This window comes from Serinus canaria, chromosome 5 (genome assembly GCF_022539315.1).
Source record: "Serinus canaria isolate serCan28SL12 chromosome 5, serCan2020, whole genome shotgun sequence".
Lineage (NCBI taxonomy): Eukaryota > Metazoa > Chordata > Aves > Passeriformes > Fringillidae > Serinus > Serinus canaria.
Window position 1 is genome coordinate 53,096,068 of NC_066319.1, and position 72,089 is coordinate 53,168,156.

Genomic DNA, 72,089 nt, shown 5'->3' on the forward strand with positions numbered 1-72,089 from the left:
AAATGAGTTTGTGGTGCTGTGTCTTGATCAGAGACAGCAAAGTGCCAAACCCTCAGGAGATGTTTAGTTCCCCTGAATTTGTCCTTGGTCACATGAGTCAGGGTGAGGATGGGTTAGCACTCTCTGCTGTCAGGACTAAGAAATAGGAAACATTTTCCCTCAGTCAGAGATTTTGATTTATTTTATTTTCTTTTTATTTTTTTATTTCCTGACATGTGTGCTCTGTAGATACGTGAAAAGCATGTAATTTATTGCATGCATGAGAGCTGATTATCCAACTCAAAATCCCTTGCAATTGCTGTTGGGCTGTGCTCAGCCTGTCTGTGCAAGGTGCATTTGTTATCTACATTTAAGAGAGAGAAAAGGGAGAAATTCATATCACCACTGCCCAGGGCTGCCAGAGCTCAGCCTTCTTCCCACTTCTCACAGTACTGGGGCTACCTAAATTAAGTGTATAGCCTATATACATTATATATACATATGCATATAAATGTATAAATATAGATACACACATAGATAAAATATTTAAGCATATACATAGTTACACACATGTATCAAAAAATTCTGAGACCTTGGTACCACAACTTTCCTAACAATGCTAGAGACACCTGTCACTGTCAGAGAAATCCTGAATTTATTTAAGCTGTGCTGTAACACTGAGCCTTGATTCAGGAGGGGTCTCACACCCCCAGGGTCAGAGACTGATGCCAATGTGTACAAGACCTCCAAAATCTCTTCTGAGTGTGCACTGAGCATCAGGCCTAAAGCTTTCCAAAGGTGAGCTGTGGATAAATAGGAAGCCTGGAGTTGTCATTTCAGTCTTTTCATCTCTAGAATAATCACCTCCTCCAGAAACAGGACTCTGGGTAGGGTTTGCAGTGGCTCCCTTGTAGCTGTTGATCTGTTCTGCTGTTTTACAGCCAGTAAATTTTCCTCTCAGTGGGTGAACTGCACGATGAACCATAGGCAAACTTCTGAAAAACTGCAAACACTTACACTTTACTGCAAATGTAACCATAACAATTCAAAGTACTAATTTTCTACCTCATATAAGATGTGTAAGTATGCTTTAGTAACACTCACGGGAAACATAATTTAACAGTGCCTCTGTCTTCCTTACCTCAAGATGGGAAATTTCTCTCACATACTTAACAGAAGGCCGGCTGTCTGAGCTTCCCATGTGTTTATCTGCTTGGGTTTTCCAGGAACATCTTGAGGGGAGTTTGTTTTTCTTTAACCCTTCCCTAGCGATGTGTCAGCTTCACTCAGCTTAAGGAAATATGATATTTTGGTTCTCAAACTCTCCTGGGTTAAAAAGAAAGAGAGGAATGAAAAAAATATAGGCTGGGCACTCACATGAGAAGATTTTTTTGAGGGAAAATGAGGTCTTTATCAATAGGAGAGAAGCTTATCCCACATCAGGGACTACTCAGCACAACACGTAAATTCAGCAGCTGACTGTTTCCATGTGGTAGATAAAATTTGTATTATTCATGCTTGTATTGAACATAATTCCAGGTTCACACATAGAGGAACACAAAGACTCTAAGAAGCTTTCATTTTTAAAATGAGAAACATGAAGCATGAGAAAAAGGAATTATTCCTATTGCAATTTATAGCTGAGTATGTAAAACAGACATTGACTAGTGGCATTTAGGATTGTCAGTGATTTTTGTCATTAAAATCACTAGCAGGTCGTGAACAAGTGATTTTATGAGCTAATTCAGATTTTAAAGAAAGAGTAAAACTCAATGGTCTAAGTCATGTTCTGCTCAGACAGTGAAGTCTGCATCACAGCACACACCAAATTTTTATGCTCCTGAGTCCAAGAGTTGATGTCCTTGTCAAACACAGCCAGCAGTGCTCAAGAAAGGTGAAGTCTGTGAGAAAAGATGCTGTCTTCTGTTTTAAATTCAAGGAAGTGGCATTTAAAGATAAGACCCAGAAGGGCAGGCAAGCTGGAAAATCAGCAAGTCAAAGCTCTTCCTTTGCCCTTTACCCTGTTTCCATCAGTGCTCTGTATCAGGTGCTTAGAGGAGTCTGTAAGAATGAGGCAGGTGTACACTGGTGTGCTCTGGGTGCAATCATGCAGTCCACAGCTTCCAGCAGATCAGTGGGGCCATCTCTTTGCTCAGTACTTCCTAAGTAATGAATTAATCTTAATGCACTTTAAATTTATATAAACTTTTGTCAGCAACAGCAGGCTCTGTCAGTGAGAGTCATGGTGCATTCCACGTGTGGCAGAGAACCTCCACGGTGGGATTCCCATTCTCTGGACAGAGAGAGACAATTCTCTCTCTCTGGTTTTCTCCTGGAGCAGCACAGAGGGAGAACAATTCTTATCTCATTTGCTGCTCCTGTTGTTTTGTGAGCATGTGGAATGTGTTGGAAGAATATTTAGCTGAAGGAATTTGGTAGCTGGATTCTGGTGTGAGTGTTTTGTTTTCTTGACCAATCTCTGCAAGCTGTGTCCTGGCAGTCAGTCAGGGTACAGTCACGAGATTGGGTTGAGTTGTGTGCTTGTGCAGGTTGAGATGTAGAGTAATATAGAATAATATAGTATAATATAAGAAAGTAATTAATTAGCCTTCTGATATGGAGTCAGATGCATCATTCTTCCCTGCTTTGAGGGGTTGCCTGCACTTACCATACTCCACCATATTTGCCCATGAGATAATTTCATCAGGTTAATGTATTTTTCCCTACTGACCTTCTCTTGCCTATCATGAAGTTCCATGAGTCCCTACTAGCCAGTGAAAAATGTCTGAAATCCAGTTTTTCTTCAGGATTTGGATGTCTACACCTAGGCATTAATTCAGTATCTATGTAAAGCTGGGATGTTTAACCCTGTCCCTTTAGGTGCCAAGTTGGCTTTTTAGGGTGAATAGCTTACAGCACTGTCACAGAAACAGGAAGGGATATTTAACATTTTATTTAATGCCTGCTACTCCAGAAGTTGCCAAAAAGTGAGACATGCATTTTCTGTCTTCTTTGGCTGCATGGGACCTTTGCCTTTTTCAGATTTTTTTTTAATATGGGATTTAACTGTGTTTTTCCTGTCCTGATGAGGCACCCCAAACACCACACCCTGGGCAGTTATGACAAAGTTCAAGCATTCTACAGTAGAGCTGTGAAGGAGAGAAGGTGGGGCAGCAGTTCCCTGCACTCTGCTGACACTCCCTTGCTGTAGCTGTACAGTATGAAGCCATGGAGTGAGTGGGGATGCCAGAGGGAGCAAAGTGAGATTAGAGAGTGTGCAGCTGGGAGGTTGGACCTTGTCTCTGCTCCAGTGTTGTGCATGTATTTCCCCAATAAAAGGTCTTTTGAGCAGGCACCAGGAAGTTAAGGAGGAAGGTCTAGGCAGGAATCCTGAGAACTCCCTTTTTGGCAGCTAAATCCTTCTTAAATTTTGCTAAGAGCACTGAAATGTCATTGAGGACCAGAGTCTGAATCCTGGGGTGTGTCACTTCCCCTGGAAACCAGTCAGTCCTGTTGGGGTGATTAGGAGGTGGCAGGACACAACCCTGGGCAGGAGCTTCCCTGGTCCTGAGTGCTCCAGCTGAACCAGCCAGGCACCAGCTGTCCACAGAGACTTTGTCCTGGTCATCAGAGCTGGCAGGTAGGACATAAAAATTCCAAACTCGAATCCCTTGGCATGTGAGCTCCTGGAGTGCTACTGCAAACTTTATCAGAGGAGAGGATTCACAACACAATGACTGTCTGAACTTCACCTTTGTTAATTGGAGTTGTAATGCCCCTAGCATTCATACCAGCATTCATTCCCTGGACAAGCTTTGCTAACAGAACTGCACTTTCTATGGACATGAAAATATTTCTAATATGAACTGTTTCTTGGACATGTATTTGGGCACAAATCCAGCTTCCTCTTCCAACAAAATCTAAAATAAAACAAAACAAAACCAACAACAAACATTTCCAGACTCAAGGCAAGACAAAACTGAAATCTTGCAAATGTGCTTGATCTGAAATCATGTCCCCAAAGACAAATGTGAATCATTGAAATATTTCACATGAATGGTTTTAAGATATTTCGCTCGAACATCTAACTTATCCTTTTGAAAGCTTTTTCTCCTAAAAATAAACCTGCATTTCAAAATTTAAAGTAATTTAAAGTGAGAATTCTAAAGACAAAAGAACCCTTTGTTTTTGAAATTCCTAATGGATGTTTCCTTTCTTCCCATCCTCATCCCTCATGATTCCCTCTGCTCTAGTAATTAGAAACAGAAATTTTTCCCCAAAGCCCCCATTTAAAAAGTTTATCTCTCTTAAGTAGTTGCTCTGGAGGACATTTTTACTGTGTCTAGCACTGCCCTCAGGGAAATGTACTTGCTCAGACATTTGGTTCAAGCCAAGAACATTTTTGACACCCGCAAGGAGTCTGCCAAGTGACTGTGAGCATCACGCATTGGAGTTGCTCTAGGGAAACCTAAACCACATGAGTGATTTGAACCACAATTTCCTTGTGTCTAAGGAGAAATAAATTCAAGTTCATACCATAGCACTTCTGTTCTGACTGAACTGCCTACGAGAGGGCAAAATCCAGGATATGGAAGAGAGGAGTTATTCACTGCTGAGCAACGTTAAGCAAATACTGAGCGCAGCATCGGCTGCGTGATAAAGTTTCAAACCTCCTGTGCTTTAGTGAACCTGAGGAGCCTCTCATTTAAATGAGACAGAACTCAGGCATTAGTCAGACAGGAGATGAGATGCAGTCCTATAAAATAACCACATTAGTATGAAAAATGAGACATAAAGCAAACTGTCCCCATATGTTGCTCTCCATATCTCAGAAAGAGTTTTCTTGAAGTTTTACTGCAATGATCATCGAGGGAGTTTCCATGCCCTGGCCTGGAATTGATATTAAGCTAGAGGGGAGGCAAGAGAGACAAAGCCAGACAAAGAGATATCCAGGAAGTAAGGACAGAGGAGAGATAGTTGCAGCAAAGGCTGCTGGCAGGGGAGACAGCCAACCCTTTGCACTGCCCTGCGTTTTGGTACTGAGGATGGTGTTCTCCTTATGAACCAAAGCAAGCTGCACCAGCTCCTCCACTGCCCACATGCAACACAGTTGTCTATCCTGCTGCATTTCTGATTGCCTGCAACAGCTTTTTAATGTAGTTTGGGAGATAGAGTATATGTATCATTTCTTTATTATAGCCCTTCAATCATCATCATGATGCAAAGAAAAACCATTGTTCAGAGCAGATGCACTCTTTTATTTGCTAATATGTTCTTGGTTGACACTAATTTGCCACAGCAAAATTTAGCATCCATCTTCAAAATGCTGCTCACTAATGCCATTCCAAAAACCAATGGGTATGCAGTAAACAGCATCAAACAACCCATAATAAAGCAGTTTTACTACAGATGTTCATTATGCACATGAGCCTCTGTAGCAGCCTGTGTATTTTGGAGAATGTTTGAAATTAGTTTGGGAGAGCAGTAATTAAAATTAGTTGTCTCTCGTAAAATTCAGCAAGCTCTGAACCACAGACCTGTCGCAGTGCTCAATTCCCTGAGGTGATTCCTCTCCCCCCATCCTTCAAAGCATGTCTGGTAATTTTTCTGTAGAGCTGAGCATTGTATCCAAAGCTACTCTGGATTTCAAAAGGCACCGTGCTGGTGAGGACTAAAGATTTGGCCTTCAGATGTTTGGTGCCCTTCTCATTAATATTTTTGAACACATTTCTGGTTGCCATTTTCCCTGAGAGCCCATTGGATACATGTCATAAATGTGCTGCTGGCTGGATTAATTTTCCTGTGGTCTCAGGGCCTGCCTAATTTCCTTGTGGTGCCATGGAAAGCATTGTGTTCTGTGGCCCTTCCAGGTAGCACGATGACATGAACTGACTTGCACCCTGAGCCTCACCACATGGACACAAATCCACCATGCAGTGAGGATGGCTTCATTTTACATCTTTAAATACAATTTTTAAATTAAAATTTTAATGCACATGTTCTGTGGCTAGATGAAAGTCTCCAGTGTGGAGTGCAATGGTACCAAGCTTTCTCCTGGATGTCTGCATGACCTGGGTAGAAGAGGATCATGGCCTAACTGTTCTCAGCATCTTTGTGCTCAAGTAACCACTTATAGCACTCATCAGCAGCAATGAATAAGGCTTTTAAGAAATGATAAAAGATTTTTTTCAGCAGATCTTTTCTCAACTGAAGTGACAGAAAATTTCATCATGTTAAAGGAAAGTTACAATTATTAGTCAGATGTATTTTTTTTTCACAAGCTGTTCCATTTAATTTTAATTTTTGACATAATTTCAGATTGCATGTTATTTTAGAAAAGCTGGGTTTACATTTTGCTTTTTTCCTCCCATCCTTCATCTGAATGGGGTGTTTTTTTGCAGTGAGCTCTTGTCTAGCAGCATGTCTGGTGGTTTCATGCGTGTGGTCCTTTGTTCTTGATTTGCCCACGTTGGATGAGCAAGCATTCACTCTCTAGACAAAGCGAGCAGAGCATTAATCACCTCCTGTGGTATGTGGACCCTGACAAGTTCTTGGGTACCCTCAGTGGAGCAGAAATGTGTCAAATCAAAATTGTCTCAGCAAATACTGCTGAATTTGGGCGAAATTGAGATCTTAAATGTCAGCTTTTGTTTTTCCCACTTGAACCCAGCTTCGCAGGAGTTTGCAAGAGCCAAACCCCCCTCTCCTAGTGAGGCTGGAGTTTCAGGAATAAGTTCCCTTGTTTCACAGAGCACTGGAGGCTGCAGGAGGAAGCAGAGAGGAGATGGTATCAATCAGAGCTGAAGGTAACCACGGAATAGCTGCAGAATGAGTTCCCAGCAGTGCCTGTGGGTTGTACATGCAGATGTGGCGTTCATCAATCCCCAGTGACATCGCTCTCTCTGTGTTGCAATATGAGGACACGAGGCATGATTGATTAATCTGTAGCTCTACTCCATTTCCTGACCTAATAATTCCCTGGTCTCCAATAGAGAATAAGAAGGCTGAAACAAAAGAAAAAAAGAAGAAAAGTGAGATCCCCTTCTTTTGAATAGGAAGATAAATGAGCTCCCTGTTGAATAAGGCAGAGCTTTGCTGAAAAGTGCTAACTGTATTTGGGAGTAGTGTAAATTTATATCCATGAAAAAAGACATCTCTCTGAGTCACTGATATGTGACAAGAGAAACATTAAATGCTGTTAAATATCACATTAAAATCTGGGTTTGGAGAGCGTCCATTCCCTTCCATGGCAGCCTGGCTTCTGGAATGACCTTGTGTCTGAAACCTGCTCCTCCACCCTCAACTCATAAAGGCAACTTAATAAACCTTCCAGACCTGAAATGAACATTTTGATGACACTACGAATACAGGATATGCTAAAGATCTTCCATTCCATTTTCTATAACCATAAATAGATACGCTTTAATGGTCTGATGCCTTTACCTTAAAAAATTCCAATTTAGTTCCCTAGAGCTATAATAATAAAAACTGCTGACATTCTGGTTTTATTTTTCAGAGTAGAACCTGTCTTAATAGGGCTTCTCAGTGTTTGTGGGCTGTTAAGATTAAGTTAGATCTTAGAATGGGGCAACTTTTTTAAGTAAAGCCCCTGATAGAGATGTGATGTGAACTTTTAAATTTGACACAGAGTGACTGTAAGTCTTTCAACACATGAAGCCTATTCATTTTTTGTCTTGAAAATAACTTTGTAAGTGTTGGAGCTTAAAATTCATTTGGTTCATCTTTGCTTTCTTTTTATTTTTGTATTTCTATCATTCCAGATTTCAGGAGAGGAGCCATCCATTCCTGCCAGAACAAATGCACTGGGCAGGCAGGGAATCCCTTTTTGCCAGGCATGCAGTGCCTGTTTCTGGAATTGCTGGGTTACAGGAGTTCAGGGTTTTTGAAAACATATCAGACAGGGAAAATAGGTCTTTAAAATTTCTGTTTTCTTTGTTTTTTAGACTTACATGCAAATAAATTGCAAAGGGAGGAGTAGGCTGCATTATGTCTAAGAGAGAAAATACTCTCTGCTGCAGAGCATGCTGTCTCCCTCTCCTGTGGGACACCACAAAATGTCTTAGATACTTGAACTCAAATCTGAAATGACAATACAGAGCTAGATGTGGATGCAGCATTTTGCTGCCTATTATAGTTGGCATTGAATTGAAAGCACATTTCTTATATTGATCTGACAGAATTCAATCTTCAGACATCTCAGACCAACCAGCATGAGATTATTCAACATCTGCACAAACCCTATTCTAATAGTTTCACTAGGAATGATCATGGCAATCTTTCATAGGCCTACATTTTTCTATTTTTGCTGATTCTTTTCTTTTTTTTTTTTCTTTTAGTATTTCCTCAAATCTTTGTGTTCTATTCCATTGATAAAACATTTTCAGGTTTCAATCTCTTTACAAAATCTATAATCCAGTTCATCTTTCCCCATTTTCTTTTTTTTCTCCTGCCAGGAAAACTTGTACCCTACTGATGTTGCAAGTTGGTTTTTCCTCCTTACACAGAAGTGGGGGAACAGGCACTGTGGACATCCCTGCTCTGTATCCTGTATAATAAATACAGTGTCCAAAAGTCAGCAGATTCCTAATGAGTTGTGTAAGACCAAAACAAGCACCTTGTGCCACTCTGCAGAATATCCTTCCAGTGGTCTGTGTCCCAGGGCCTCCCCAAGGCAGAGAGGATGGAACTAATAACAGAAAAAACAGTATATTTTTTCTTCCCAGGGATTTGTCTTGTCCCTTCTTGAACCCAGACTACCAGAAATGTGATTTTAAAATTCATTTTTAGAGAGGAATACATAGCACTGAACCTACAGAAAAATCACCTGTCAGTTTTTGGTTTGACTAAAATATCCTTTGAAGCTATTCTCTTCTCTTCTGTCTATTGGATAGCAGGAACATGAGGCTTGTCCTGAATGTTTGTGACAGCAGCAGTTGGGTCTGAGCACTGGAGACCTTTGCAATGTGCTTATGATCTCTGGGGTCAGAGGTTTATGTGGCTAAGGCAAAGAGAGCAGAAAGAGCTGGGAAAGCACTGAAATACAGAAACTGCAGTGGAGCTGGCCACGGGAGCACAGGTCCAACCTTTGAGACCATTAAATCTGTCTGCCTAATGCTGAATGCAGGCAGCACTTTCTGTCTCTGCACACTGTGGTGAGAATGTCAAATAGCCAGGGCAAGGGTTGCAAGCACAGGTATTAGCCTGCTGGAGAAAAACAAACAAACCAACAAAGGCTCTTGCAGGCACAGGAGCCTCATTTTCTGTCTGAGGAGACTGAGCAGAGGTTGGTAACAGCAGGTTCTTGCACTCTTATGGTTGCAACACTTCTACCATTGCCACTCTGCCAGTTAATAATTTTTCCCTGCTAAGAGCCCCTGAGGAGGATGGCAATTTAAATCACAAAGCACCAAGAGCAACTTCATGAAAAACGACCTTCCATGTATAAACCTGAATTTTGTGCAAATCTCTAGAAAAACTTTCTATCCAAACACTGCTGGTTTTGTATCCTGCTTCAGACCAAGCTTCAGCTGGAAGTTAGGTTTAGAAAGTCTGAAAGGTACCTCAGCACACCTGGGATAGGACCAAAGCCCCTTTGCAGCAGGTGGCTCCAGTGAGTCTCAGCCTCAGATATCTGAATCCTTAAACCAATTTAACCATGGTGCAACAATGGAATAACAGTTGGAGCTGGGTGCCTCTGAGGAGGGACCCTGAGCAAAGGAAATCCTGGGCTTTTTTCCCCTTACAGTCTCATTGCCCAAAAATTCCCCTTACAATCTCATTGCCCATCAGCTCTGCTGTGTCTCTGAGTGTCTGGGGAAAGCATCAGAGGTGAGGGTGAGGGAATGAGCAGCTCTTGAGTACAGGATCCTATTTTCATACTCATGTTCCATGTATTAAAGTATTAATGCTGGAGGAAAGCAATCCCTCATTCAGAATTTTTCCCATCACATGTCGGCACTTTATGAGCCATTTGGCATTATAAAGACAGTCACCATGATCTGTCCTTCATGACCCTCTTGGGGCAGCTCTACAAGACTTACAAGTAGGGAGTTTAAACCAAAAATCAAGCCTTTTCATACGAGATTTCAGCTGGATTTTGCAGCATACAATGACTCCCCTGTGCCCCACAGTTCGATTGTCATTGTTCAGGGTTGGGGAATACTTTGTTACAAATGTGCCATAATTTTGCCACTAAATAAATACTAAGGGCTCATGTATATCAATAGCTTTTTAAAAAATAACCAGCAAGTCATATATCCTCAGGAACATTTTCTGCTATCTTTTATGACTGTTATCCACCCAACACCTGCATCAGCAGCTCAGGAACAACCTGACACCAAAACACTTGTAAGGTGCAGCTAATCTGTTCCATTACTTAATGGTTAAATGGTTTATATGCAGAATGCATCCTTGGTGAATATATTGTAAAGACAAAAATCTTTTGTCCAGACCTAGTAAAAGGTTAGTCCAAATAAAAGGCAGATTTCAAGATGCATGAAATTTCAGACTTCATGTCCTGGTTTGATTTTCTCTCTACAGAGAGCAAAACTAGAACAACCTTACAAAGTGCTGTCCACAAGTGGTGGTGAACCTTTTGTTTGGTGTCTTCTATTTGTAGCACAATGGATAAAATAATCTGGAGATTAATACTCAGCTGCTTATGTGATTTATTCCATCTCCATTTTTGTAATGGGAATAGTGTGGTCCTTCTTATTGCAGGGAAGAACAATAGAAATGACCCCTCAGGTGATTGCATTTAACCAGTCCTTTTCCTCATATTTTATGCCTGGTCTGACAGCTCTTTCCCCACTTTTGTCTTTGGACTGAAATGCACTCATATGAGACCTAGGACCCAATATCAGAGAGTACTCACACATTCACAGCAAGAAGAAATTAGTTATTCATTTTCTTTCTGTCACCTGGGAGTTCCTCATAACTGAGTGATTCTTTGCTGCCATATGCTGCAGCTCCATAAAACAAATAATTTATTCACAAGGTGTAAAGATCACAAAGAAACAAGAGAATGTGAGCTATGTAAGAGCAGCTTTGTGCATGATCAGCACAAATGGGGAGACAGACCCTCCCTGGGAACCCCTTTATTGGAGGTCCCTGCAGGACTGACACACCTCTCTGCCAGGACAGGTAGTGTTACACTGGCAAAGGGGATTTCTGTGGGCTGTGGGAGTGCTCCAGGATGTGAGGCTGATGGGTTTCTGACTTGGGTCCAGTTGTGGCTCCAGTTCAGCAGAGCACTTAAGTCACATTGACTTTGCTTCAGTGAAACACATCTGTGTCTGCAGAGTCCCAGCGGCTGAACTGCACCTGGGATTGAACACAATGCTAGTTTTGATCTTTCTGGGGATGCTGTCAGTTTTAAGCATATATTAAAAACCAAAACAGCCCCTGAACACTGAGTTTAAATGACAACTCCAATGTGCTTTCCATTTCCACTTCTTTCCATTCACTCTGCCAGAGGACCACAGTTTGGTGTTTCTCTGCTTGAGAAATGAAAAAATTAGTTCTTGCTTCTGTTTACAGCCTGATCCTAATAAATTTCCCTCAGAAGTTTTTTTTTGTGTCAGCTCAACACTCAAAGTCTCAGCAGTTATAGCTGCTACAAAGAAACCTTAACAAAGATAATTTTGATTAGGAGTTAAAGAAATTGTTAGAGTGCTTGTTCTAATCCCAAATTGTTGCCCTAATTAAAAACACAAATAATTGCAGTCCTACCTAACTTTTAACTGATTCAAACCAAATCCTTTACTAACTCTAGAAAGATTTGTCACTCTGTGCTCTGAACCTGTTTGCTTTCACCCTGCCTGCAGTTCACTCACCACCAATAAAATCTGCAGCCATCTCACTTTGCTCAGTGCAGTGTGTCTGACACAGCACCAGCACCCTGCCCTGGGCTGGGGGGTGAAAGAATGACCAAATGCACCAGAGGGCCCCAGTCTGACCTGGCACCATCCCAGAGCAGAAATGGAATATTTCTGTGACTAATTCTGGTTCCTTTTCCCTTCTCTAAAGGAAATATACCTTTTCCATTACTCCATCAAGGGGAAGGAGCTGATTCCATTGCAGACCTGTGTTACCACATTTCAGTGTATCAATTCATTTCTCTACTACAGGCTGCATTTGTAACTATAGTCTAATAATCCCTTTTATCCACTACTCATGTCAGATTCTGTTTTGAGGGAGGCAACTGTTTTATTGTATCCTTAACATTAGCATTTCAATTGTCTCTCCACAAAATGCTTCCAATTTACCTGGGCAGAAGTTAGGTATTTCTTGATTTACCATCTATTAACGTTGCCAACATTGTTTTTCCTTTTTTTCTCCCTTTTTTTTTCTTTCTCTTTGGCTAGAACTCTGATGGAAATTAGTCTTATATTTCCATGTAATAATATGGAAAGTCTTCTATTAGCCATAAAAATTTTTGAAATGTTCTTGAGCAGCCAAAGCCCCAGATAATTTGGTTACTTGGAAATTATTACTGTCTTATACAATTAAATTTATCAGTTATTTGGTGATCCATTTGTGTCTCTGAGCTATGTTTCCTAATTAGAATATGCAATCCATAATGCATCACTTTTCTTCCCCAAGAGAAAAGACTTGGGTATATCACAAACCAAGAAGAACTGTGGAGGAAAATGTCCAGATCAAATAGCCACCTCAGGCTCAAGTTCCCATCCAAATGAAATCTGTTTCTGCCCAACTTTATTGCCTCCTTTCTCCCAAAGAGAGGGATTATATTGTGGCATATGAAATACAGGAAAAGTCATGCTGAAACAAGAAGGCAAGGGTGCCACATTTTTAGAGAGGAACAGTCTTCCCCAGAAATGTTCAGTGCTTGAACTAAAGTCTGAGCTTGTTGGACAAGTTATGGTGGAAAGATTTAGGAATTCCAGCCAAAACCTATTTTTCAACCAAGCTTAAAGCTGTGTTTACAAATCAAACCTTAATGCTAGTTATTGACATTCTTCTCCCACAGGACATTGATCCAGCAGATGCAGTGTTGGAAGCTTGCAGAAATTGTGACTTACAGCTAAATTGCTTGACTGAGTTAGTGGGGGTTGAGTCAATAAGGCAGGTCCACACATTTGGGGAAGATGCCCCAGAAACTCAAGCTTAAAGTTAGATTCTGCAGAGTGATGGACAGATAGCTTTTGTTTGTAAGTTCTGACAGGAAAAAAAAAATTAAAAAAATCCAAAAATCAACAAATGCCAGGAATAGAAACACAGAGCTGGGATAGAATTGCAAGATATAGCCAGAGTCAAGGCAGGGCAGTCAGAGCAGCTGCATTGTCTCAGAAATGGGGAAGGAATGTGGTCCAGGCACTCCAGTTACCATCTGACCCCTTGTGTCCCACTCATTCAAGGAGTCAGAGGCATGGTTTACTGTGTGCTCAAGTGGCCAAGCAATGAATGTAAAACTCCTGCTGATAAATCATCTCTCAGGAGGGTTTCCTGCAATGCTCCCAAGATAGAGCATTGCAGAAACACGACAGGTCCTGTTGGTAGCACATGAGAATTTTCTGCTGGCTTGCTTGCAATGCAGGTACAGACTGAAGTGAGCATAGGAAGAAATCCCCTTGCCTTGGGAAAGAGAACTCAATTCATTCACTCTTTTTAAAACAAAGATATCACTCTGCACCTCACTTCCTTGCTCTGTGCTGGAACTTTTTGCAGGTCTATCAGCAGAGAAACTTGGGTTTTTTTGTGCTTCCCTCCTCCCTGCACTGAGCCCTGTGGAGTCCCTGGGCACTGAGGTAAGAGAGCGCACAGGACTACCATGGCTCAGCCACATCCCTGGCAGTAACTGAGTCACAGTGGACTTCCAGAGACCTCTGCTTTCCCTGTCTGCTTGATCAGGAGCGTGTGTACAGTGAGTTCACTAAGAAACTGCACTGAAGCAAAGTTCAAATTCAACACTTGAACTGGACTGAGGCATTTTAATTCACCTCCTTCCATACTCCTGCAGCAGCTCCCACTGATATAAAGCTCCATCCTGGCCTTGACCAGCAGATGAAGGGGAATCGAGACCACTGCTCTGCCTCTGTTTTCCTCATGGTTTAACCCCAGCCAGCAGCCAAGCCCCACGCAGCCACTCTCTCACTCCCCCACCGGTGGGATCAGGGAGAGAACCAGAAGGGTCAGAGGTAGAAAACTCTTGGGTTGAGATAAAGAAAGTTTAAAAGGGAACAGAAAAGCTGCACATGCAAGCAAAGCAAAACAATGAATTTATTCATTGCTTCCCATGGGCAGGCAGGTGCTCAGCCAGCTGCAAGAGAGCAGGATCCTATCTTGTGTAACAGTTACTTGGGATGGCAAACACCATCACTCCAAATGTCCCTTCCTTCCTCCTTCTTCTATATATTATATACTGAGCATGTGATATGTTCTGGAATATCCCCGTGGTCACTTTGGGTCACCTGTCCTGGCTGTGTACCTTCCCAGCCTCCCAGGCAGCCCCAATCTCCTTGCCAGTGTGGCAGTTCAGAGAGCAGAAAAGGCCTTGGCTCTGTGTAAGCCCTGCTCAGCAATAACAAAAACATCTCTGTATTAACCATTCTGTGTTCTGCAAAAATCCAAAACACAGCTCCATACCAGCCACTGGGAAGAAAATTAACTCCACCCCAGGCAAACCCAGCACCACATTCCTGTGTGAGCATTTTGCAACGCCTGCAGCAGAGCACATTTCAATTTCTCAGTCACTGTGGAGTGAGACATGCCATGGCTGGATCAGTGCAGGGCTCCCTGGGAGAGCAGCAGAGCAGGATCTGACCCACATTTCCTTGTTTCTCTGCCACCTCAGCATGCTCCTGATCAAAGCTGCATTGTCCCAGCAGTGCTGCTCTCCACGGGACAAGCTGTCAGGCAGCACGACCTCCCTGACCCCCAGGCACCCACCACCCCTCACACTCTGCCCAGCAGGCACTGGCTCTGCTTTCATCTTTCTGCCCTCCAACTCTCCTGCTGTTGCCCCATTTTTTCCATTTCCTCCCCCTCTCCCCGGTTCCCTCCCGAGTCTCTCCCTGCCCACACCCTCACTGCACATGTGTCAGCCTGGGCTTATTTGGATGGGGCAAAGCACCTCACTGGAAATGCCTCCAGCATGGGGCTCTGTGAGGTCCATGGGAGGAAAAGCCTGTGGATAAGGCAGGAAATCTGCTGCTTGGCTTTTGCACCACCCCGCCGTCTGAGCCCAGGCCAGCCCGATTTGAGCTGTGCTGTCCCAGACAGGCCAGGGCAGCTCTCTGCAGGGAGGGGTCCCTGAGCATCCCCACAGAGTGGGGCAGAGCTGGGGCTGCCAGGCTGAGCTGGTGGCCATCCATCAGAGGCTGCCTTCCCCTTCCTCTCAGCCTGACCCTTGGGCAGCTCATTTGGAGCCAGCTCAGATATCCAGAGGCTCCCTGTGTGTGCAGTGTAAATAGGAGCTTAATCCCATTACAGGGCTGAGCCAGCCCACTGAGGCCAAGCATCTTGAGCTACCTAAAACACAAATGCAAGGCAAGTCTTCATTACACCCTCTTGTCCAGTGTCTGAGCCAGTTTGGATTGCTCCTTACTTGAAGCTGGTGGCATTTTCCACCAATATACTGAATTCCCACAGGTGTGAGTGGCAGAAAACCACTGAGTGTGGCAGAAGAACCAGCTCAGAATCACCTCGGAATCTGGAAAACAGCTGCATGGACACAGTGCTGTTAAAAAGAATGCCCTCAGCCATGGCACTAATGGGTAACACTTGCAGTTCCTAAACAGGAGGGACTTTAAATGACTGATTTATTTTCCATTTGCTGAGTTGCTCTATATCCTTTGCAATTCTCTCAGGCTGTGCTGTTGAAAGAGACAGTCAGGTTCACTTTTATGCAGTGCTGATTTCCAGGCAGGGTGCTCTGCTGGGCTGGGGCTCAAACAAGCAATAACTGCAAATAAGGGGGGGAAAAACAAGGAGGGAAAGAAAGGGAGAGCTGGGAATGTTAAAATTCTCAAACTATTCTTGCTATTCCTATATTTTACAAAGAATTTTGGACCAAAATGGCTTCTAGCAGCACACTTTGATATTTTTCCTCTCCAAAAGGCAGAAATAAATAGTTTTAAAAGTGTCAAACAGCACAGGTAAACTCTACTGGTCCAACAGCGCTGCTTCTTTCTCCTCAGGTGACTTGATGTGCAGCCAGATAAAGAGAATGTAGACCTATTTTTCCACTTAAAAAAAAAAAAAAGAAAAAGAAAGGCTCATTGTGTTCTTCCCTTGCACTTTTTTCCTCCTCCAACAGCAGAAAATATCTGGTCCAAAAATCCTAAACTTATTTCTAGAAATGGTACTAACCTGGTCAGGTATGCAGGGGCTTGGTTTGCATTTTAAGAAATCTGGCATTAGTTTTGCATCAGGTTTCTGTGATCTTGACTCTCATTTCTGAGTACATTTCCTTTTGAGGTAAAACAATGAGGAATGCACTGCAACCTTTTATCATGCAGCAATCTGCATTCCTGGCCAATGTCACTGTCTGGTGTGTGACTCATTTATGGTCTCTGTGAAGCTTTATGCTTCCATGAGAGGCCTCTTCTCAATCTGCTTCATTTTAGACAAAATTAGGCTCCAATGGACTTCAATTTTTAGGAGCCATATGACATAAATGGAAGGATAGCATACTGTGGGATAAATGTGGCCACCTCTCCTGTCTGTCTGTACTTTTATTACTGAGATACATACTGGGAAAGTCTAAACTTACTGAAAAACAAACAAATCTTAAATAGAAAATAAAATCCTTGTTGTTATTTCAAATCAGTGATATTTGCATTACAGCTTTTGAATGACCATGGATACAGCAGTATATATTTTAAAGTAGAAGTACATAGGGTAAAGTAAAAATCACTAACCTTTGTTTATTTAACAAGCCAACTCTAATTAGATGGTCAAATTAGTGGTGTGTCTGTAAAACAAACTGGTGAGGTATCTTGAAGAAGGAAAAATAATGTTATTATTTTATCCCATGTTGTTTATCCTTTATGCATCATTTTACAAGATCAAACACCTGCAACATCTGAGAGTGCAGAAGGAGGGCAGATGAGATAAGGATGGTCTCTGTAAGAGACATTTCTGTAGAAAGGCACTGTTAAAGCTGTGTAGGATGTGTGGGATAAATAAGCAGTTAGGTCTGTATACAGGGAAGAATGGAGGATATTTTCTAATAGATATATTCATTTTTAATTTTGTGTTTTTTCTTTGTGTGAGCTTTCACTGTTTCACAGTATTACTTCCATGCTTTGATATGTGTGATGGGGTGATGAGTAAACCTTGACAGGAAGCTTAATTTTGCTTCAGTTCTGCTAAGGATTCCCTAAATTTGACTGGAACATAGTGGAACTGTTACCCAGTATGTCTGGACTGCTAATCTAAAGAAATGGTACCACCTAGGGATGCCAGGAGGCCACCCTCAGGAACATTAATTTTCTCTTTCATTGAGGTACTATTGGATCTAATCAGTAATATGGGGAGGTTCCATGTGCTTTGAGATTCAAAAGAAATGTCCACTTTGAGCTTGCTTCACACATTTCTGTTGATTGCAGCTTGGTAAGAGCAGCACTGGTTTGTCTTGATCATTGAATCAAACTTAATGCCATTCCACTGGGATAGTGAACAACAGAGAAAGTTAAGCAAAATTAACAGTAGCACTGGGCTTCAGTCAGAGCCATACAGGGGCCAGGAGAAAAGAGTTCAAAGGTGATATTTGTGAGAAAGCAGTGAATGGGGTCAGGGAAAGGTAACTTGTGGTAAAGATAACCAGAATCTGTGACAGTCTTTCATTGCAGGGGGCATGGAGGGTACAAAGGAAATGTTCAAACTGCATTGGAGCAAAGGCTGATAAGACTTGCAATACAGAGATTAAGGTATCAGTTTCCAGCCAAAGGGATCTGGGGATTGGATCATTATTGTGCTATTAGCTGCTGGCTGGAGATAAACAAAACAAATGTTTATTCCCAGGAGAAACAACTCTTAGAGTTTAACTGACTGCTGATTTGAAATTCCCTTGAGCAAGAAGGCAGTGTCTCTTTGGAGCTGAAGTCCTCAAAGGACAATTTCAGGATGATAAAAAGAATGAAAATATTTCTTTTTCAGTACACAGTATAGGGTGATTGGTGCCTTACCCTCTGCAGGATTATTTTCTGTGTTACTTATCTTGTATTGCTTGGTCTACAAGAAACTAACATAGGATGCTTCTCAATATTTAGGTAGAAGCCATCTGAACAGGTGACCTCTCAGGTCCTGGATGACACCTTCATGAGTTCTTATTATCCTGTTTCTTATGTTAGCTACAAGGATTCCAGAGCAGAAGAAAATGGCTAAACTTCTCAGTGGGAGTACAGGGACACCCTTGAGCACCAGAAAGTCTCAGGGCTGTTCAGGACTGGGGGGACACCAGAGCTCACCAGGGCCAGACTTTGGCTGCCTGAAGCTGGAAAAATTTCGCTGCAGATCTGGGCAGTATTTTCTCCTAGACATTCACCCGTGACCTTTCAAGAGAATTATTTTTGGAAAGCAACAAGAGAAAAAAAGCAGAGCCAGTGTCATCTCTCATTCAGTTCAGGCTGCAGAAGTTGTGCTCGGGAGAGGAAGGCTGAAGTTCAAAGCTTTGCCCTGGTCCCTGACAAGTTGCAGGGCACTAGACAAGGATATGCTGGCAAGGAGAAATCCTAGGAATTTTTTTTTTGCAGTAGGAGGATCTTTGAACTTAAAATGCCAGTAGCCTTTGACAACACTTTTTATTTCCAGAGTGCTGCTCTGCCAGCAGAGGAGGGAGAGTCCTGATTTCCCTCCGTGAGGAATAAGCAGGCTGCCCTGTGAGACAAATTAAACAGCATGGCTCTGAGAGGACTGAGTGGGCCAGGAGAAAAGCCTGGACTGTGCAACCACTTCCAAGGAACCTATATATTCTTTATAGTAGAAATATTTTTTTTTTCCTCACTTCATAATGACTAATGCCATGATTAACATATCAGATTGTACGTGGAGTCTGGGCACAAGACATCAAAGCCTTTCCACACAGGTCCTTCTCTTCCCCTCTCTTATTAGTGTGTATGGTGCCCCGAGGATGTAACAAGCAGAGCTGCAGAATGCCTCATGAGGAGTTTACATGTGAAGCTCTAGGTTTGCTCCAGCCCTGCAACAAAAGAGAGAAACATTGTTTACAGCAGAAACTACCCAGAGGCCCCAGAAGTCCCCAGGACACCCTTAAATAATGTAACCCAGCCCAAATAAAATGATGAAAGGGAAAAAATAATTTTTTTTGGGTCCTATTCTCTCTCAGGCATCTCTCTGCCATAATTATGTAGGAAAGTCTGGCTTTTTTAGGCTGGACCCTGAATGCATCAACCACCCTTCTGTGCCATCAGCAAACTGAGACTTTCCTGACTGGAAACATCAGAACACTTCAGCCAAGCCTATTTAGCATCTTTTCTACACATATCCAACCCCCCAGGGTCTGAGTCCTGCACAGTGTAATCTCACTTTCTTGAAAATTGCTCTGCTGGTCAGCTCAGCTGCACTAATTCTCCTGGTTTGTGTTTATTAAAATACCTCACTAGTGTCCACAGAAAAGCAATCAACCTGACTGCATTTGTGGCAGTGGCATTTTGCCTTCTGCCTGTTATTGTGTCTATTTATCTCCAGCAGTAGTCAGCATGTGGGTGGTTTGGAGAGAGATTTACACACTGATATTTTATTAAGGTTCTTTTTTATTCTATAATTTAACGGGGGAGATTGAAACAGTGTACATTATTTTGCCTGTGGTTAAATAGACCTATTTTAGCTTCTCTTTTTTTCCCCCTATTTTTGATTGCTTATTAATATTCAGAATTTATCTTATCTATTCCCCTCTTCATTTGGTTTGTAAATGATTCCTTTGCTTGCTCCTTTATTTCCAAGCCTGTTTTCAACTTTTGTTTAATCTTCTCGGTGGCTTTTTTTCTTGTTTGGTATTAAATTTCGAGTTAGACTTTTAAGCTTCCCTTTTCATATTCACTCCTTAAAATGCCAGCTGCTCTTTTTTCTCTGTCTGCTACAGAGAACAGAGAAATGGAGCTGCTCCTCCAGCATCATATGGATTGCTAATTCTGATGGAGCTTTCTCAGGTGCCAAGAGCAGAGGCTGGGTGGGCTGTAGCCTTTCCCCCCCCATGACATCTGTGGTTATAATAAGTAGAAACAGTCCCTAGTGTGAAAAGTGGGGGACACTGAGGCAGTGCTTCCCTCTGGGAGCCCTGTGGGAGGCACCTCACAGCAGGTTCTGGCCACAGACATTTCCTCTCAGCTCTCATCCCTGCCACCCCTCCCTGCTGGCATCTCTGGTGGCTCCACCCTGGGCTGTGCTTGCAGGGGTGACCTGTGGTCCCTGCTGGGAGCTGCAGTGTGTGCTCTGTGCCACCCCGGGGCTCTCAGCACTGATCACTCCTCAGCCTGTTTGCCTTGTCCTCCCATCCCTCCTGAGCAGCAGCAGTGTAATGCAGGGGACAGGGACTCTCATTCCCTAGAAATTACTCCACCTTGCTCTAATGGGCTGACTCCAGGTACTATCCCAGTCTTTGGGCACTCCCAGGAAAGCACTGAGCCTGTTTGTCCTTGGCTGACCACCTCATCAGGGTCTGCTTAGATTCATGTCATAGTTATTGTAATTAAAATTCCATTTATTCTTGTCTCATATCTTTTCATTCTTTGGATCTATTTGCTTTCCTGAAAACCTTCCCCTCTTCATTTCAAATAGTTTTTAGATCTGATGAAAGTAAAATTTGCCTTCTTGCTATCATTGCTTCTCTTCATTTCCCCCAAGTCTGCCCCTGTGGTGTTCACTGTTTTGCAGAGAACTGCAGATCAGAAGTCACACTAGGCTCTGTGTTTTCTATTATTTTAATCTTAACTCCTCTTTTAATTTTTTCTTTAAAATTTTCTCTGTTAATCACCAAAGAGCTAATCTAACACCTTTCTCAGCTGCCTCTTCAGTGTCTTCAGCAAAGTCATGCACAGCCACAGCAGGCACCATCTTTACATCATCCTGGGTGGGTACAGGGTTAGAGTCTGAATTCAGCTGCTGACATGATTTGAATCACAGTTCCCTTCTCAGTGCATGATAGCAGTCTTTATATAAAAAAAGAACAAAAATGGACCATTTTGAGAGTGTTTTGGCTGTGTTTTCCCCACTGCACCATAGCAGGTGTTTAAGCATGCAGGTGCACCTGACCTTGTGCCTTGCTGTCTGGGCCATGCAGTGTCACTTGAAGCACAGGAGCTCCAAAAGGAAAGTGTAATAATCATGTGATTGATGAGAAATACATGGTGAAGCTGACATTTAAAGGAAAATGGCAAAAATTTAACACAGGAACATTATGTTTTTTGGTGATGGAGGACAAACAAAAGCCAAGACAGACAGATACAATTCTTCTAAAATGCCATACATTTGTTGGGAGCAATGACAATATTGGATTCTTTCAGTGGCATTTGTCACTGTCAGAGGCAGGTCACTAGATTAGATGGAGCCAATTGTGATCCATTATGACAATGACTGAGCCCCTGGGGACCAAAATATTCCTAGGGTTGCTTTGTATCCAATTGTGATAAACCCAGCCTGTCCTAGGCACTGGCAAGGTGCTGGTTTGTCTTTGATATAAATGATGCACCTGCTGAAAACTGAAACAGTATTTTTGTGTTCCTAACTCACTTTGACTCTACATGATCTGTTTGCTTTCTTCATTTTGTGGATTTGGCGCATTCAAGGTTCTGCATTTCAGCTGTCTGAAAGGTTGTGCACCTCTTGCTGTGGGATCATAAATAGAATTAAATTTTTACATGTTGGTGCTGTAATTCTTAAAACATTTCTTAGCATTAATAATTATTAGCTTAATAATTATAAATTCATCCTATTAGCATGGATATGATTTCTTATTTTCTTGTGGGTTTATGTGAGCTTGCACAAATAAGAAGCAGAGTCAAGTCTTCCTTTTTGATGCTGCTTCTGGCAGGTTTGGTTATCTTGCTGGACCTAAATTCAGGTGGCATTTTCAAGGTATAACCTTATCCAAAGGTGAGATAAGTCAAAAGTTGCTTCTACTTTCTGCCATGGGTTCTGAGTGATCAGAGCTGCTATAGGCAGCTGTAATTGAAGTATTTAGTCTTTGCTAAATATGGTTATTACCTGAGGGTGCTTGAAATACTGTTTGCATTTTTTATGGTCATTGGATTCTCCTGATTACCAGATGTAATAGACTTTTTATGCTACAATGCAACTGTTGAACATTTTAATTGGAATGCCATGTCAAATTTTTAAATTAAAAATCAAATACTCAAAGCACCAATGCTTTTTTGATTACTGAAATTAAAACCTAATTGAATTCTCCCACCAAAAAATATCCTGTGGAAATTTAATTAGAGAAGTGTAAAAGAGCTGATTTTTAAAACATATTATTTTTTAATTAGGAAAAAATCTAAAAGGCAAATTAGTAAGTTTTAAATTTTCCAAAATATGAATATGGAGATTCCATTTGGCACAATAAAGAGGAGACCCAAGGCCTACCTTCCTCAATGACTATATTTCACAGGGCTTGAGCCTTACCTGAATAAAGTGAGGAATATCCACTTCTGTTGTGGATTCTCATAAAAACCCTACATACAATAACAGCACATTAAAAGACTACAATGAAAAGTTAAAGTAGTTTTAAATGAATATTTGGAGTAGGGTGCAAAGAGAGGGGCTAGCTGGTTGTTTACAATTACACAAGACACTCCCATGTCTTCAATGACATCTTGAATGGCAAGACAGTCTCTGCAGCCAAGCTCTGATTTGGGATCATAAATAGCATTAGATTTTCACATGTAGGTGCTTTAATTCTTAAAATATTTCTTAGAAATAATAATTATTAGCTATTAAAAATTATTAATTCTTCTTATTAGCATGGATGAGATCCCATTCCCAGGTCCATTGCTCCCCTGATGCGCTGCAGGATGCCTGACTCCAGGGCTCTGCATTGGAGACCAGGCACATTGCATGGCTCTGTATTGCCCTGCTTTTGTGTGATTGACCATGGTACACCCAGGAACGTTCACACAACATTAATAAGGGTGAAGAAATCATTGACAGCCTAGGTGGGCTCAATTTGGCCTTGTCAGGACATTTCCATTTCCCATTGATTTCAGTTGTTTGTGGTTGCACACAAAGTGTCAGAGTTAGTGAATTAGAACAGGTGACAAGGGCCCTTGGGAGAGCACAGCCCCATCATTAGGTGGATGGGAAATGATTGCAGCTCTACTTCTTCCTTAATCATTTTTCTTTCTTAAAAATGTGCATTGCACAAACTACCTCTCCATTTTGTGGTGCTCTGTAGTTTCATGATACAGCAGTTAGGAGATAATTTGATTTAAAGAAAAAAAAATAGAAATACTAACTACAGCTCTCTGGAGACTCAGTGCTTAATGATATGCACTTAAAAGTAGAAGCAATAACAAAATGAAGAGGAATGGTGCCTGCAGGGTACGTTCAGATCTGGGTTATCTGGCTCTCTCTCAGCTGGAGGCAGGCAGCGTGTGACAGTCACTCACAACTTGCACTCCTGAGCCTGAGGAGCTGGGGGAGACCTACCTGAGCAGACCCTGCAGGGCATGGGCTGGCTTCAGAACTCCCCAGATCATCCTCCTGTGTTCATGACCTGCAGCATGGTGCCAGTCCCAATGATTACTCACTTTTATCTTGGAAAGCCTTTCCTGGCCTGGAGAACAAAGAAGAGGAATCTGCTCACAGCTGAGAGGCTCAGCTGGGAAAGGGAAACTGAAACAAGAAAACGGTTTGGTTTTTTAAATTAACTTTTCTTAAACACAAAAGTACAAAATGAGCTTATTTCTGTCCCTATTGTTTGCTTGAACTGGACAAATCACATCCTTTCCCATGACTACTCTGGTGCTAGTGACATCTTTCTTGTCAAAAGACGAGATGGGAGAGTTTAAAATGTTCATCTCCCTTTTCCTGGGTGAGTGCCTTAACCAATCTTTTTACTAAAGGGCTAACAGACTGTCCCTCCACACACCTATATCAAGGTAAATTTAAGCAGAAGGTGCAACCCCTCTTCTTTATGAAGACTGTATTATGCAGGTAACAATGTGTTAGGGCAGATTTTCCCCCCTGAAATCTGAATTTGGTGTCAAAACACAAATTGTATTTCAGGTTCTAGTAGTGAAGGGGCTACAAGGGTGGCATCTGTGAGAAGGTGCTGAAGTTTCCCTGTGTCCAAGAGGGTCTCTGCCAGGCTGCTCCAGGACCTGCTGCTGACCAAGGCTGAGGGGATCAGAGATGGTCACCAGAGGGGCCTGGAGGAGCATCCCCAGCCAAGGCAGGGAGTTTCATGCACACTCCAAGAAGGGATATTTTAGAAGGGCTTGATTTGAAAGTGGGACTGTGGGACTGGACTTTTATCATTGACTGTCAGTCACATATCTCCAGGTCAGCTGGGTCATCTGGGCATTTTTATATCAGGATATTTTACCATATCTGCCACATCTTTACCTGAATAGGGATGTTTAAGTCGGGGGTTAATGAGTCACACTGGTTTTGGCATAATCCAACACCAAACCATCCTGACACAGCCTCTCTCAGCCCACCACTGATAGCCTTGAAAATAGGACATTGTGGGAGTTACATTCCAGGCAGAACATCTGGCTGCACAGGGAAAGGGCTTCTCACCCTGAGGAGGGAACAGCACCAGAAAGAACATGAGATGAGGTGACCATGAATCCCATTCCTTCCTCCCTGCCTCCACTTTCTCGGGGCAAGGAGGGGCAGAAGTAGAGAACTGGAAATAAAATTAAGACTGGGAAGGAAGGAAGGGTAGTGGGGAGGTGTTTTTAGGATTGTTTTTACTTCCTGTAATCCTACTCTGATTTTGATTAGTAGTAAATTCAATCATTTTCTCCAAGCAGAGTCTGTTTTGCCCATGATGGTAAATGGTGAGTTGTCTTTCCACATCCTCATCTCAGTTCATGAGCTTTTGTTGTATTTTCTCTCCTGTCCTGTTGAGAAGGGCAGTCATGGAGCAGCACCTGGCATCCAGCCCAGGTCAAACCACCACCCAACCTGTGGCCCTAAGCCTTTTCACAGAAGTGAAAGTCACACACTGGAATCCCATAAAAAGCTAACTCCCAGCTTTAGGAGAAATGGTCAGAAATACTGTGAAGTAACATGGTAATTCTGCAATCTATAACCTTCCCCCAGTGATTTAATAGGCTGATAAGCACTTGAAAATGAAGGAATGAAGGTGTGATTTGGTTATCATGTAGGCTGATGAAGATTCCTTTTCTTCAGATGTCAGTTTTGAAGTCAGTTGCAATCAAACAATCTTGTTATCTTCCATTTAATTTCCTATTGCATACTTAGGCAACCTGCTCTCTATAAGCAGTTATTATTCCAATAACCTATTTGTTTTCCACTTATATCTAATAACAGTTTGCTCATTCCTCAAAGGTCTGCACTTATGTTAATTTATTATAACAAAATGAGAAACAGAAAATCTATTCAGAAAAGTAACTTTTAAACAAATGTGAAAATCAAGAAGGAGTAAAGGCTGGGGGAAAGCCTTTGAGATCCAGATATTAGTATCAGGATGGAGAAATGGATGAATTTAGAGTTTGTGTGGTAGATGCTTGGTTTACCTTGGTGCAAGCACTTGCCCTCTAGACAGTCATTCAAGATATTACTGCTCTCTGTTTACTTGAGATTGCCTTCACAGCTGAGCCTTGTTAACAGGCAAAGTCAGCCAAATTACTTCAAAGAGCTTTCAGATCTTCAAGGACATGCCTGTTTGCCCCTTTTCTGTGTTTCATTTTGTTACAGTCCAATTAAATACAAAACAAAAAATAAACCAAACTAAAACCCAAACAAACAAGAAAAACCCCACAGGAACAATATATGTTTGTATGAAACCAAAAACTGTCATAAGATAAAAATCAATGTGATCCACATGAATCAAGTTTGTCAGGCACTATCAGGAAGAGAGAAGGTTTGCAGCTCCCCTGCTTTTCCCCCAAAGAACAAAACACACAGCCTTTCTTCTCTGAGATTATTGAGTTACTGCCCAGTGCACCTCATTCCTTCAGGAGTCAGGATGCTGATAAGACTGGCAATTCATCTGATCCCACACTGCAAATCTTGTATGGCCAGCCCTGAAAGCATGGAAATGTCAATACTGAGAAAAACCAAAACCCTGCACAGGAAAGGAGTTTGGAAGTGGAAAAGCTCCTGCAAGCCATGCACTGGAAAAATCCTCCCCTAAGGAAGAGAGTTAAACAGCAGCATGTGAAGGATGCAGGAAAGTGCAGGAGTTTGGACACAGGCTGGACATGAGAGTCCTTTAGCAACCTTGGCCCCAGACACTTAGAGCCACACTGAGGGTCTGATTGTGCCATATTTCAGTCTCCCTTCTCTGGGTAGAACCATCAGTGGACATCTGCTAATGCAAGATTAACTCCCAGGTCATCCTGGGCCCCCTCTCTGTGATGTGAGCTAACTTACAGGTGAGTACCTTAAAATTAAATGGTCAGATCAGTCCAGTTTGGTAAAAGGCTGTCCTCAGCAAAGACTGGTTGGAGTGACTTGCAGTGTCTGCAAAGGCTTGTGAGAATAGAGTTTGAACCAAATGAATTAGGCAGAAAGTTATTGATCAGTTCCTTTCACATTACCTTAATTTGATGTTTGTCTAACAAAGGGTTATTTGTAATAGACTAATAGGAAGATGGGATTGTGACATAAAAATTTCCAGCTGAAATAAAGCAAGGCAATCACAGGTTGTCCACTGGGTTGATGTAATAATCTTTCATTTCAGAACAGCTGAGCTCTGCACCCCAAGTGTAGCCCTCTAGCAGATGCCTCTGGCAGCAACATGAGCCCTGTTTGCATCTTCCTAGAGTAGAAATGCTGGCAAAACATAGGTTTTGGGTGAAAAAGAAAGAATTTTTTGTGAAAGAGATATTTATTTCCTAAATTAGGGGAAAGTAGGAATTGATTTATTCTTCCAGGTTACAGCAAAGGAACACAGAAGTCCTTTCCATTCTCCACGTGGATATAGGAATTTATTTAGAAAAAAAAGAAACCAAAGAAACAAACAAGATGATACATATGTAAACATAGTAATGAATCAATATAATATATTGTGATGTTTTCAACATTTGAAAAAATAACTATATGAACTCTTAAAGTTATTAATTTTTAGATCTCACTAAAATTTGCTCATGATAGTATGACTTTTTTTTTGGTCATATTTATTCACAAAAAAAAAAAAAAATGTATCAGTTAAAGTGTACTCAAAAAAAATTAAGAAGTATCACCCTAAAAACAGTTTCTGGTCACCCATCACCACATTTGTCTGTAAGGCAGAAATTATAGCATCTGTCTGGGATATACAAAATCTCAGCTCACATCCCTTCTCTAGGAGATGTGAAATTCTGTGCCTTATATTTCTGGGAAATATTTAAGAAGTTACAGATCTGATTTCTCTGCCAAAGGCTATTTTTCTTTTTACTTTCTCCCACTGAAGTCACAGACAGTCTGGGTTTGATATCTGACTCTACCAGATGGGGTGCAAAATAAAGCAGCAGAAACACACAACTGCTTTTATTCAGGATGTCCCAAAGGAACAGAACTCTCCAGCTTTGTCCTATAGAACTTTTTGTCTTAAAGCTAAAAAAGTCCCAGAGATTTCTGAATATAATGAAATTTAATAATGTATTCTTTCAATTTGGAAATATTACTTTCCCCCAAACCTTAAAAAATTCCCTTCATCCCAGAAATCAATACTGAACAAACCTCTAAAATTTCCCATCTACCAAAGCATGGGGTATATACTCAGCTTTATGGAGAAAAAATGAGTTAAGTAATTCCCTGAAGTTAATTCCCTGAAGTTAATTCCCTACTTTTGACTTCACAGAGTTAAATCTGTGATTGATTTCTTTGAGTGAAGCTGACCTTTGAGCATGAGGCTGGCCCCATTGCAGTGGCTTAGCTGATGTTCCAAAAGCTCAGCATGGTCAGGAGTGCCTGACTAGACTGGAGCCACTGGAAAATGGAAGGAACGAAAGTTAAGCAAATAATGAGATCTTAAAAAATATACACCAAAATGTGCATTCTGGGCACAGTACAGAAGTCTCACAACTGCATTGTGTGATGGACATCTCACAGTAAGAAATCAAGCAGTGAAGAAGAGTGAATGTGAAGGAGCTGTAGAACACTCAGCTGTAAGCACAGCCTGTGGTTTGCAACCTCATCTTCCTTCTGTTCTGCACCCTGGTGATGCCACAGCTCCTGGGCTGTGCCAGTTCTGGGCCCCTCAATTCTGGAAGAACATTGAGGTGCTGGAGTGTGAAGGGTCTGGAGCACAAGTGTTATGAGAAGCAGCTGAGGGAGGTGGGGGTGTTTAGCCTGGAGAAAAGGAGACTCAGGGGGGACCTTACCACTCTCTCCAACTCCCTGAAAGGAGGCAGCAGTCATTTGAGGGTCAATATCTTTTCCCAAGTAACAAGTGATGGAACCAGGAGAAATGGCCTCAGGTTGTGCCAGGGGAGTTTTACATTTGACATTACAAAAGATATCTTCACCTTAAGAGTTGTCAAGCATTGGAAGGGGCTGCCCAGGGAAGTGCTGAAGTCACCATCCCTGGAGATAATTAAGAGATGTGTAGAGAGGGCACTTAGACAAATGGATGTGGCAGAGCTGGATTAATGGTTGGACCTGATAATTTTAAAGGTCTTGTCCAGCCAAGTTATGGTTCTGTGATTCTGAGAGGCTCTGACACACATTTAATGTTTACTTTTCCAAGTTGCAAATCTCTGTTAATTTATGCTGGGCCTAACTCTACACAGTGAGGTTACTGAGGCAGTAACAATTTTTAATTGCATGGGGCTAAGTTAGGGATGTTCTGTGTTGTGGTATCAAACCAGTATTTCATTCTGCTCCCTTCAGCTCCCAAGCTGGTCAGATGCTTAATACTGAACAGAGAAGGCTGAGGGGATCATGACAAATGAGGAGTGTGGACCTGGGAGCAGACAGGGACCCAAGGCAGGAAGGGAAGCTAAGAGGGGAAGGCAGGTGATGCCTCACTGACAAGACCCCAGTCTTGCACAGAAAGGCCAATTTCCAACTTTTGTTGAACCAAATGATAGTAAAATGCTGTTACAGGTGTAGCTGTAATGCTTGGGAAATGGCACTAAACAGAGAGGAAAGTGATACTCTTGAAGCTTATCTTTTGCATTCAGGCTTTTGTTTTCCAAAGTGACTTGCACCACTGCCCTGGGTCTACTGTGGACTTTTATGAACCTGCTAACATGCTCCTTTAGGCAAACATGTGATATTCATGCAAATATGTGCCTTAAATGATCTGTCTTCTTTGCTACCCTGTCATGGACATATTTTCTGAAAAATACTTTCGCTAGGATTTTTCTCCTGAGAAGCTAAGAGGCTTCAGAAATGAAATGTAAACCATAATTTGCTGCTGTGGAATGCAACAGGTGCATCTTTGATTGGTCCATGTGAGTTGTTTCTACTTGATGACCAATCACAGGTCCAGCTGTTTTCGGACTCTGGTCAGTCACAAGATTTTTATTTTCATTCCTTTCCATTCCTTCATTGCTAGCCTTCTGGTGAGATATTTTCTTCTATTCTTTTAGTATAGTTCTAATATTTAATTTTTAAAAATATATTATATATAATAAAATAATAAATCAGCCTTCTGAACTGTGGAGTCAAGATTCTTATCTCTTCCCTCGTCCTGGGACCCCTGTGAACACCACCACAACACCACCACACTACCCAGAGAGCTCTTCCAGACTTGGTCCTGACCCCAGGCAGTTTCATGGGATTGAGGGATTTTCCTGTATTAAATCCAGTGGGCTGTACCAGGCCTTCACTGTGTGGCCTCCATGGAGGATTTCCAGTGGAATTAGAAGGTAAAAATGTCACCCTTTAACCACTGTCTGCATGAGGTTGTTGGACACGATTCCTCCCACTTGCTGGGGCGATGGGCTGGGCGTGGAGGTGCCCTGAAGGCTCCTCTCTGTGGTTCCCAGCCCTTCCATTGCTCTGGCACTCCACACACTTCCAGCAGCTTTCTTTCACGAGTTCACTCTCAGCTTGCTTCCTCCCCCTCCCTCCTACTTGCCAAAATCGTGCCAGCTGGAGAACAAAGGGACGATCAGAGGGGCTGGAGAGCAGCAGAGCCCAGCAATTACCGGGTGCTCTCTCACTGCCTGTGCTCCCTGCCATGTTCCAGTGCACATTTGCACAGCTCTGGGTATCTGCTCCTTCATCACTGCTACACACAAGCTGTAATCAGTTCACTTATGGCTGTCTTCAGCTAAGTTCTTTGTTGATTTTAACATGACAGAAGTTGAAAAGATTACATATTATAAATAGATGATTAATATATCAGCACAGCTTGTTGCTCTCTGTCTCTCCATCTCTTTAGGAGAATTGGTTTTAATGTTTCCTCTGCCTTTCTGTCCTCCACGCAGACTGCCTGAGAATTAGAATGAAGCTTGACAGCTTGATTAAAATTTCACCTGCTATATTTCTCTTTCCATAGTGGATTCCTCTGTTTTGAATAAATTGTTCATGTGCAAAAAATGAAATCACAGTTAATTTCCAAGTAGGGTAATGTTTTCCTAATTATACTTTTCTTTTTGTTGTTTAGTTTTGGTCATAGCTTGTTTATATTCTAGGATTTTCCTTAAACTATCCATGAGCATTTCATAACGTTGGTGAAATTACCTTCTGAATGTCATTTGGGGAAGAGATGTACTATTTTCAATTTTTGAATGGTAAGCTGAGACACTAGGTTGATTCACTTGCAGATGAGTTTAGAATTAATCTCCTGCTCCCTGAGACCCCAGTCATCTCCTGAACATCCTTCTACTCCCAGTCACAATACTCACAGCTAGCACAACAGAGAGCATCACCTCTGCTTCAGCTTGGAAAGCCTTCATAATTTTTCCACAGATAAAGTAAATTTAACCTCTGAAGTCTGCTTTTCCTAGCTACCATCTATAAATCTTGTAAAAGTATTTGAGGGATCCTGAGGTCTTGTGGACATTGCATGGAAAACTGATGCAGCACAAGCCACTTTTTGGGGTTCACAAAGACTTTTTTGCAGCTTCAAATAGGGAGAAGACATAATGCATAAATCTGAGAAGGGAACTAAAAAACAGGACAGAGATATCTCTACATCGTTTCTATAACTCCAAAGTCAGGTCACTTGGTAAGTTCTGAAATTTTGTTTCTTTTCCATACACTTGTTTGGGAACACTTATTTGTGTGTGGCAGGAGTAACTCCAGGGTGTTTGAGAGAGCCAAGGGGGAGCAGAGGGACCTGAAGTGCCTGGGGCACTGTGGATACATGCTGGGGTGCATTTATGGACCTATGAATCCAAGCCACAGACTAAAATCTTTCTGTGACCAAGATCTATAAAACAAACACTCCATGACTGAAAAATCCAAAGTACATCAGTGGCTGGACACAGACAGTACAATCCATGGGGATGGGGAGCCATAACTGCAATTCCCTGACCCTTGGGGAAAGGGTCCCAGCACCATTTGTGATGCTATCCTTCTCCTTATCCATCCCTGCTGGGCATCCTTGTCCATAGCACAGGGTTCAGGAGGTACCTTGCAGAGACCCAAAAGGCCATGCCTGATTTTATCCTTAGCCAGCTTTTCCTTGTAGTGGAATCTCATTGAATTCAGCTGAGACAGAAGTGAAATAGGTTTTCCCTGAGTTTATATTTCCTTGCAGAGCACAGCACATCAGTTCCCAAAGGTACAACAAAAATGCACGACAAGGACCTCAGCTGAAGAGCTCCATACAGAATAACAGAAAAGGGATTTCCATATGGGCAGTATTTAGTACCCAATAAAAGTTAGCAGAGAAGCTGTCATGTATTTTCCTTCACACATAAGGGGATCCCCAAGCCAAAGCTTTCACCATCTTGAGCAGTTTTCAGAGGTAAATGTCATTTGAATCTTCAGGATTTAGTTTCAATTGACTCATTTTCTTTTTCTGGGAGTCAAGTTCTGTCCAGAATTACAACCTGGCTAAATCTCCTTTCAGTGATGCAGTAGCTAAATAACAGTGAGGATGCATTGACCTAACAGGCTGTGCCCACAGGGGGTTTTGAATTCAGTGTCAGTAGTCTTAACACACAACCTGACTCCAGTACTGCCAAAAATCCATACATAACATCCACATTTATAACACTTGAACCAAGTGCAGCTGTATCTTAACTTTGCTGGTAGGTCCCTTATATACTATAAAATGATAGAAAATGTCCAGTGGAAATTGTGATCAGTCTTGATAGATTTTAATTCTATTTTGTGGCAGTGTTTCAAGGATTCTTCTTTAAGAAGAATTTTTTTAGAATGCAAATGCACAACTTAGCTGTATAAAAGCACACTGTACAAATTTCTGGTTTATGGAAAGAATCCCTAAATGCAACTGCATAATATCACTCAGGAGACACTTTGGAAACTTTTTTTTCTCCTTAATGAAAAAAGCATTTCAAAAAGGATCTCCTGAAAGGAGCCTGCATTTGTTGCTAATGCTTTTGGCCTCTGCTCACTATTCTGCAAATCTCTGATGCACTGTAATGCAACAAACATACAACCTTCTCTGTTTTGCATTTTGGTTCTTTTGCCTTTAATGTAAGATAAAACAGCTTGGTAGGAAGAAAATTTCTAATGGTTCCTCGAAAAACAGAGAAAAAGGCAATAAATAATTTTCAGTAGTCATAGTAAAACATCAGGAAAGGCTTTTGATGGTTCTCAAGCACTTGTATGCTGAAAATATGTGTTTTTAAAAAAAAAAACACAACTTCTCTGGATGTGTTTTAAAATTTCAGAGCTGTCCTTGCTGTACCGTGAATCACAGTGATGATGAGAGTAAAATATTGCAGAGTTGTCTTTCAAAGTGCACTTCAAATTCTCAGTGCCCTTTACCTATTCTACATTTAAAATGGAATTGAAGGCTAGCCTAGTTAATAGAATTGGTCAAAACTTAGTATTGCTTTCACAGAAGAAACTGAAATATTTTGCAATTTCTTTTGTCCTAGATCAAGGAATGAAAAGTGCAAAATTTTGCACAAAAGGATGACATTTATTAAAAACATCCATTAGGAAATATCAAAAGACTTAACTGCAGTACTTTTTTAGGGAAGTTTGAAAAGCTTCATTTGTAGTTCAGCATTTGATTTAGATAAAATATGCTGATAAAGATGTAATGGAGAAACCCAGTAATAATAATAAAAATAAAAGACCCAGCTCTGGTTACTTAAGGAAGTGAACACCACTGATAAATTCCCATTGAGTTTTATTGGGGCAGCACAGTGTGAGAGTAGGGCAAACCAGGTCTGGCTTTCTGGAAATGCATTCTCTAAAAATCCTGTGAACATTACAGGTTATTGGTATTTTATATTTGGGAGACATAAAACATTGAAACACAAAACATTGAAAATTGTAAATGAAACATTTGTCTCAGGTGAAATCTTTTGAGCTGAAGCTGATGTCCCTACAACAGGTGAGATGTCTCTTTCAGTATTATTTTTTTTTTAGAGGTAGTAAAATAAGATTTGTATGAATTGAGTTTTGGTTTTTGGTCTGCTGTTGTTTTGTGATGTTACCAAGGCAAAAGATGTGTCCTTGCAACATCTCATTTGCCTTTCAGAAGAGGAGAGAACTGTGGAGCATTTCTGCAGGTCTCCCTGATGAGCCCTGGTCTCTGGGAGGAGGTGTCTCATGCCAGCTCACACCTGGATGAGATTGGTCTGGAGCCTGACTGGCTGTAACACCTCTGGCATTTTGGGGAGAGAGCTTGCCAGTCCTGCAGACCTGTCCCCTTGTGGGACTGTCAAGGGACATGTGGGTCATGGTGGCCTTAAAGAGCCAGATCTAGAGCTGAAGTGTGTCTTCCTGCTGAAAGGAGACACCTGTAACACCACCCAGAGGTACTGGGAGAAGAACAGGTTTGTTCTTCATCCATGAGCTAAAGTTCCTGAAATATTCCTGTTCCTCCACTATATGAAAATACAATACAGTAACAAATAATTCCAAAAGCTGAAAGACCTCACAGCATGTTCTACATTACAGAAATTAAACTATTATTTATTTTCCCATTATATAGTCAAATTTAATTTTAAAATGTGCATGCTGCCATAATAAGACTGGTGGCTGGTTAAAGAAGTATTAAATCTATGTAAAGTTTAAGATTGTGACACACTGCAGAGAATCCCAACTACAGCAGGAGCCCAGCACAGAGAAGGCTTGGTGCTCACTGCAGCTGTTTTGGTGAGGTAACAGGCAACCTGAGCTGACAGCATGGCATGTAAAAGATAATTAAGCTTTGTAATTAAGGAGATATTAAGTTCATAATCACATTTATTCATTTAATTAAGTTTGGCAAGTTTGTCCTATGACGTTAGATATCAATTGCTAAAGATCCACATTTACATTTAATAAGTGTAATTTCTGACTTGCCTTATTTTGTTATTTGCCAAGTGAACACCTAGAGAGCCCTTTTAAATGGATTAAGCAGGAGTATAAGCTTAATGCTTTACAAGAGCATAATGGTACTTTTATTGCTCATTAAATTTTGAGTTAATTATGTAGCAACCAGGTTTATGTTTTATTATATCAAGCCTCAATCCGTGGGCTCTTAGAAGTAGTCTAAGGGAAGGAAAACAACTTCAAATCGTACTGCATGAGATGTCTTTCAAATGTATTTACTTCAGGAAATTCACAGCTCTGCAGGTAAGAGAAGGCAGGCACCCAGTGCTGGGTTCCTCCATCTAGAGCTGAACACAACACTTGGAACCTCCCACTAAAGTTTGTCTTTTTGTGGGACTTTCTCCTTTCTCATGAAGAAGACAATATTTTATTTCTTTTTACACAAGTTTTATTGCATTTTGATTCCTCTTTTTCTCTCCTTTTTTTTTTTCCTTTCCTCTGAGCAGCTAAAATAATCAATATTTCTGTCTTTAGGGACTAGTCTGACCTGGGTGAAATCTTCTTCTCAAAATAGCTATTGGAAATTTTGATGTCTAAAGAACTTTCTAGAAAAAGGACATATGCCTAGAAAAGAGTTTTTTTTCCCTAATAATCTTTGACATCTTTTTTGGAATTGGATGTCCTTCTCTCCTGTAGAGAAGAAACCCTAAGTGGCTGAGTTGGGGTGTGTGGTTTATGTTAAGACAGTAAAAGTTAATGGAGAACAATTTTAAAAACTACTGGCAATGAGACATGGGCATGAAAGAGAGAAATCCTGCTCAGATCTGTCTCAGAGTGAGATTCTAACACCTGCCCAGGGGCTCCCTAGTTAATTCCTTTTCCCATTGATTTCATGAGGTTTTAGATAAAGTCATTACGTGTTTCATTTGCTATGAATTTCCTCAAACCATGTGAGCTAGATATGGAATATGGGATTTGAAATGAAGGTTCAGTGTCCTGCACTCCTGGTTACACAGGGCTTGGGAAAGCTGCAGGATGTCTGAGAGAATCAAGCAGCCCTAGAAGTTTGCTGAAGGAAAAGCTCCAGTGAAATTTAAAGAATATCCTTAATGAAAAAGTAGATTTCTAATTTACACACACAAACATTTATGGCTTCCTTTTAATAGCTGGAAAAGAAAACACTCATTTTTAGAAATGAACTTCCCTCGTGACTAATTAAATAAATTATTCAAGTGTGTGCAATTCAGTGATATTCCATGGGGATGTATTTTATTGGACAAGTATCTGGAAGAATATATTTCCAGTTTAAAAGTCTCTAAATGTGCAAGACTGGACTAAATCCTTGTTTTGTGGCATTAAACCTCTGACTTCTAATTGTGATTGACTGACTTTTTGAAACCTTTTCTCCTCATTTTAGACATGCATCTTTTTGGTGGAACATGTATTAAACTCAGTGGCCCAAATTTCATTATTTCAAAAGAACCTTTGGAGATTTTTCACAATTAAAAGCAAAGTTGTAAAGTGTCTTCCAACTGTAAAATGTCATGTGAATGCTGAAAAAATATTAATGATGCCCAGCACAGGGAGTCCCCCACACATAAGCTTTTGTTGGATTAACCTTCAATCCAGAATTTAATGTTATCTGATTAGGTGTGAACAGAATTTTAATTGAAGCAGAAAACAGGACACAGATGATCAAACAGTGAAGTTAAATAAAGATAAGGCAACTTTGTTGCAAAGCCAAAATATTCCATTTGAATAATTCCAGTGCAGCAATTTTAATCCTGCTAAACTGAATCTCTTGGAAATGTAACCAAAATGAATTTTTCTGTCTCCACCTAACCAGGATTTTGTTTTGTAAACTTGGTAAGATTTTATTAGGTTCTATGGAAATAATCTCTTTGAATTTATTCAAACCACATATTTGTTATTGTGTCTGGGATTCAAACAGTGAAACATTTCAAAATGCTTTTATCAACATAGAAACACAATTGTTTTGACCTCCTCTCTGTAAGAGCTTCCACCAAAGCCAGTGCTTGGCTTTGACTCGCATCCAGAGTCACACCTGAGTACCAGTCCACAAAGGGGAGCTGCTTTTAATGGATTGATTTGGAGGAGCCATGAATTCATTTGCAACCTGCACAATAAAAGAGTATGATTGTGGAATGAAATGCATGGGAACCCTGGGGCAGCATCATGTCTGATACAAATTCCTTTATCAGCATCTCCTGATGTCAACCAAGAATGTGACCACATCTTCCTTTGGGAAGGAAAGGTTGTACTTGCCAGTGCACAAGTGATTTCAGCAGAAGGCTTTTGGGAAGGAGCTCCATTGTGCAGCTCCCTCTGGCAGCACAGCAGTGATAATGAGGTGGCAGAGGCCTGAGCATTGCCTGGTTACCCAAGGAAGTTCACAGAGTCTCCTGCAAGTCTGCCAATGTGCCAGCCTGCTTCCTCCCCTCTCGCCAGACATGACTTCACTCAGTAACTTCCCATTTCTTTTGATGCCCTAAAAATTTTCTGGCAGGGGAACCATAAAATGAGTGAGCTTTCCTGCATCATCCTTTGTGGAATCCTCAGGAATAGTACAATGGTTCTTATTGCCATTAATGCCTTAAGCACACTGAAGAGGAAGCCCTCCCTGAGCTCAGAGTCACTGCACTGTAACCTTTGTGTTTCAGCCTGGCTCAGTCACCACTCAGTGAATTCTGCTCCTCCTGCCAGATCTTGAGGACTGCCCACATCACCTGCCAAGATCCTCTCCCTCATCCTCCCCTCCAGAGGACTGTGCCCACATCACCTGCCAAGATCCTCTCCCTCATCCTCCCCTCCAGCTCCCATGGCTGCATTGATGGACTCTGTCTCCACTGGCAATGCTCTCCTGGGTAACTTTGCTGCCTTCTTCCACTTTCCTAGGGACAGAGCAGCAGCAAAAGAGCCTTCCAGGTTAGGTACAATTCCTCAATGGTGTTTTTATTTCTTGAACCTTGCTGCTTTATTGTGATTATGTGAAGTTAAAGGGAGAAAAAACAACGACAAGAGAAGTTGTGGTCATTCTGATCTTAATACCAGTATTGTAATAATCATACACAAATGGCAGAGGAGGAGCACACAAATGGAAATGAGAGGAAGTGTTTCAGATAGCTTAGCCAGCTGTTATGCTCAAGGACTGGCTATGTTCTTGGTGGTGGCTTTCAGATAATTTCTATGCTCATGTTTCCTAAAGACCTGGTTTTAACTCTCCTGAAATTTTCCGTGTGTACAAGATTGGTGGAATAGATGGGACACTGGAATGAATTTAGATCACATTATTTGTGTGTCCTGCTCTCTGCCATTACCCCAAGGCAGGGTTAGAATAATTGCATTTTCACCTAAATCTTCTCTCTGATTTTAGTGTAGTGCAAGATCTGTGGTTCTAGTTGTGTTTTAAAATCTCTTCCCTGGACATACTTTCAGCTTAAGTCTTAACTGGTATACAATGATAAATAGAGGTCAGCTAGCAAACAGAATATTGTCAGCATTATTATCTCTTGGCAAAACAGTGACTTCTCTGGCCAGCTGAAGCTTGTGTGACATGACTGGGCCATCCTTAAATAAATAATCTGTGGTTGGAAATGAGATCATCCTTACAACACCAATACTTGTGTGGTCACAGCTCAAGACATTTTGGGTTAGAGAAAGAAATGAATTTCTTGAAAAGTGATAGAAAGATGATATTTAAAATTCAACACATAAATATTCATTTTAAGTGGAAAGGGACAGTGATTTATCTGCCTGCTGCTGTTTCTAGATCAGGGACATTATTTGCATCCTTTATTTTGCTGATGCTGTTAAGCTCAGGAAGAATGCACTGTAATATTGAACTGATAAAATGCTTGGTATAAAATTGAGAAATTTTCACGGTGACTGGACAGCTGCTGACAAAAAATTACTTCGAGCAGAATATCAAATGTTCTGTGAGAGCTTGTGGTAGTGATGGGAGCTGTTCTGTGCCTCAGCACTTGTACACAGAACTGACAAATTGTCACTCATTTTTACTGTTGTTCTCCCCATTTATCCCCATTTTTTCCCCCAGGTACAAAGTGTTTTTTGGCTGTTATGACCACTGATAAGTCAATATATCATTTTGGGTTCCTTTTTTTTTTTTCTAAATCTTCTCTAGTGACATGGAGAAATCAACTTGCTTTTCTCTAGGTTTTCTGTTAATATTGCCAGCTCTTGGTACCAAGGACCTTCTTTGTAGAGAAAGGAATCAAGTCACCATCTGAACTGTAAAAATGTTCGGATAGGGCAGGACTCTTCTCATAAAAGAAAATAATAAAAAGTCACTGATGATTTCTCTGTCCCTAATCTCCACAGCCATGCCTAAGGAATATATCTGTCCATATTTAGTCAGTAGCTTGCTGCCTGGCAGGGGTTTGCTCTGTGCTGGCAGTCGTGGCCAATGGGCAGAGCACAGAGCAGAGGCAGCTCCAGCTCCTGGCTGCTGTCAGCCTTTCCTGGGAGGTGTTTAGTCCTGAGCTCTTGGTGCCACCTGCCCCAGGCATGTCTTGGTTTTGGGAGGAGGCTCTGTGGGTGAAAGGGCAGGAAAAGACCAAGAATAGTGGTGACAGGAAAGCTGGGGTAGAAGTGGCACTTGGCACAAGCCTGGGGTGAGGGAGCCTGGTGTCAGTCTTGGTGCAGGTTGGAGCAATCACTGAGTCAGAGCAGGTGGAACACATCCAGTGTTGAGAAAAAGGCCTGAATTTTTCTACAACTGCCTCTTAACAGCAAAATCCTGCACTTTGTGTGTGATGTTACAAGCAGGAGGAGCTGCATGGTTAAAATCTGTTGCCTTTGTGCAGAAAACTGCTCCATTTTGAGTAAAACTGGGAATATAATTTGTAGAAGACTGAAATGAAGATGAAGAAGAAGTGAATTCCTCTGCTTTTCATGTTACAACATGAGGCTTGAAGGCAAAAATAATCCAGCAATCTGAACTGAAAATAAATAACTGAAAAATGTTCTGTAAAACAGAATAAGGACTGAAAGGCATTCTGTTTTATTAGACTTTAAATCAAGTCGTACATATGACAGGGGATATCAAAAAAATATTGCAAGTGAATTTATTTTGGTAAGTTGGTGGTGGGGTTTTTTTTGTTGTTGTTTTTTGGGTTTTTTTTGTTTGCTAATGGATTGGGATGGTTTATTTAACAAAACATGGGGTTTCTTAAAAAAAAAAAAAAAAAGAAATTATCACTGTACTGAACTATCATGAAGAAAGAACCAGGCAGCTGCATGCAAACAGAGTTTCACTGAGCCCTGTGCACACTGACAGAGAAGACAGATCTTTGGCTGGTGCAGCTCTTTCAAGGAAAATGTTAGAGCAGCAAGCAGATGCCCAAGTGCTGCCTGAACTGAGGTTTAGACAGCTGAGCAGGAAAACTGCTGCACATGGCATGAGAAATTGCTGGATATGCCAAGAGCAATGTCAGAAGGTGACAGAAGTTATGGACTGGTCCATGAGGATGGCTGTATTGTACAGGCACTTAAGGGGAAGCTGTGCAAGAAACAATGAACTTCACCAAGGAGTGGAATAAATGAGATTTTGAGTGGGCCAAATCTTTTAAGTCCAGGAGTAAATAGATAACTGTATCAGTAATAAAACACAGGAGGTACCAAATTTGGGTATGGATGTAGCAAAAGTGGGTCCAATGCAGAGTAATTATTTGTGGGTTGTGGCTGGAGTGGAGAAATGGAGATATGTTTCAGATATTCAGAGACTTGTCATTAGCTGCTGAAAGAAAACATGCACATACAAAATCAAAACAGCCAAAGATTTAATTTGGGATTGGACATAACTGCTGGGGTGATGTCACAGCACTTAATCAGATTTTGCTCTCTGAAAGCAATTTAAAACTTTCCAGTCTGCTTCAGGGGCTGAAGCACAGGTTGGGTGAGCACACTGCAACTTTTTTTGAAATAAGGCTCCTGAAAAGAAAAGAAACAGTGAGGAAGAGAACAAAGGGAAGTGTGCACAAGCAAGATTGTAGAAATAAACTCTGAGGAAGGAAATGAGGTTAAGCTAGAGATATTTTAATTTAGACATATCCCTAAATACCTTGTTTAATTGTACAGGACAAAGTCCAGGAAAATATTCAAACATCTCAGTAACACAAACTCATGCTTTCATTTATCTCCTTCCAATCTGTCTTGAGTCTTTAAGTTTTTTCCAGCTTCTGTAAAGGGCTCAACAGAAATATCACATCACATGTTTTGATTCCCTAAATGGATCCTGAAGTTGGAAGCTGCATGTGGCTAAATATGCCTCTTCAAAATGCAGATTACTAGAGTAAGAGTTATGTTAAAGGACACAGGGGAAGGTGCTGAAATGATGACACATAGCTCATGATGGATTTTCTTTCTAGGAAACTAAGAGAGCTTACTGTGGATTTAAGGTGTCACAACATAACACAGTATTGAAGGAAAATGAAAAATCTCTGGGTTTGTATGTTCAGGTAGCTGATGAAGATATCTGTATGGAATATGTAAGGCATTCAGATTTTTTATTAAAAGGGGAAGTAAATAGTGATGAATGTTATAGATTAATGACCAGATTCCATCTGATTATAAGGAGCCTCTCTTGAAGTTGTTATCATGTCATATCTCATAAGTAAAAGTTCAGGGTCTGTAAGACTCCAAAATTACTAGAAGTGATATGGCTAATCTTTCCCTAACATAAAATTGGACATCCTCTAAGTCATGGAGTTAACAGGTTTGACTTTCTGGGCCATCGGCAAAGATGTAAAACTCAAGTCTCTGTAACCAGAGCTCACAAAGCATTAAACTGCACTTTTCATGGGAGAGTAAGGACAGGAATCCTCTTTGCATTGCATACTGAAATATCTTTGCCTGTTTGACTGCCTCACACTTTCAATTGGGTGGGCTGGTCTTCTGCTCTGACCTGAAGCTCTCAGGCAGGGTTGCCATGTGCTGTTAAGCAATAATGCTTTCAGCAGTGCATGAAACAGCCCCTGCTCTTGCTCTTTGAAGTGCTTTGGGGAAGAGTTACCTACAGCTGAGGAATGATTGTGAACAGTGTCTTTGGTTTTGTACTCCTCTTGCTCATCCTTTGAGCTGGTTTGGTTCAAAGCTGGTGGCTGCATCAGCCAGGTAGTACAGCCAAGCAGTTCTGCTGCTCTTCCACTGCTGCCAAGAGGAGAAGCATCTGAGACAGAAGCAAATCCTGAGTGCCACGTCACGTGTGCCGTGTCTCCCCACTGACATGCTGACACATCAAAACCTGCCTGTGCTTTATCACTGCATGCACTCTGCAAGAGAAATACTAGATTTGATCTAACAGGCAGTTGTATGAATAGACAGGTAAAACACAACAATCCTCCTGGGACACCCCCGTGCTTTGCTTTGAACTCTTTCAAGTCCCCGTTTGTTCAGGTGGTTTGATCTAAACCTTCTCCTTTTGTGTGCTGTCTGGAATCTCTTACCTGTTTGTAATTCTTTGTTAGAACACTTGTCTGCTGGGATTGATCATGGCCTCTTCCACTTGTCTTTTATCTGTTTATATATCCCAACATACTGGTGTATTTGCACTACAAAAAGCAATGAAGAGATTGGTAAATTATCAATCAATGTCTTCAATAAGTGGACAACAAATACCTGAGGCAAGCCCATTTCATCTCCCACAAAGAGACCTTTGGTCTCCAGCATTTCATCAATAGGATCTAATTATGGTGAAATTTTTTTCTTGGCCATTGTGTGGTTTGAGGTCTGGATTTACAAATATCACATCAGTTATTAGGTACAAGAAAAAAAGATTTCAGTCTTTCTTATTCCTAACCCAAACTTCTCCAGAACCACCCTATGTAGTCAGCTGTCTGAAAGTCCCCAACAGGATTAGGGATAAAGTATTTTCCCTAGGAGATAAGTGGGGAAAAAAAAATGTTAAATTGTTGTCTGGATCAGATGACATAACAGTGTCACATTTATGGTGCTGTTCTTTCCTATTGTTGAACAGGTTTGAAGTATTTAACATATTTAACAAGCAGCTTTAGCCATCTATTTTGCCTTATTCCACTGATCATTGCCTTCATTATTTTAGCTGAGATGAGCAATTTTTCTCCCAGGTTCTCTTTCATTCAAAATGCTGATTGGTCTTCTGGAGCAAATTCACAGCAAATAATTGTGTAAATTCAACTCTTTCTGTGCCAGCCTGGGTGATGTAGCATTAGCTGCAATAGTTACAGTTGCTGCCTTACTCATTTCAGTGTTTAATATATTCTGTATTTCACACTGAAGGGCACCTTGCCTGGAAAATGCCTCTGTGCTCTCAGATGAAAACTAAAATACAAGCAAGCAAACATAAATCTGGAGACACAGCTTCAAAAATTGTATCTCCAAGAGCTTTTTGAATAAAGACTAGACTGGTACACTCATGTTACAGAAAGCCACATTAAAACATACTAATTGCAGGCTACTTTTATTCCTTGGACTTCCACATGTCCAGGAAGGGATCTTTCTCAATCAAGCCTTGTCATATTTTGTCACTCTGTTTTTCTTCTTGTCTTGCTGAAGGAGCATTTATAGAAACAATAGATTTATCTGTGATTCAGTAGAGTTCAGCAAAACATTGGGCAATAATCAAAGTCCTCCCATATAATCAAATAATCAAAGCCAGACAAAGTCTTGAAGGGCTTTACATTATTAGCAGCTCAGCTGATGTCAGTGTTTACTTTGTTATCTGAAATATTACTAGTTTTCCTCTTAAAATGACAACAAATAATGGTTTGAAAATAACCTACTTTGATTAAGTAAGCTTACCTGAATTTCTACAAGGACATTTATGCACACTGCATACCCAAGCAATTTGTACAAAATCAGCTTGGTAAAAATGCATTTACATGACTATTCCTGCTGCAATAAAGATTAACTTCTGTATTATTTCTCTCTTTTTTCTTTTTTCTTATTTTTTCTTTTTCTTTTTCCTTTTCCTTTTTCTTTTCCTTTTTCCTTTTTCTTTTTCTTTTTCTTTTTTTTTTTTTCTTTTTTTTTTTTTTCTTTTTTCTTTTTTCTTTTTTCTTTTTTCTTTTTCTTTTTTTCTTCCTTTCTTCCTTTATTTTTCTGCATAACTTGTAAAACTAGCAGGCAGTCAAGAAACCCACTCTGCACACAACATATTGTGTCTTCTGAGGAGGATGAGGTGCCAGGCTGACATCCTTGGCACCTTATGACAATGTTGAGAAGGGTTTAGCACCAAAGTGCAGAAATGAGAGCAGCTGATGCCCAGCAGACCCCCTCACCAAGTTAGCAGATAAGTGCCAGGGTTTCACTCATCCAGCAGAGCCCTTGCCTGGGAATGTGCTCACTGTAAAAACCAGATGGGTGCACGATTGTGAATTCCTCCAGACTGAAATATCCAACTGATCACCCCAGCTGAAGTGATGGGGTGAACTCTGGCACGGGTACTTCAAGGATGACATCCTCTTCACCAAGGTGGGGGCTTGGTCAGAGTCTAAGGCAGCTGCAGGCACTCACCCCTTGTCACTGTCTCTCCCTGATGTGGATGAAAACCAAGTGCCTTCCCTTGCTGTGGCCCTTGGCTAGCCCACTCCTCCCTCAGTCCCCAGCCCCTTACTGCACCAGCAGTAGGATACAGCCCAGCTCACCACACTCTGGCCTGTTTAGCTCCTAGGGATGAGCTGTCCAGGAGACAGAGGAAGGCTTTGGCCATGAATTTCACATCTTTTGTTTCAGAGACCAAGGCTACTTTCTTTTGCACTCTGGAATTAAGTAAAAAAATAACAAACTAAACCCAACAAGCAAAAAGGAAAGCAAAACAAAATGAAACAAGCCCTGATTAGTATTCCAGGCCATGGATTTTATGGTTATAAAAAGCCTCTGTGCACATATTCACGCTCACACTGTCCCAGGAAGCATTTGGTGTTCAGCTCGCTAGAGGCCTGCAGATAGATCACATTTCTTTCCAAAAGCAAAGTATGATTTTATTTTTCTTAGGCAATGCTGAGGAGTATTTATTGTTCTCCTGGAGCAAGAAGGGAGTGTGTGTGTGAACTGCAGAGAGAGGGCTCTGGCATTGTTAAACTAACGCTGCCGTGCATTGCAATGAACGCTGTACTGGCAGAGGGGTGTGACATTCAATACCCAGCAAATTCACTGTTACTGCTGCACACTGAGAGCCAAATGCATTCATACTGGTGGGGACTGAAGGTAAAATATTATCTTGGGTTCAAACAATGCAGTTCCTTTGGAAACTCGCACGAGGCATTAAGGCAGTGGATGGCACACTCAGAGCTCCTCTGACAGGAGGTTTGAGTGCTCCTGTTAACTCACTTATAAAAACAAATGGGCCAGGAATGGGAGCCTAATCCAGAGCCACATGAGGTCAGTGTGGGTTTTTCCTTTTACATCAATAGGCTGAGGATTGAGTCCGCAGGGTGGAGAGGGGAGGAAGGAAGGAAACAATGTTAGAAGAGAAATCAGTGAAGAAAAAACCTCCATCACACTTCCCTTGGGTATTTTTTCATAACAGCTTTCTGGCTGGATTTAACATTCTGTAAAGGGGAGAAAAAACCCTACAACAGCAGCTTGCTACTGCAGTAAAAGGACAGAATGATGCTAAAATCCATTGCTTAGCACAGCTAGAGAATTGAATAAAATCTCTGTTTCCTTTTATTTGCTTATGCCCATCATGACTGAAACAGCCTTGGGAGGGGGCTCTGGAAAGGAGAAACTGCTCTCTGGTGTGCACAGGCAGAGCCCTGTTGGAACAATTACACCTGTGAGAAGGATTTGCTCAGCACCTCCACGTGGGAGGAGTGCAGTATGTACAGAATATCCAGTGGGGGATGTGAGAGGCATTGATTCTGAGAGTGAAACCGTTTAGAACAAAGTTTATCCTTTTCTGCTGAAAAGTGAGACTGGTAGGTTATCCTAGATGATTCAGAGCAGTTTGCTTTTAGTGCATTATATCATCAAATGGAGTGGGAAATTATCTAGATTGCAGTGGAATGATTTTCTTTGCTTAAGAATATGGATTGCCTCACATACTCACTGTTGAAAAAAAAAAACTTCAGCAGGCAAAATAAGCCCAAATAGAATTTTTACAATGTCTGATTTTCTTTCACCAGTCTCTTCATTTGCTTTTAAGAGTTTTTCTCTCTCCTTTATCTGCTGTCTCTATTTTTCCAGTGCCATTGTCCTTTCATACACTTTTCCAGGGCAAGCACATAGGCAAGCTTTTTATTTTCCCCTTTCCACTCAAAATTTTAAACATCTTCTTCCTAGCTTGTTCTCTGCCCCTTATTGATGTTCTCTGCAGTCTCTTATTGTGGTTTTGTCTCTCAGCACTTTGTATCAATAAAAAAAATGAGTCACAAGTGGTACAGGGCTTAGCCAGGCTGTGCAGTATGAACAGATGACTCTATCAAAACTGAGTCATTGGCTCACTTTATGTAATTCTCACACAGCCTCCCTCTATTTTCTGCTTCAGGAGAAGACCAAGCCTTTAGAGACCAGCAAGTATTAGACTCCAGTTTTCCCTTCCATGATGAAGGCATTGTCTATGGTCTCATTTACCTCAACTATAAAAGCAGAGGACCAGAATCTGCTCTCCATGGCATCCTGGTAAATCTGGAATTGCTTCATTGTCTTCTTTGGAATTATGTGAGGTTTATCCTGATGAGAAACAAGACAGAACTTAGCCTGGAAGTGAAGAAGATGTGGAAGATGTAGCACTCATTGCTAGTGTGGAAAAGGGGTCTGTGACACTGCCAAGAAGTAGATTTAACATCAATTTAGAAAGTCCATGCTGGTGGTTAAGGATGTTTTTTCCTTTACAGTATAAGACTAACCTGAGTTGGATGACCTGAGGCTTGATTGTTGAAAACAGGAAGCTCACTCAGCAATTCCAGAGACTTATGAACTATTTATAAAGCTTGCTAGAATAATCTATGGAAAGGAAATTCTTTGTACCTTTATCCTAGGTGGAATACTGTGCCTTGCAACTCTGTTGAAATATTCATTCCCATTAAAGGTGTGTAGTCCATGTCCCATGCAAACAGGCTCATGACATCTTGGCCCTGCAGAAATCAGAGGTGACACTGAAGGTGGAATTTCACCAGTACTCACCAGAATGAGGAACCTCTGCCAACATCTTACATCTAAGCAAAGAAGACGTGAATGGACATTAGTTTAGTACTTGACTTTGTTGTCATCCCATGGCATGCACAGGAATTGTCATAGAATCATGGAATGGTTTGGGCTGAAGGCTTGCAGGTCATCTGTTTTCCCTGCTGGGGAGGTTCCATGACTAGTCAGATCAAGGCTCCCCCAAATAAAACTGTCCTTGGCCCTGGCATTTATTCAATTACTTCAGAGAAAGTTCAACCTTTCCTTTCACGTTCTTAGAAATATGTTTACAATAAGGGAGGGTCTGGAAAAGTGCTATACTTCAAATAAAAGACTGGGAATTTAGGAAGAAAAAAAACAAAAAAAACCCAGCTACAAACTACAACAATAATGGATGAAAAGTTACCTTGCAGAAAATGTAAATTAAAACAAATTTTGCCATATATTCATGGCAGTCTGCTAAAGGCAGAAACCTTCTTTTGTGCACCTGCAAAACAGGTATAGACCTTCTGGGCTAGCAAGGTATTACATATTTACTCTGTTAGTAGTGCGTGCAGCTAGGTGGGGTAACCCTCCACAAAGACCCAGTGACAAAATATCAGGTGTAAGCTTGGACAAAATCCTTCCTCTCTTGATAAAAAGTACAACAGTTTTCAGGATTCTGGCTATTTGTGGAAGAAGGCATGCAGAACACAGAGGAGAACTCTTTCAGTTGTTATAATAAAAAAATTAAGAGGCTTAGCAATCCACACTGCCTGAAATGTTGAGTTTATAGCAGCATTTCTCAAGGCATGTCATAGAACAAAGCAACACAAGCAGTATTTTTGTCAGACAGGGAGTAAGGTCAGGATGTACTTGGATACTAAACCCTCCAGGGAATGTCAGTGTCTGTAAGGAAGTCTTGACTCTCTCACTCTAGTGGAAGAACATGCACCATAAATCTCTGTTCTGACAAAGTGAGCAAGCACAGGCATTGGGCTCAGTTCTTAAATAACACTGTAAGCCAGGGCTAACCAGCAGCCCAGGGTATTGCTGGAAACTGCACTGGGGGAGGATCCCAGATTAGACACTTTTTTACTGTGATGCACTTATTGTTGCTTCCAAGTTGGGTTATTAAGGCACCTATAGAAAGGACATTTGTCTTGCACTATAAAAGAACTTTGATAACTTCCCAAAAGATAATCTGTAGTGCAGTGCAAATCTTCTGAGTCTCAGTCAAATGCTCTCACCAGTGGATGAGACAGCTCCCCCTCTTCTTGCTGCAATGAGGAAATGATCTTCCTGTGCTGTTGCAAAACATTCATAAAATATTGCTCCAGTGACCCAGATTATGGTCTCACCCTGGGATCTTTCTGGACAATTTAAGAAGGGAAGGCAAATGAATGGGTGTAATCTTTTAACCAAGATCCATTTCTGAGCAACAATAAACTGTAGGTTTTTTGTACTTCATCACAGAAATTAAATTCAAACACAAATTACTTCTTATACTGACTCACTGATTTCAGGGCTGCTTCATCAAAATTATATAAGAGGCTCTAAATCCAAATTTTTGAATACATATGGAGCCAATTTTAAAATCTGAGTGTACCAAGGCTTTTAATCCCCCCATGTGGCACATTTAGGTTAGACTGAAGGAGATCTTGGACTGGGTAGACTTTCCAGGAGGTTTGAGCTGATGTAATACTACCTCTCTGGCAAGTAAACTCATGTCAGAATGGCCAACCATTTACTATTATGTTCCCTGCCAGCCTTCAGAAATGTCAGTACACAAGCTCAAGTTCCCTGTCAGCTGCTGGTGAATATTTCCAAGGCAATCACAGGGGACCTGAGACAATCAAGTTACTGCAACAGGAAGCCACACTTAAGCCTCTGTATATCTGTCACTGCTGAGATGGACTTGCACCAGTTTTTACTTGTACCCTAAAGTTTCTGGTCTCTTGGGTACTCTGTCAGGTTTCAAAAAGACTGCTCTGATCACTGTAAATGTTTATTTTGTTTATTGCCAAACTGGAGTGCTGCAGATAGCACAAATATGGCAAGCATGTGGAAATTGTTATTAGAAATTGGTGGTACCAAACTTCTTTGGCTTTGTAGTATTTTCTTTCATTTCAATATAAAAAATATTTTTCTGCATGCTCTATATTTTTCCTTTTTATTGTTGCATTTTGATTTCTATTTCAGCCTTCTTACCCTCTCACAGCTATACTATCTTATTCTCTGGAGAACAGAGAGGAAGGAAAAGGTCAGAGCACTGAAGACCAGTTGCTGTAGAGAATTCATTAAAAAATTGAGGTGAATCTCAGAACTGAACAAGTTCAGGCAGGTTGTTCAAGAAACTCATGAACCATCTGTAGCATCAATAATCTGACATATTTACATATCTGAAAGCTGCAAGCCTCCTTGTCTAACTCCAGATGGTGAAACATGCTCAGATGCAGCAGATGTTTTGCCACAGCTTTCCCACAGAGCTCCTTGTTTGCAGCCATCCTTGACCTGGTACCTGGAGCTCAGGGCTGAAGCTGAAGCTCCAACTGTTGAGCAAAATGTTAAATAGTCCAGTGTGGGCCCACTAATTTTCATACAAATCCAGCTAATGCACAGGCCTCACCTCACCTCATCCTGCACCATCCCAGATCCCAAGCTGTTTCCAGATCCTAATGCAAGCCACTGAAATCTCCCTTGGCTTCTGGTCTGAACACAGTGAGTGATTCCTTTCTGCAACTGGGGGAGGATCCCAGGATTAGACACTTTTTTTACTGTTGATGCACTTATTGGTGCTTCCCAAAAAGTTGGGTTATCTAGGCCACCTTATAGAAAAGGACATTGTCTTGCCCTAGAAAAGAGACTGTGATAAACTTCCCAAAAGGATTAATCTGTGAGTGCAGTGCAACTTCTTCTGCGTCTCAGTCAAAATGCTCTCACCCAGTGGTTGGGAGGACAGCTCCCCCTCTTCTCGCACCTGCAAATGAGGAAATGATCTTCCTGTGCTGTTGGCAAAAGCATTCATAAAATATTGCTCCAGTGGACCCGATTATTGGTCTCACCCTGCGCGATCTTTTCGGGACCATTTTTTTAAGAAGGGAAGGCAACGGCAAAATGCATGGGGGTGTAATCTTTTAAACCACGATCCATTTTCTGCGCAACAATTAAAAAACTGTCGGTTTATTTGTTGTTTACTTCATCACAGAAATTAAATTCAAACACAAATACTTCTTATACTGACTCACTGATTTCAGGGATGCTTCATCAAAATTATATAAGAGGCTCTAAATCCAAATTTTTGAATACATATGGAGCCAATTTTAAAATCTGAGTGTACCAAGGCTTTTAATCCCCCCATGTGGCACATTTAGGTTAGACTGAAGGAGATCTTGGGATGGGTAGATTTCCAGGAGGTTTGAGCTGATGTAATTACACTCTCTGGCAAGTAAACTCATGTCAGAATGGCAACAATTTATATTATGTTCCCTGCCAGCCTTCAGAAATGTCAGTACACAAGCTCACAGTTCCCTGTCAGCTGCTGGTGAAATATTTCAAGGCAACAACAGGGGACCTGTGACAATCAAGGTTACTGCAACAGGACGCCACACTTAAGCCTCTGTATATCTGTCATGTGAGATGGACTTGCACCAGTTTTTACTTGTACCCTAAAGTTTCTGATCTCTTGGGTACTCTGTCAGGTTTCAAAAAAGGACTGCTTGATCCATGTAAATGTTATTTTGTTTATGCCAAACTGGAGTGTGCAGATAGCACAAATATGGCAAGCATGTGGAAATTGTTATTAGAAATTGGTGGTACCAAAACTTCTTGGCTTGTAGTATTTCTTTCATTTCAATATAAAAATATTTTTCTGCATGCTCTATATTTTCCTTTTTATTGTGCATTTTGATTTCTATTTCAGCCTTCTTACCTCTCACAGCTATACTATTTATTCTCTGGAGAACAGAGAGGAAGGAAAGGTCAGAGCACTGAAGACCAGTTGCTGTAGAGAATTCATTAAAAAATTGAGGTGGAATCTCAGAACTGAACAAGTTCAGGCAGGTTGTTCAAGAAAATCATGAACTCATTGTAGCATCAATAATCGGGACATTATTGACATATCTTGAAAGCTGCAGGCCTCCTTGTCTAACTCCAAGATGGTTGAAAACATGCTCCAGATTGCTAGCAGATGTTTTGCCACAGCTTTCCCACAGTAGCTCCTTGTTTGCCAGGCCATCCTTGACCTGGTACCTGACCCGAGCTCAGGGGCGGAAGCGGTGAAAAGCTCCCAAAACCTGTGAGCAAATGGTTTAAATAGTCCAGGGTTGGGGCACCCATAATTTTCCTACAAATCGCAGACTAAGTGCACAGGCCTCACCTCATTCCGGCACCACTCCCAGAGCCCACAAGCGGGTCCCAAGATCTAATGCAAGCCACTGAAATCTGCCCTTGGTTGCGGGTGCGGCACCCAGGGCGGGAGGCCTTCTACTAACACAGGGGGGAGTCACGGGCGGAGACACCCTACCGGGGATAACGGAGGACACTGAAAAAAACCGAGTGGCTGCGGGGAGGTGCAGCCAGAAGGAGTAGGCTGGTCCCAAGCGGGAACCGGCAGCAATTGGGACCACATGGAGCGGGGGAACAGTCCGGCCTGAGGCAGGCCCGGCGGCAGGCTCGGCAGGACGAGCCGGCAGGCCTAGACGGGACGGCCGGCCGGCCCGGGGCAGGCCGGACGGCCGGACTAGGGACCGGCCGGCCGGCCGGGCGGCCGAGGCCAAGGCCGGCCGGCGGAAGGCCGGAACAAGGGAAAGGTACGGCAGGCCGGATTACGGAGGGATGGGCCGGCAAGGGATGGAAGGTATAGGTAGGACGGAAGGGAAACAGAAGGCCCGGACAGAGGGTTTTTTTATTGGCAGTTCGGCAGGCAGGAGTAAGGAAGGAAGGCAGGACGGGAGGGGAGGGGGGGGATGGCGGAACAGGATGTATGGACGGGCAAGAGAAGGAAAGAATGCAAGAGGACAAGAGCCGGGACGGCAGGAAGACGGCGATGGAAGGCAGGAGAAGGGGAGAGGGGGAGGGGGACGGAATGGAAGCAGGACAACCACCCCCACCAATTCGCGACACCGATGTCCGGAGGCCCATCCCTTCCAAGCGAATGACAAAGCCGGACTCTCTACACCGCATTTTTTTCCCCCGAGACTCCTAGTCGAGGTGACACGGGGCCGGGAAATATAGGCAGGGAGAAGGGAAAGGAGAGAGGGACGAGGTAGGAAGTTGCGACGGACGTAGGAAGGCAGGCCGGAGAGGACTGCCTGCAGGAGGACGAGCCGAAGGACGGAAAGTGAGGGCAGAAGGTGGCAGCGAAGGCGGCCGGCCGGGCGTGCCGGCACGGCAGGAAGTCCGGCGTGCCAGGAAGGAAGGAAGGACGGACGGCCGGAAGGAAGGAAAGGCAGGAAGGACGGACGTCAAGAGGGGGCTGGGGGTGCATAGTCATCAGCGAGGGACGGCCTGCCGGGCATGGCCGCCGGACGGCTGACGTGAAGGACTGGACGGACGGCACTGACTTCGGTCATGGCCGTGACTGGCCTTCCTTGCCTTCTGAACTTCCATTCAGGCCTTCCTTCCTTTGCCGTCCTCACTCCTTTGCCGTCATTCCTTCCTCCTTCCTGTCCTTCCTGGCCTTCCGTCCTCCTTCCTTCCTCCTTCCTTCAAACAGTCCCTGTTTGAAAGGGCTCTAGGGCTGACCCCACAGGAAGAGAGATTGGCAAAGATATTCCAAATGGGATTGCTGCAGCAGGCCAGGCTGTGTTAGCAGCCAGTAGCACCAACACAACACATCCTGATTGGAAAAGTGCAGCACATTCACAAGGCCAGAAATGTCATCTCTGTTCTGTGATGTAGTGAGCTAAAGGGCACTTAGGGATGAAATACTAATTTGAAGAGATGGCTCTGATGTATGCTTTTACATTAACCCCTGCTGTGGAAGACATGATCCCAACAGTGCCCACTCTTACCAGAATGGGATTTGCATGAGGGTTTGATCCTTTCCAGATGGATCTGCCAAGGATGGGCTTGATGTAGTGAGGATTTTGATACCTGGCTTGCACCAACCCTTGTCACAACAAACATGTTATCTATGGCAATGGAGACCACAGAGAAACTTGCTTTCTGTCATTCTTCCATGCCTGTGGAACAGAGGTCTCAGAGCTTACCTTTCTCACAGGGAGAGCTGCAGAGTTCATGCTGCACAATCAGTCAGCAGCAGCAAGCTCAAGCTTTTGAAACTCAGCACCAAATTCTTAGCTAAGGCAGTGTTCCTGTGGCACTGCTTCTGTGGGACTTTCTGCTGAGCAAGGAGCACAAAGTCAGATCTCAAGTGTTTACACCTCACATGACACTTCATGGCACAGTCAAGGAGAAAAACAACAGGGTAAAGTCTTGCCATTCACCTCTTACAGTGAAACAATTACAGCCACAGGTTCTTTGTGTGACATTGCAGAGAGACTTTTACACTGCCCATCACCTATTTAACCTTCCTACATATCTAGCATCTTCACTTTTGAAGAAAAATCCAGCATTTTGACTTCCAGGTGGAAATGCTGATTGTTTCACAATCCTGACAAGGCAATTTCCGTGAGAGAAATATTTGGAGCTCAGCTGCTTTTTTTTTTTTTTTTTTTTGTCCTTCCCTGCATCTTGGCTGGAGCTTCACACTGCAACGATTACAATGCTCTTTCAGAGACAGATGTGGAAGGAATGAGTTATCAGCTGCTGGCACATAACAGGAAACATGCAGTTTGTAAAATGTGCATGGACTGTGGTAAGAGCCAGACCACTCTGCCCACTGCTGCTCTTGGGTGACCAGTGACTCAGCACCAGCAGATTTTGTAGGTGGACCTTGAAAGCAATGGCACAGAGATGATTTCCTTCTGCAACTACAGCTGGCTGACCTCACAGAATGGCTCAGAATTAATCAGGCTGGCTGGAATCAGTGCTGGGAGAATGACTGCCAGAGAGTGCCTTGACCAGCAATTCAACTTCAGGAGGTGCCTGACTTGCTCCTCTTGGAAGCCTGAGGGAAAAACTTGACCTGAGCTGTTCAGGGATGGAGGAAAAACAGATTTTCTGCCTAAAAAGATGCTTTGGTGATGGGAAAGGCCAAAGGGAGAGATTACTTTTACAAGCAGGAGATGGACATGAAGTGATTGGGCATCCCTTTGCCTCCAGTAGCCTCCACACCAGCACATCCAAATTTCCCCCTCAGTAACCAGCCTGGCATAAACAAAACTTGCTCTCCTGGGGTACCTGCATCTGCCCAGGAGCTGATTCCACCTCCCCAAGTCCTTGGCAATGGTTGGGCTTTACACCAGGAGAGAAGTACACTCAGAGCCTGAAAAGAGTCTTCAGCAAGATTTAAACACAGGAACACAGAGGGAAACACAGGAAATATAAAAATGACAAAGTTTTTGAGTGAGTGTTGTTTTGGCAGTTGCTATAGGGACCTGCTCTGCCCTTGCCTGGCTGCTGATGAAAATCCCAGCCAATACAAATACCCCATAATAAGGAAAAAATTGGCTCTAGCCCCCAAAATATGAGACATCACACCTTTTGAACTCAGCTGTGGTATATGGACAGGCACGCCAGGGCCTGAGTCTTTCTGAGTTGCCAGAAATGGAGAACATTAACCTGAGGTATTTGGGGTGGGTAGCTCATGTGTAACCTGCCTGAGTCCCAAAGAGCCCATGTGCCATTGCTGAGGTGACCCCTTCTGCATGCTAAACACGGGGCAGAACACTTTTTAATGAACTGTGTGCTAGTGCTGCAAGCCACTCTGCCATTTGTGAGTGGGGTCTGTGCAAAGCTCCTCCACTGCCTGCTTCCAACAGGGAAGCAGCAAAGGAAAAATTCACTCCAGGCTTTCTCACTAGGTCAGGCAGAAAGGAAAAATATATCCTAAACAATGTATCTGCAATACTTCAGAGATTCATATTCTCTTCAGTCTCCCTCACAAAGATGAAATATCTAAGGAGTAAATGTAAAGCAACTTTACACTCTCCCTGCAGTTTGTCCTTATGTCCAGGGATGGAGCAAGCTCAATTTTCTAGACTTTATCTTTCCAAACCTGGCAAATACTGGTCCCACATCAACCTTGATTTTTTTTTTCAATACATGTTTATTTATAAAGGCCAGATTATGAATGCTGCACCAGAGTATTGAGATTTCAAGAGTATCTTGCTCTGGTCCTGGCACCTCTGCAGGATATTGAGGTTAAATCATGATTTAAACTGAAAAATTGTCTAACACCTTGAGACTAGTGGTTTTCTTTTGTTTTTGTCAAAAAATGATAAATGAATAAACAAAAAGGTGAGATAGCCCCCCCCCTTTCTTGAAACACCAAATGTAAGGCATGTGGCCAAGTGAAAATGGTCACTGAAGGACATTTACAGCTAAAAGTTTTGAGTGGATGAGAAGAGTATGAAGAGGATAACAAAACAAGGGAGAGAAGGAGAGATTTTAAAAATCAAGGTGAGAAAAAACCTCCTTCTTAGGAGTGTTAGATGTGGCAGTCATAAAGCCAAAGCTAAATGTTTTGTGAGCTGAAACCTTAGGTGAGTGACTCCAGCAGAGTCCGTGAGAGTTCACATGATCTGGTTGTCAGTTCCTGTAACCTGACAGCAGAGTTCTGGCTAGCTGTAAAATCAAATTAAAGTTTCTCCCTACCTTCCTCAGGTATGAAGTTACTGAGTTTGTTGAAAACAGCAGACCTCACAGAGAGCCTCGTGTCACACCAGAAATGACCCTGCCCTGGGATGCTCTGGAACATCCAAAGAGGATGGAAGGTAATTCCATTATGGAACTACCAAAGAGGGTGCTTTGTTTTCTCCTCCTCTGGAAGAGGCATCCCATCCTTCCCATCCACCAAAAATAAGTGCTCAGCAATATCCTGAATCCCAGCAAAAGCACAGCTCCCTAGCTTCTGCCATTAATCAAATTGCAGGCTGTATTTGGAAGGTTTAGCTGAATTCATTTGAATGACAGGATATTTTTGACAGTAAATAATTTTGGTTCCTGCAAGAATTGCACATGCAGTTTTATTTTAAGGTTGGTTGGCCAGCTCTAGCCAATGCTGAGCAAACAAGCTGCCTGTCTCTGTAAACAGTATCAGGGATTGGATTTCCCTCTTCCAAAATAACATAACACACATACAGCAGGTGGAACTTTCTGTACTACACAAAAATGATAATTTAATTTGATTTTCCACCAGAAAATGGAATCCAGGGTACAAAACAACAATTTTCATACTATTTTTGAGCATCTGGGAACTTATTAGATGGCAGTACTGGAACCCTATTATTTTTTCCTAATGCTGGACAGCACATTTTGCTAGACCAACAAATATTGACAATATGCTAGACCAAGGGCACATGGAGGTGAGAGCTCCAGAACCTCTGTAGCTCAGATTGACCTTTGCATTGAGGCAGGAAAATAAATCTGAATGAGAGCCTACCTGAAATTTGGAAAAGTGTACTGTGTGTGATATATCAGAACACTGTGCTGAGACTATTGAATTCCCCACTGAGAATCAGGGTGGCATATCTTTATTCAACTCTTTGGCCAAAAGGAAACAACTTTAGCACAGGATAAAGTGATTTCTTGTTGTCCTGCAGTGACTGGACCCATGTCCTGTTCCTTGCAGCAGCCACTAGAAGGGCTTTACCTTCCCAATTAGCCTCATCTCCTGTCCTTCTTTTGCTGCAGAGGTGACCCTGGGCACTCCACTGCTGCACTGAAGGTCTTTGACAGACGAATCAGGAACACAAATGATGCCAATCCTGGGGCACCTAAATGGAGTGGAAGTAGTAAAGTCTTTTTCTTCTGGTAAAAAACATGCTTGTTGTGAATATGATTCAAACTCCTTGTTTTGAATGGATCTTTAGCTGCTTTGGGGGAGGAGAGATGGAACTGTTTTAACAGGAGGACTTTGACATATTTACTTAAGTTATTCAAGCCATACTGGGCAATACCAGCTGTAAACCTAATCTCTAGACAGAATGGTTACATTTCTTAAACTGCATGTAGAAATAGTGATAAGCATTTATTTTTACTTGGCAATGAGTGCCTCTAAGCACTTTCACAGACAGGCTGGGTGTCATCTGTGTCTCATCTGGAACCACTGAATATACCATCTGAAACCCCTGCAGCATGAAGCACCAGTTACTCCTTTTCTGCCAGAAATGTTAGTGGGGACACTGATGTAGCCACCGGGATATGTTCCAGTGCTTCCCAATAAAAGAGAGAAAACTAAGCTCCCAAGACATCTTGCTTCTGGGCTAACTTGCTGCAGCCACATGATTTTCACATTTTCTGCAGAATGAATTAAATGATCCACATCGAGCATCAACAACAGGAGTAACTCAATCTACACTTTAAAGAGCTGGGTGAAGCCCACGCTTCTCTGGCTTCAGGCACTGATGAGAGATAGCAAGACTTGTAAACAAACCAGGAGAGATAGCACAGTCCTGTTCCTCTTCAGTCCCCTCCTGTCACTACTCCTCCTTTTCCCTGACCTGGATAATCTTTATTCTGACTCAGGTACCTCACCTCTATTATAGCCAGAGAGAAACATCCTGATGTATTTCAAATGAAACAAATTGCTTCAGGCTACTATGGATAAATTACAGATGACTCAGAGTCCAACCACTGGATTTGGCTCTAGATGTGAATAGCAAATGCCTATAGAACTGTGGATTTTTTTTCCCTAGGTTCTTTAATAAGAATACATTTCTTCAAGAAGAGTGACAGCATATGTTCGTGTCCATTTCAATTCAGGATGGTGAATAAACATTGTCTGATGTGTTGCCATTTGCAGAGGCTTGTTTTTTGCATCTGGATCAGTGAGAAGCAGCTGCTGCCTCAACCTCTTCACCAGAGTTCATGGCGAGGGTGAGTAGAAAACCAATGCTTTCTCCTTGAATTTTGAATCAGATTGAAGTTAAAAAACATCAGATAAAAACCACACAATAGCCTTGAAGCACCAAAACAAGATGGGTAAAGGCAGTTTCAGAGAGATCATCCATGTCTGTGATGTGAGTGTGATCCATCAGAGGACAGCATGGAGCAGCATGTGCAGCATTGGATTCTCCCTTCTGTAATGGTTGCACAAGGATGGGCTGCCAGGACCCTGGCAAAAACTGGACTTGACCAAAGTTCATCAAGCCTAGAAAGCTTTGTTAATCTGCGCTGTTTCAAGAAACAAATGTTTCCCTGAAAAGCTTGAATTTTACCTCAAAAAATCTGGATGTACTTGTGGCTGTCTGTGCTATACTCTTGGTTCAGAAGCAGCTCCTGCAATGATTGATTTTCTTCTTAACACAAAGACACATCTCTAAAGAAAGCTTGGAATAACACTGTGGTTTTCTGACGCCAACTCGGGCTGCAGACTTTCCAAGGCTATGGCCATCTGCTGCTCCACAGCAGTGTCAGGCCACGTCAGAGCCATCCCACAGGCACTACTGTAATATTCATGATTATCTTTATCTTCTTAACTAATACCAGATTTACAGAGCTTTGAAGTTTTGCTTTCATTGCTGGCTTGGGAGGACAATAGTGAGCAATGGAGGTCTGGGGGTTTCTTCAGTTTCTTTCTTTAGCAAAGAATTGCAAATCCAAAGCCAAAGTAGTGGAGAGATTGTCAGCAGTGAGAGAAGCCAGCCCACATTCACCCAAATCCAGTGATCACTATCCAGTCTTGTCTTGTACTTTGACAAAAACTTAAGTAAACTGACCTTTGCATAGTCTGAAATTGATTTTTTTTCTTGAAATCTAAGGGGGGAAAAGCCTCTCTAGAATAGGAATTTAACTCTTGCATTGACATTTGGTTGGATGTTGGCACTTAGAACACATAAAATGAGATTCATTCATAGCAAATGATTTACTACAGCTGACAAGCAAGGGAGGAACCCCTGAAATTGTCACCTAGAAATCATGGAAGAATGGTACTTTATATTTTTGAAAGCATCATAAATCCAAAATCTGTGTAACTGCTCTACAAGCTTCAAAATACACAATGGAGCATCATTTTACTTCTTGTTGAAGGGTGCCTCTGATGAAAATGCAAACTCACTGAAGCTTCTTTTCACAGGAACGTGCAAGAGTTTATGAAATTTTCCTTCTGGAAGTTAATCATACTTGATCATACTTGTCAAAAGAATCATAGAATGACTTAGGTTGGAAAAGAACCTTAAGATCAATTCCAGCCATTAGCCCAGCATTGCTAAGGTCACCACTAAACCATGTCTCTAAGTTTCACATCTAAACATCTTTTAAATACCTGGGATGGTGATTCCACCTCTTCCCTGGGCAGCCCATTCTGATGCTTGGCCGCCTTTTCCATGAAAAAAAAAACCTGCTCCTCACATCCAATCCAAACCTCCCCTGGCAAAACTTGAAGCCATTTCCTGCCATGTTACTGTAGAAAAGAGACTGCTCCAGCCTTGCTACTTTCTAGAAGTGAGACACTAAATTGGATCTTAGGATAAAACCCAGAATGTGAATAAGAGCAAAGCATTGTGACAGGTCTATTTTCACTCCTTTGTTTTCCACAGAAAATTTACAAATATTTCAGTTAACTAAGAGGAAAATAATAAAAATCTTAAGAAGTTCTGAATTTCTTTCCTGACTCCACTTTAATAGAGAGCAAGTCAGACCACACAACACAGGAGGACTGGAAGCAGAGAATGCCACAGGGAGAATTTTGCCCTGCCACAAACATGCTGTTGCTCATACTTGTCAAGGACACTGGAGCTAACTATTGCTCCTCCTGGGAATATCTTTGGATTTGCTGTGAATGTAAATGTCCACACAAGTCATCAAATCTGTTCAGTTTTAAGTACAGCCTCCAAAACTGCCACCAACAGCAAAATGCTGCTGCTTCTGTGCTCAGCCTGTGCTTGGAGTCAGTGGCAAAACTGCAGGAGCAATAAGATTCATGTTAATTTGTGTCTAGGAAAAGGCAGTCTGTGAGTTTGGGATGACAAAAACACATAGTGGTTGTGTATGAAGAAGTGTTCAATTATACAGAAAACCTGCCTGCTGCTGAGAATATCCTCTGTAATTTATCAGCTTTTTCTTTTAACCATTTCATCTGAAGAGACTGACTGGTAAATTTTAATCATTATTCTGGAAGAAGGCGAATCCTGCAAAGTAATGTCTGACAGTGTCAGAAGGGGTAGGACAGCTGGCTGCTTCCTTTCCTTTTTCTTCTTTTAAACAGAGGGATAACATAGATGGTGCTCTGTGGCTCACCTTTCCATTTGTAAAACCTTATCTGGTGCTTCACTCGTGGAAAAGTAATTTGCAGCACTTTGTTTCCTCTCAAATTGAGGTCAAAACGTGCTTGTGTCTGGTGGGAAGGGCTGCAGAGTCCAAGCCATGGAGCTGGAAGAGCCATTAAAATGCAGGTAAGGTAGAAAGAGCCTGTGCTGAACTGCAATGAAATCATAAGGTGATCTCATAGGATCTAACCAATGGCAAATCACCAGACTGGCTAGGTAAAAATGAAGCCAAGCACAACCATGTCAACAAGAAAGATGATGTGACTGACACCTGGGCTAATTTCCCAACGGAATTTACTTTGAAGGAAAACACCTGAATGGGTATGGTGACATTAAGCCAAAGCAATTTATTTAAACAAAGCAAAAAGCTTCTGATTGCCATTCAGGATCTTTGCTGCTTTTGCAGTGTAACTCCAGTACTGTCATTACCCTTTGCAGACAGTGCTGCTGAAGAGCAAGGCCATAAGGAGTGCACAGGCTCCTCAGAAATCCTCCCCCTTCCTGCTCTGTGCCTCCCTTCCCTGCCACAGGGCATGTCAGCACAGAGATCCTGGAAAGCACTGAAAGGAAAACCAGAACAAAGAAGTGTGAAGATGATGCAGATCAGGAGGGCAAAAGGAATATATTTGGGACTTCCCCAAAACCATAAAATGTCTGTTGTTTTGGGGTTTTTTTTTGTGGTTGCAGTTATTTGCAAATGCTCCTACCCCATGAAATGTTCTGGAAGAGGCTGGATTATCTAACTTTTAGTGTCATTACCCACTCAGTCTTTTACAAAGCAGTGAGTAATCTGAGAGAGAAAAATAATTTAAGACCTTGGTTAATCCATTTTGCAGCTGTTGGCAGCTTTGTGTCTGATCACCATCTGGGAGGATGCACTGTCTAGGGGAACTGAGCACTGGGCAGATTTAGAGAATTTACAGGCAGAAGATTTTCCATCATTTACCCCATTTCCATGCTGGGACAGGAATTCCTCCTTATTTGTACATTGAACAGTCTACTGTCTAATTTTAGACATCTCACCAATGCCACTCTTCCTGGAGAGAGAGAACCTTACCACAACAGTCAGCAGAAAAATTTTCTTGTAAAAATGTCAGTTGATTATCAGGGACAGGCTAAGGAGTAAAAAGACCAGATTGTTTGGAAGTGCTGATGGGAGGAAGGAGATGATAACATCAACAGCATTGCTGAGGAACATCAGCAGCATCCTTCCCTCTGGAAGGAGAGCCTGTGCAAATGGGATCCTCTCAGAGTCCTCTGGGGGTTGTAGGGCTGATGTGCCAAGAGGGCCCTCTCCACTGTGTGAAGGGTTCAGTGGGGACTGAGCTATTTCAGCAGCTGAAAAGAGACCTCAGCACGGTTATTTGCCCAGTGGTAGTTCAGATTTACAGGGGCAAAGGAGGAGGAGAGGGGAGGCAGCTTGGTGGGGGTTCAGGTAGCACTGCTGTTGGGTTTGGGACATGTCAAGGAGGGCAACCCCACCTCCTACTGTGGCTGACTAATATAGCTGTAGCACTGAGGGGTCCTGAGCAGAAGAGTCTTCTAAATGGAATTGGCAGTTGTCAATGATTATCATTAGCAAGATGTCACAGTCACAGCTGCCATCATGGGTTTGAAGGGAAAACACTGTCTGGAACGGTCTAGACCAGATTTCTTGGCTTTTTTGCATTGAAACAAAAGTAGGAGTTGACATCTTGGCAAACTCATCCTCAATGTACTTTCCTGATTCTGCTTTCCTCTTTTCAGGGGTGTTACAGTGTCATGTTGCCCCAGCATCTCATCTCAGCTCAGAACTGGGCATCCACATCCACACCCAGCTGAGCATGGAGCTATTTCCTGTCCAGTATCAGATTTGGTATCTAGTTTTTGCAGAAGGGCAGTATGGCATGAGATTGAATGGGTGGGTGAAAAACAAAATGCCATTCCACAAGGAAACCCAGCCTACTTTTAGCTTCTAGTTCAAACAAATCATCCCTCTCCTAAGACAGCCTTTTCCCATTTGGAAATGCTTGTTCTATTTTAATTTGTTATTATAAAGCATGAGGTCTTGAGTCCTTTGTCCTTCAAGTCTTCTAAAATAGGCTAGGAATTCTGGCATTTGGCATCCTCTGAAATAGACCATGCCTAATGAATCCAGACCCATGAGCAGAGAGGTTCATGATATCTGCTTTCACAGCATCATTTCCCACTCTCAGCTCATCATATTGGGGAAGTTTCCAGTGGCTGCATGAACAGCTCTCTGCTTACATCTTTGTTGAGGGCAATAATTTTAACATTCATCCATGGTACAGGTACACTCAGCAATTACGTTTTTAAGACATGGCAAATCAATTAGGAACCAGAATGGCACAGAGAGATATTGACAGTGCTAATTGTCTTGTGTCATTGGCTCTGCTCATTCTGCTCTGTTTTGCTCATTCCTTCCATTTTCCCAGATTATCCAAATTCACATGGGGGACTGCTGGGCACTTGTGTGAGTGGGACATCAATGTTGGGAGAGCATTTCCTGGCTGCCTCAGCTCTGACATGTGAGTGACAGATTTCCTGCTGACAATAGACACTTTTGAGGGCTCAGATATGACCCCACTTTGGCTGCCTGCTGTAGCTTTGGGGGCCAAGTATAAACCAGCATGAGTTCAGCTTAAAAATGAGTTGTGGAGCCACCCTGAGCAACACTGTCCTTCAGGGTGCTCTGCATTGGGAAAGTGTTGAGTTCTCTGAGATTCCATAGGAGTAGCAGAAGCAGAATACCTTTTTGTTTTTTTATTTTCCCTACTAAAATAATATGCCCCAATGACATATCCTCTTCTAAGGAAGCCAAGAAAGAAAGAGGACAGTTGTACTAAGATTTATAGGCTGATTACTCTAAGTGTATCTGATGTCACATTTAATCAAGTTCCTTCTAGTTTTCCTCACTCCTTCCTCTCTCTTTTTGCTTTTTGAAGAGAAATCAGAGGCATACAGTGTATTTTGTGAAATTAATTCCATATACACAGAAACCTGGCAAAAAATAGGAGAGGTGTTGGCAATGAAGGACTATGGATCATCAGAATGGAGACAAAAAACAACCTAAATAATTTTAACTGGAATACAACAGTAAACCAGAATTATCAGGGGAAGTAGTTTGATTGGATGCATAAAGAAAAGCAAGACAGATAAGAAAACTTTCTTGCATAGCCACCAGATTGAAAAGCTGCAATGGTAAGGTGTGTATAAAGGAAAAAGTGAGACTTAAATGCACTCTAGGTCAGATATTAATAGGTTTTGGGAATAAAGGAAGAAGGAGCTTGGCAGAATTTGTAAATAGAATCTGAAGACTGCAAACAGGATTGAGAAATAATAACAGAGACTTCAGAAGAGAGGTAGAGTGAAAGTCTAGAGGGAATATATCCTCAATAGAGGTTCAGCAGTTTGCAAACAAAATTGTGGGAAATTACTAATAAAACACAAACTCTCAAAGCATGTCCACACATCATCTCTCCACTTAGTGAACCTTCTTCTCACAACACTGGATTGCTTCTTCAGTACTGAAAATGAGGCTGGAAAATCCAGGGATATTGGATTCATACAAACTTGTCATGTCACAGACAGACTCTCAGATGGAATAATGTTGGGTTATAAGTTATATCCTTCTCTCTACTTTGACCCTGTTTGATTTTCTAGGGTTATTTATCCATGCTCCAACAATTAAAAAAAAAAAAAAGAAATTACAGCAAATCTTGAAATTTAGGATACAGCCCTTGCCTGGTCTTGGAACCATTTTCTGAGCCAAAAATCCCAAAACCATATTCCCACATGATCTTTTTTTATATATTGTAAACGTGCTTTCTAAATAGTTTAAGAAATATCTAAGGAGAGATGATGTGAAATCTAAAGAGATGCAAGTTCACCAGTTTGCAAACAGGTTCCATGCAGAAAATTACTTCCAAAAATGCAGTAACTCTTGGAAATGTCCTGTGAAGGACTAAGAGTTGGACTTGATGATCCTTGTGGCTTCCTTTTAACTCAAGATATTCTATGATTCTGTGATTCTCTATTTTGTCTTCTCTTCAGATTTTCTCCAGCTGCATGTTGGTGTACAAGACACAAACTACAATCTGTCAAGGAGATGAGATATACCCCCAAGTCTTGTTCTCCCAGCAGCAGAAATCCAGCTATTGACCTAATTATGTGACTGTCCTTGCTGAAGGCAAAGGAATGACATTTTCTTGATCAGAAAAGATGGCATACCTCTGCAAACCCCTTCCAGACAGTTATCCAAGGGTTATCTGTCAGCCTCCCTAACTCCCCATCATGGGGTAATCTTCTCTGGACCTGCCCAGTAAATCAGGTCCCAGGTTGCACAAGAAAGGATCCAATGGTCCTTGATGAAGAGAAAACTAAGCACTTAGGCCAAAGCTCTGCCTGAATTGTAGCCCTGAAACTAATAAAGGTGAGTGGCAGTCCATGAGTACAGAATATGGGTTTTCTGTGTTAGATTGTGTTGTATCTATCTCAACTCTGAAGCTGGCAGTTTCCTCTGTGCCCAAAGCTCTTTCACACTCGAGACTCGTATGTCACTGTCAGGCTCTAGCTGGTGGTTCTTTCTCATCTCATTGTTTATACTATCATGACCTTTTGTTGTTCACATGTCAAGAGCCCTCATTAACATTTTAGACATGAGGTCATGCTTCTAATCAACCTTGCCCCCTTATTCAATTAACATTTCCAATGTTTTTAAATTAAGCATTGGTCCACAGGCCAGGGAATTTCCTTCCAATTAGTACCAATAGTGAAAGGCAGATATCAGAGTTTATTTGCTCATCTCAGTACTCTCTTTTGATCTGTTGAAAGGATCTGGTGAACATACAATTAAGAAGTTCCTTCTAGGTATCTTTCCCCAAAGGACCAACAATACCTGCCGGGGTCTATTAGCATTTCAATCTATTTCCCACCTCAGGAAATGTCTCTGCTTCCTTGTCTGACTGGTTAATGTGGCTGCATATTTTGCATGCATGACACTTAAAGTCACTGCCTGCCATTGCTGAGACTCATTGTGCTCCACCTGGCACAATGAGACTTGCATTTTCAACCTTTTCCACCTCTCCTGGGAGGGTCAAATGTGCAGAGCCATTTGGAAGGGTCAAACACTCAGTGTTGTCAAGGAGGGAGCAGCAGCATCTGCAGCAGAGCAAGAGAGTGGCAGTGTTCTGTGTGAAATGCTGCAGAGCTCCTGATGTCTTCACAGCTGATCTCTGGGATGTGCCTGGTTACAGGACTTGTCTGGTGCTGCTGGGCACGTGGACTGAGCAGCAGGGTGCTCAGGGTGCTCAGGAGGCACCAAAGGCTTCCTGGTCTCTGCCTCAGATTACATCTCTTGGAAGGAGAGTGGAGTATCTTGTGGGAAGGATATTCCACCAGGTTGTTAGTTTTAGAGTACATAGTGCAAACCAGAACATGTCTGAGGCAAACAATTTTAATGAGACTGAGGAACACATCAAATCCTCCAGAAGTTACATGGGAGTGTGATTGCCTCAAACTTTGCCTGTGGGGACACACAGCACATGTCTGCATCTCAGCCTGGTCCAAGTGAATGGAAAGGATTCTTCACCCAGCTGCTGGTTCTCACAATTGCGTGTCAGATGCGAGTTCCCATCTGAAGCCAGGAAAATTGCCATCTGCATCTTGCCAAGGCCAACCTGTGCAAACACAGCCCAGAGCTGGGAGTGTGGATTATAAACAGAGATAGTCCTACAGCACTGAAATTCAAGGCCCAGTTCCAACTTTACAGCAGGAGGTGTGGGGAAGTTTTCTTTGCTTGAGATCCTATTGCAAATTCCTCATGCAAGGGTGACAGAGGAGGTGTAGGAACTTTGCACCCATTCTTGCCCCCTGTCCCTGTGATGGATGGCATGCAGCCATACACTGCCCCTGAGGCTGTCACCACAGCAGCAACAAATCCCCCTGTGGGCCCAATTCCTTCAGCATGGCTCCACTAAAGCACAGTGCCTTGTGAGCACCGTAGGTGTCCTCTGATGTTTATGTTAATTCAGATAGACTTTACTTTGTGGGAAAAAGTGGTTCATTAATGATCCTGTGTTCATTTTTAAACAGAGAACCTTCTCTCGGTTTGGGATCTGTTGGGAGGGATGTTCTGAGGCCAGACTGGACTAAGCATCCCTTACATGTTTTGCTGGGATTGTGAAGAATGAGACTCAGTGACCCAGACTGTCCTCTCTAACTCCAGCATTTGATGTGGTTCAGGAACAGAGAGTTTTTGCCAAGGTGCATTCAAGTGTATCTCAGACTGAGAGATCAGTTAGGAACTCTTTAAGGAAAGGAGTTTCAGTTATCTTAATAGTTATAGGAATTTTAAATGTGGGGAGAAAGCACTTGCTGACGTACATAGAGAGAGAAATACAGGAAGAATACCAGTGGCAATATTAATGGGGCCAGGAGGAATCTAATCTAAGCCTTTTAGGTGGAGAGTGCTGAGTTCTTTCTTGTATTTATCAGTGAAAATCAAAAGTAACTCCCCCAAAGTCAGTAGATTTATGCCAGCATAGCCCAAGGAAGCAGACTGCCTGGAACCACTGCTAATTTGAACACTGACCAATATAAGTCTGTGGGAATAAATCTTACACAGGGGGTATAAAAGTGAAATGTTTGTGTCAGCCTAACCTGTTCCAAATGTCAGAGTCTGAAAGATACTACAAACTGGGAGGATCTGTTACAAGACAGCCTAAAAAAAAGGTAAAAATAAAATAACCCACCAAATGACCCTGAAAGTGCTCCTACTGAAATCAGCAGTGGTTTTGGCATTGGCTGCCAGGGGTGCAGGATTCAATGCATGGGAGACTGTGATAACAGGAATTTTAGAAAGGGGAAGCTAATAACCTGCAAGTGAAAGAAGGTAGAGCTGAGTCTCAACATGCTTCCCCCAAGATCATAAACACAACAGGACAAATAAGGAATGAGAATATTGAAACAGCAGGCCAAATTGCTTCCCAGCTTACACTGAAGGCAGATGCTCAAACTGTGGGATTGGTGATGCTTTTCCAGGCACCACCAGGCTTGTAGAACTTCCTGGTGCAGAGGTGAGAGCTGGGGCTGAATGGTGGGGATTGCAGGCACCCCTGCTGCCCACATTCCTGTTTAGGGTGGCAATGGGGAAATGCAGAGTTGCTCCCATCTCAGGGATGAAGTCATGTCTACAGAGCAACTTTGTGAATGCAGGATCTTGCCCAACATCCAGCAAAATCAGGGAGAAACTTTCTATGGCAGATGGATGACACTCAGGGAAATGTGGTCTTGTAAACACGTGCACAGTACCTGAGCTGAGAACCCAGGTGTTGTGTCTCTCTGATTAAATTCAGGATCACCTGAATTTATAGTCTTCAGCACCAAAACCTAAATTCAATTTATTTGTGCACTCAGCAGGGTTAGTAACTTTGCAGCCCCAGAAGGACTGGGGAAAACTGATGAGATTTGATTCATTTATCACTGTAGCCTTGGATTTAAATGCCACATTTACCAGCTTTCTCCCAAGAGGCACTAAAAATCTTCAGGTACTGGTATCAATACACTGGCCACATGATCTCTCTATAAAGAAATCCTGTTGTCACACACTGATCAATAAGAGGCAGGTATGCCTCAGGTTTCTAATCATTATGAATCCATTTAGAATTCAATGCAATAGCAGCAATCACATTGAATTAATTAGAGGATTTGCAAGGATGGCTTATGTAGTTCCACAGCAATTCCCTTGTAATTCAGCACTAATTAAGCATTATTTCATGCAGGAAATAATGAGCTGTAGAAACATTGTTAGTGCCAAATAATGGAATAAGGGTGTGTTTGCATATTATAAACACTGCATGAATGTTCAAAGAGGTTAGAGCAGGTCTTGACTTTTTTACCCTGGAGAAGAGAAAGGATCCTAAAGGAATCCTCTTGTTTAACTCAGAGGAGTGCCACCTAAATAAATATTGAATTAAAGAGGGACACATTTGAAAATGGAAAATCACTCTGACTTCTCACATTGGAAATGTCACTGGTTTAATTATTAGATTGTTTCCAAGTCAGTGCCATTCCTGACAAGGGTTTGGTGTTTAGTCAAGTTTCCGTGCTCTGGAGTTGGTGTTAGCAGACCTTACTCTTATTTACAAAAGGCAAAAGGCTTTGAAACTTTTCATTTGATGAGAAATTTTCAGACTTTCAGAACCTGCCAGTTTCCAACTTCATTTAGGACCAGAATTCTGGGTGCTCAACAATGACAAGTTTTCCAAAACCAAACACACCACAGGGTATTTGTATACACAGCTTTCCTCCTCTGTTCCCAGCTGGGGCTTGCATCTAACCTGGTGGTAAAAAGAAGCTACTCCCTTTTTCATGGGACATTGCTATAACCCTTTCATCTCTAACAGTGCTCAGTGTGCCCAGGAAGGATGGGACCCTGTTCAAAGCCATGTGGATCTGCTTTCTGAAGGGCAGATGCCAGAAGATCCCTGGAAATGGCTCTGCAGTCCATCACCGAGATTGTCTGGAGGGGCTGGGTAGCACAGCACACCCTGACACATCTTAACCCAGTGATGCTGGAGTGGGATTTAAGAGAGAGAGTTGCAATGCTCACACCCCAGCAATTTCAGTTCAGCTCACAAATTAGATCCTAAAACCCCAGTTTTAACTGGTCTGCTTAATTAGAAATATTTGTCAGACACATAAGGATTTTGGCTGGCACTAAGCATGCAAGTACTTACTATAAATATTCTTCCCTTAGCCATGAAAAGTCCAGCCAACAAAAGCTGTTGAGAATGGGCATTTGTTTAATTTTGTATTACTTTGAAAGAGCAGCAAAATGCCCAAAGCATCAACTATTTAAAAAAAAAAAAAAAAAGGATATGGGCCTGGAGGGTTCAGATACTGTTTTCTGCCTGCTGCCTTGATTGCCAGGCAGGTGTTTGTAGTTTCCAAGCAGCCACCACAAGATGAGGAAAGCCTGTCAGAACAATGCTGAAGATGAGAAAACTTTTTTTCCCAGTGGATCATCTGAATTTTCCCTGTTGCTTGTCTTTCTGGGATGGATGATTGAACATTATAGCTCCCAATTCCACCATGACAGGAGGGGAGTGTGACAAGGTCAGGGAAAGGAGGAGCTTGTTCCTGTTACTGTTTGCTTTATATCACTGGTTTTGAAAGTCTCATCTCCACAATGGTGGAGGCAGGTTCTGTGTCATCCTTCCATCAGCTGGCATCTGCCCCAACCTCTATTGACTTGTGAGACCTCTTCATTTCCTCCTCTGACTCCTCTCAGTCTCATGACTCTGAAATTCAATATATGAGAAACAGGAATGCAAGAAGGCTTGGAAGCCTGAACTAATCAGGTGTTGTCAGGTGGGAACTCTGTGACACATCACCATGAGCTATGGGTTTATTTTTGTCATTTATCTGAAAATGCTGGTTTGGGTTGAATTTAAAACGCAGGTCAAGTTAAAGTGGCAGGTCTTGCTATTGGAACCCTTTCTCTAGAATCATCCCCTTTGCTTTCAAGGGGAACCAGCTGCTCCCCAAATGCTTCTGTGACCAATTCAAGCTCCTGCTAGTCCAAGATGCTGATGGCTTTGTGCAAAGCTAATTGCTTGTTTGTCATGTTTTGTTTCTGCTGTGGCAATTTGCTGCTGTAGATTTTTTTCCACCCCTTTCCCTTCAAAGCAGTAACTTTCCTCAACAGATCTGGCTTCAAACAAAAAGACACTGCAGCCTTAATGGAAATTTAAAAGTCAATGAGACAGACACAAAAAAGAGACATGATCCAGGATGAGCTCAGTCCAATGAATAAATTCAAACCATTTAGTGAATGTTTGGAAGGATCAGAAGGGCACCTTTGCTTGCAGCATTTTAACAAGCCCCCATGAATTAGCAGGAGGCCTGAAAAATGAGTGGCAGTGGTGAGGAGTAATTCAGTTGTGATCACTTGAGGGTGATGAATGAGGAAGTGACATAGTCTGTGCAAAGAAAAGTCATCTTTTCTAAAGCAATTGTACTTAGCCCTCATGTCTGGAGATTTATATTGCAGTGGTGGCAATGCTGGTAATTAATGAAACAATCTTGGGTTTTTGAGGGAATTCTAGAAACACAAGGCTGAAGAAGAAGCCATGTGAAGACCCAAGGAGATTTCTCAAAAGGCTGAAACATTCCTGGACACTGGACTTTGCTGCACAAGGTTGATAAATTTGTCTTTAGCCAGGGAGATTGAGCATGGTTTAAAAGGGCTGAGGAAAAAATTACTTCAAGGCACATTTTAAGGTAGATGGAGGATGAATTAAGATTAATGAGAGTCTTACAAGTGGGCTGAAGCTAGCAGTGCTGATATGAAAACTGTGATAAAAGCCAGCAAGACCAGCCTCAGAATGTGAATTACTTGTTTTATTCAGGGCCCCTCGTGGCTGTGTCTCAGCCAGTGCAGGTGCATGTGTGTGAATACATGCAGGAACTCACACTCATTTTACATTAACCATGCACACAAAGTCTCAGTGACCACCAGCACAAAAGGAGAACACCCTTGAATCACAAGATGCACGACATTTTTTTCTTTCTCTCCTCCCCAAACCATACATCAAAATGCTGATTGTGTCCTGTTAATAGTTAAATGTGCTGTGAGTTAGATAGACCTACCAAGGCAGTTTTCAAACAGTAAACCTGGTAGGAGTTTAATGACATCTTACAGTACACTCATCCTGGCAATATAATCATTAAAAATTGTCAAGTGTAAGAACAGATAACAAAACTTTACCCCAGAGCAACTTTATAAATGCATCAATGAAGCTGCTAAATGATTTTTCTGTGTCTTTACTTCTAGAGCTGAAGTCATATTGATTTGGCTTCAACTCTTGAGGGGCATGAATTCATAGTTTTGAGGAGAATGCAAGATTAGAAAGATTCACCTTACATGAGAGGTTTCCAAGTCTGCTCTGCAAAGTGGTGTAGAATTATTATAAAGAGAGCAAACAGAAATGACTGGGATTGTCTTGGAAGTACAAAACTTTGTGTTTGCTTTTTTTAAAAAATCATGCTAGAAAGTTGATTTCACACTGAGTAACAACACTGCCATGCACTGTTCCTAAAACTGCATGGATCCAGACAGGAAACTTGTAGCTTGGAGAAATTTCACAGAAGGAAAGATCTTATTGCTGAAAGATCCATAATGCAGAGGCCATTCATAATAAAAATGAAAACAAGAAAAAATATCCTATACAAATCTATGTAAATATATTCAGATATTTTTGGACACTAAATCCTTGACTCCTGTGGGATGTCAGAATATGGGACATTGCCCTTGTGGCCTTCCTGAGGCTGGAAACAAGATCACCCCACAGAGTGCAGCACCCATCAGGTGCAGATTACACCAGAAGAGGAAATGAAACACTGTGTGCTGAAGGTCTTGGTGATGCAGAGTCTGCATGTTCACCCTCTGACACCTGGTTGAGCTCCAGCCCCTTAGAGCTCCCACCTGCAGCAAACACTTGCATCCTTGCTGAAGAGAAGCTGCTTTGTGGAGCACCTTTAACAAAATTCTGTCATTACTGCACCACTCCCAAAGTAACCAGAGACAAATTCATAGCCCTTGCAAAAGGAGATGCTTCTGTGTATTGAATGCCAACCATCTGACATAATTTCTGGGCAAGAGAGCAGGCCTTGGAAGGCACTGGAACTGCTCACTGACTTTGGTACACAGTTAATAGCAGATGGCAGGACTGGAACTGGGACATGGTACAAGGTAGGAATGACTTCTTTCAATAATGGCACACTTCCCTTTGTGCCTTTGATGGAGTGCAAAAAGCCATACCTGTAATGTATATTAACTTTGACATTGGGTTAAACCCAACACTTGTTGAGTGGCAACTGAATCTAAAGAGATTTTCTGATTAACAGAAGAACTGTTCAGCTCTGATCAGCTTGAGGCTGGCTGAGCATTACCATAGTGTTCAGCATTTGAATGGGAAATCCTTAGAAAAGAACTCTGTGACTTTGGATTCCATTCTTTTTAGGAAAAAATATTTCTTCAAGAAAAATACTCTTTCTGAAATATTTGCTTGCCTCTTCAAAGCAGAGTGAAGGAAGTTCTTACAGGTGGGATGC